Consider the following 72089-nt stretch of genomic DNA (forward strand, 5'->3'; position numbering starts at 1 on the left):
TGTGATCTAATACAGCCATGAGTCTTTTTGGGAAAGATGCAACAGGTTTTTCACACCTGGATTTGGGGATCCTCTGCCATTCCTCCTTGCAGATCCTCTCCAGTTCTGTCAGGTTGGATGGGAAACATTGGTGGACAGCCATTTTTAGGTCTCTCCAGAGATGCTCAATTGGGTTTAACTCAGGGCTCTGGCTGGGCCATTCAAGAACAGTAACGGAGTTGTTGTGAAGCCACTCCTTCGTTATTTTAGCTGTGTGCTTAGGGTCATTGTCATGGCTGGCTTCTGTCGGGTCACTCTGCCATAAAGCCCAGACTGGTGGAGGGCTGCAGTGATGGTTGACTTTCTACAACTTTCTCCCATCTCCCGACTGCATCTCTGGAGCTCAGCCACAGTGATATTTGGGTTCTTCTTTACCTCTCTCACCAAGGCTCTTCTCCCCTGATAGCTCAGTTTGGCAGGACGGCCAGCTCTAGGAAGGGTTCTGGTCGTCCCAAACGTCTTCCATTTAAGGATTATGGAGGCCACTGTGCTCTTAGAAACCTTAAGTGCAGCAGAAATTTTTTTGTAACCTTGGCCAGATCTGTGCCTTGCCACAATTCTGTCTCTGAGCTCTTCAGGCAGTTCCTTTGACCTCATGATTCTCATTTGCTCTGACATGCACTGTGAGCTGTAAGGTCTTATATAGACAGGTGTGTGGCTTTCCTAATCAAGTCCAATCAGTATAATCAAACACAGCTGGACTCAAATGAAGGTGTAGAACCATCTCAAGGATGATCAGAAGAAATGGACAGCACCTGAGTTAAATATATGAGTGTCACAGCAAATGGTCTGAATACTTAGGACCATGTGATATTTCAGTTTTTCTTTTTTAATAAATCTGCAAAAATGTCAACAATTCTGTGTTTTTCTGTCAATATGGGGTGCTGTGTGTACATTAATGAGGAAAAAAAATGAACTTAAATGATTTTAGCAAATGGCTGCAATATAACAAAGAGTGAAAAATTTAAGGGGGTCTGAATACTTTCCGTACCCACTGTATATCGCAATATTTGGTTACGGTCAAAGCGCCACCTGTTGGAAGCAGGAGGTGTGGCACTTTGAAATGACTTTGCCATAATTCTCCTGTATTTACTCGCTTACATACATGTCGCCCACTGTTCACTATTTCCCTAAGGCCAACAGGTGGCAGTGAGCCCGGGTGCGAGGGCCCTTTCATCTCTGCTTGCAGCTTTAATTCCTGTTTGTATTTTAAGAAAGCTATGACATATTCAAAAGAAAATACAAGGAGAGGGTGACTTACGAGGACATTACCCCATGTCCCCATTTTTTCAAAAGGCTTATAAATCATACAGAATGAGTTTTTTTGAGAAAGTAAAAATGTGCACAGTTTCCTGTGATGGTAGGTTTAGGGGTAGGGGTAGTGTAGGGGGATAGAAAATACGGTTTGTACAGTATAAAAACCATTATGCCTATGGAATGTCCCCACAATTCACAAAACCAAACCTGTGTGTGTGTGTGTGTGTGTGTGTGTGTGTGTGTGTGTGTGTAGTCTTTCTTTAGTTTTATTTCTCATGTGCTGTTGCAGCTGAGGGAACTCAAGAGAACTGCATGAAAGCTCTTATTGCAAAAGATCCTTTAATACCCCCTGGATCTTGAGGCTTAATACAGAGTCTATGGAATTTTGGGGCTTGTGGTGACTCACTAGAAAACGAATAGTTTCTCACAGCTGTTTGGCTGTGCTTTTATGCATTATGCACTGTATATATTATGATATTTTCTGCCTAGTGAGTAGCATTGGCAAAATACCTTTTATATCCAGTATATATTCAGTACAATGCAAACCCCTTTAGTAGGGTAAAGTGGATCTAAAGGTGGTTCTTTAGGCCCACAATAACTATTTCTAACTTCTCCAGAGAAGTTAGAAATGGAAGCATCATACTTAAATGAGTTTTAGTGTATTACAGCAGAAAACAACAACTGAATATTGGAGTAAAATTAATCAAATATATTAAATACTTTTCACAAATAAATCTCCATTGTGTGTGGATCCATTTGGACCCATTTAAAATTTAGGGTCAAATTTTACTAATAGATTTATTCCAAAACTGAAAAGCAGTTGCTCAACCAACTGTACAGGAAAAAAACAGCACTCACTCACTACAAACATAAATTTAAAGGGTTAGTTCACCCAAAAATGAAAATATATATGTTCATCTTCGGAACACAAATTAAGATATTTTTGAAATATATTATTAAAGATATTATTGTTGAAATCCAATGGCTCAATGAGGCCTGCAATGACATTTCATTTTGCATTTCCTCATTTCAACATGCTGATTCATAACACTCCGGAGTATCCTGTTTTGAAATCGGCCATCACTATATAAGTCGGTTTTTTTTTTAAATATTTTTTTTTTAGCCGCACCAAAAATATTCTTGTCGCTTTATAATATTAATATTGGAATACACTGTATGCAGGCCTCACTGAGCCATCGGATTTCATCAAAAATATCTTAATTTGTGTTCCGAAGATGAACGAAGGACTTACGGGTGTGGAACGACATGAAGGTGAGTAATTAATGACAGAAATTTTATTTTTGAGTGAACTAACCCTTTAAAGGTGATTACACACAAGGCAACTTTTTGAGCGATGATGTTTGGGCACTTTCCCATTGAGAAATTTCAATCTAAAATGTCCAGATAGAAATTTGTTGCCCATTCTCAATGGGAAAGTGCCCAAACAACATCGCTCAGCAACATTGCTCAAAAAGTTGCCCTGTGCATCAACACCTTAACCTTTCTTTAAAAACAATGACATCCGCCCAAATTCGAAAGCTTATATGTCAGACAAATAAATTTGTTAAAATACATTTAAAAAAAATGCTGCATAGAATTCTGAAAGCGATCACTTCAACAGAAGGGTTAAGTCCAGGAAACATCAGTTCAAGGCAGGTAACTTCCTTTTACCAAACCACACTTATTCTTCCTTTTTCACCAGGTCCTCAAGCTAATAATCAACCCAGTGTACTCAAATTAAACCAGCAGTGATACTTCATGAGTTGCTCACTCGATGCATTTCAGTATATATTTTAGTCAGGCTAGCAGTTTATCTCTGAAATTCACAAGTCCAACACATCTTCTCCTGACATTGCTCGTCAACATGGGAAAACTGCATAGCAATGTACGTTCCTAAGGGAGTGTAGATGCATAGTTTGTATCTGTCTCTCTTTTTTTTTATTATTAATGCTCAGTAACATAAGAACATTGTGAAGGAATTGCATACAAATACACATATACAAAAAACAAAAAAAACAAAAAAAAAAAACACAACAACAACAAGGGTTATACAAAAAAATGAAAATCAGAAGACGACAAAGATACAAGATTGTATACACTATCATTATTGGTGCAATAATATACAGACATTAATATATAGGGAATACTTTTAAATATATGTATTTTCTTTAAACATTTCTTCATATTATTTTATAAATTTTAGGGATTTTTTGTTATTTATACAGTATATCGAAGAGATTTGAGAAGTGATATTAATTCAGTTTTGAAATGGGGATAAGATGGAATATTATTTGCAGCCTTTTGTTTATGAATAAAGAATTTGCCATATAAAATAAAGAAATTAACAATGTACTCAAGAGGTCTATTTTTGTCATCCGTTTAATAAAAAATAATGTCTTTTAGACTGAAAGAATGATTAACATTGGTAGAATTGAAAATATAGGAGCCGAGGTCGGACCAAAATTGTTTGGATACAGGGCAATCATAAAACAGATGAGCAAATGTCTAGCTTACAAAAAGAACATGAGCTGTTAATGTCCAGATATTTAGAAATATTAGAGTTGATAGGATATATTTTATCTGTACGCGTCTCTAGTCAGGTACGCGTTTTTACGTGTCTTCGCCGCCCATCAGCCAATCACAGATGAGCGCACATTCGTCAGCCAATCACAGCGCCGCGCCGCGCGTGATCGCTGGGACGCTGCGAGCTGACTGAGCGCTGATGCTTAGAGCGGTGTAATATCCAACGAGACGGGCGCCAACAGCACACCTGCTTTCCAGTTATATTACTTTACCAAACCGGAGATTCCTTAAGACTTACTATCATTCTCGTTTAACCGACATCCATGCGATTCTTCAGGCTTACCTTCAAGTGCTTTGTCGACTGCTTTTGAGACCCTCTTATTCCTCGTCTGCCTGCGACGCACGTCAATTATTATAATTTGGAGCTCAATCTTATCGACCTTCTGCTGAAGATCAATTTCTGTAAACAACCAGACAGCAACCCCACGGAAAAGTACTGAACAACGCGAATTAAAAGTAAATAAATCTATAAAAACGTTAAAGACCGTTATTTGTAAATTCTCGGGCGCGCGGCGCTCCTGCTGGCCAGCGCGCGGCATGTCGCCAGAAGAGCATTTCTCCAGTAAGAATGACTTTTTGTTTTTGTTTGTTCGCCTGCCTATTTGATAATAACAAGAAATACATTTTAATTACATTTAATGGCTGTGTCTTTGACATGAAATGTAATCTATAAAGGAATCAGAATGGTGTTTGGTGTAATGTATCTTTCCATTAGACGGACTGTTCTTAAAACTCTCGATCTGTCTGAACAGGATCCGGATCTGGTCTCTTCATGTATTTACCTGTATCAAGTGTCTCTCTTTCACTTTCTTCCTTACACATGCTCTCTCTCACACACACAGTCCTTCAATCCGCTCCAATCTGGATTCAACTGCATCTCTGACATGCATAAACTGCCACTGATGTCATAGGAACACAGTAATCAATCAAACCCTCATGCTGTATGGGTGCATTTGCATTAAATTTATACATATAGCCATATATATATATATATATATATATATATATATGACTTCATATCAGCTCAAATTCTGCTGTCATTAAAGCAAAAGAGGCAATACATTCACAAATTCATGTTCATCTCTCTCTCTCTCAGATGATGGAGGGACGTGTGAGGATGAATCTCAGGAGGAAGCAGAAGTGGCCCGTCCTTTGGTGTCAGAGACTGAGGGGTCCAATACAGAGGTGTCTGAGCCCAGTGTTTGTGCGGGTTTGGTGGATACAGGCGAGCCCAACACAGAACTGGGGCATCCAGATCGACAAACATGGAGCAGACAAATGGACTTTATCATGTCCTGTGTTGGATTTGCTGTTGGCCTTGGAAACGTCTGGAGATTTCCTTACCTCTGTTATAAGAACGGAGGAGGTGAGATATATACACTCACATATATAATCATATCTAACCGAACACATACATATATGTTGGGTCTAAAAGACTTGAGACCAGATTTTCATTGCTATACTCCATTATCAAAGGGATAGTTCACCCAAAAATGAAAATGATACCATGATTTACTCACCCTCAAGCCATCCTTGGTGTATATGACTATCTTCTTTTAGACAAACACAATCGGAGATATATTTAGTGATCCAAGGTTTATAATGGTTGTGAAATGGGGGGGCTGCGTTTTGAAGCCAAAAATTATGCATTTATCCATAAGAAAAAGTATTCCATATGACTCCAGGTGGTTAATAAAGGCCTTCTGAAGCGAAGCAATACGTTTTTGTAATAACCATATTTAAAACTTTATAAATTCAAATAACTAGCTTCCGGTGGATTCCGGTACGCAGGATGCTCAAGTCAACCAAATGAGTAATCCTCTGTATGACGCGGGATGTTGGAGTATCGAAAGCTTAGACGCCTCTTGTGGTTTAAATAAATAGGGCTGTGCAACAAACTCACGCTCCTCTTCTCTTTTATCGAAATCCTCTGACATTTCTCTTTCGTTTTAGACTTCTAATTCGTGACCGGTGTTTTGTTTTGCTCTATCCTCTGCGTCTCCGTGTTCCTCATTACGTTGCGTGTCAAATCAAAGTCAATTTAAAAATTTAAAATTTAAAGGGGTGGTTCAATGCGATTTCACTTTTTTAACTTTAGTTAGTGTGTAATGTTGTTGCTTGAGCATAAACAGTATCTGCAAAGTTACAGCGCTGAAAGTTCAATGCAAACGGAGATATTGTCTTGTAAAGTTAAGGTAGTTTATTGCCTACAAAAACGACCGGTTTGGACTACAACGAGCTTCTTCCCGGGTGGGTGACATCATAAACCCTGCAAAACACGCCCCTGGGAACACGCAACAAAGTGGGCGAGGCCATGTGGCGTGGCATGTGGAAGCGGAATAGTTGTGTACACCGGACGCGAGCGGCGTGATGCGTCAAAAGATAATAAGACCCATTATAATCTGTGATATTTTCTACACTGGATGCGGCGCAGAAGACAGCTTCCAGAATCTACATGAGTTCAATGCTGGGTTTGCACAAAGGCTATTACTGAAAGATGAAGCAGTTCCCACTTTAAAAGCAGAAGCTGCTGTTTATCGCCCCCAAACTGTAAGTATGTTTTATTGTATGTACATGTCTTTTAAACGTATAGTTCTGTTGCTATTTTTTGGTTGCATTAGGCACGTAAACAAAGACCAACGCATTTTTGCTTCTAGCCAGTTAACATTAGCTAAATTATATTGCATACTTCTCCAACAAATGCCAACAAACTTCTATGTTCATAGACAAACAGTTGTTCATGCTATAAATTAAACGCTACCTTTACAAAAATGCTACTAACATTACTCAGTCATGTATTCGGCTACAGTAAAGCTTTAATACCAACACTTTGACACAAATACTAAATGAAATATCATTCATAAACATCCTTTAAAAATGCCGTTGCAGAGAGCTTGACCCTTTTCACCTGGGTCTGATTTGGGCTCAATTTGATACAGCAATATAGACGCCGTTATTTACATTTCCACCGAAGCCCGCGTAACCTTAACCACCGGTAATGGTAAGGGGCGTGGCGTTTCCGGACGCTTCAGCGAATCACGATGGCTCTGGATACACTGGGCCGGCTAACCAATCTGAGCACTTTGTGTATTTCAGAGGGAGCGGCTTCATAGAAGCAGGAAGTCAAACAAGCCGTTCATATGACAATGGATACAGAGGTGTAGAATAAAGGTAAAATATATGAAAAATAGCCAGAAGCTAGTTATTTGAATTGATAAAGTTTTAAATATGGATATTTTTCTTACAAAAACGCATCGCTTCGCTTCAGAAGGCCTTTATCAACCCACTGGAGTCATATGGATTACTTTTTTTTTCGTGGATGGATGCATTATTTTTGGCTTTAATTCACAGCCATTATAAACCTTGGCTTGGAGGACTAAAGATATTTTTTAACATATCTCTGATTGTGTTCGTCTGAAAGAAGATAGTCATATACACCTAGGATGGCTTTAGGGTGAGTAAATCTTGGGATCATTCTTATTTTTGGGTGAACTATCCCTTTAATGAACAGTCAGTGACCCTGAGTCAGAAAACCTTCTGTTGTTCTGTCATACACACTCTTAACACTAATTGGCTAAAACATCTGAAATGTAATGAAGTATCTGCCGGTAGAGATAAGTTAGAAGGTCAAAGCGCTGAGAAAAATAAATGTGTGCCCGACAGACAGGAAGAAAGAGGAAGGACAATGGCTGTCTAATGTTCATGGCCTGAGTTTATCAAAGGTTGAAGAATTGACACTCTGTTCTTTGTTCTCCTCTCCCTCTCTTGTAACATTAACCATCTGCGCAGCTCTTCTGACGCATGAAGGTGGTGATGTACGCTGCCTAGAGTTATCAGCTTTTTTGTTTCCCCTTCACTTTCTGTTTTTCGTGCCAGCTGAAGCACGTCAATAAGTCAGTGTCAGTGTCATAAGATTCAGACGCCATCTCAAGAACAGTGTCAGTTGTGTCTATTGAGTTGATACTAAACCATTGGATTCTTTATCTGTCTGTAAACAACATGATTTGCAATGGACCTAATCTATTTTGCTCTCTCTCTTACATACACAAAGAGTATGTTTTAAGGTTTACTTAAAGGGATAGTACAGCCAAAAATGTACATTCTGTCATCATATACTATGCATTTCATGTCATTCTAAACTGAACACAAAAAAAAGGATTTTTTTTGTTCACAAAAGTGAAAGTTAATGTTGGTCCAATGTTGTTTGGAATAATAATATCTTCTTACACCGTGTCTACGCTGGTCGTGATATGACAAAAGCAAATAGAATCCATTATAATGAGCGATGCTGTCTACACTTAATGCGGTGCAGCGACACAACAGATTCCCGACAGTAAACTGATGCTCTGTCCTATTTCTGATGTACTTCAAGTGCTCTGAGAGTACTTCTTACAAGAAGAACAAATGGATTTGCAAAGGGTCACTTTGCTGCATCCAGTGTAGACAACCTCAAGTTGTTGCGGCGCAGCACAATGGTGTAGACAGACACGGTGTTATGTGTTTCGATAGATGAGAGAAAGTCATACAGGTTTGGAACAGAATGATATTGAGTAAACGATGACAGAATTTCATTTTTGAGAGTGTTGTGAAAAAGAAGTGTGCTTAATTGTATTAATGTGCACTTGAAGTGTACTTCAAAACTTAATATATATATGTATATTAAGGCCACTTAAGTGTATTTGAAGAGAGTACACTTTTATGGCTATGTTTCTGCATCTTTTGGTAACACTTTAATTTAAGGTGATGTAATTACACATTACATGTATTTACTGTAGTAATAACAGAAAATTATACATAATTACAACCAACTAACCCTAAACCTTAACATTAATCCTATAGTAAGTACATGTTGTTAATTAATGTTACCTAGTACATATTTGTGTAATTACACCATAACAGTGTCACTTTAAATAAAGAATAACCACATACTTAGGGTGTGTTCACACTTGGCAGGCGATTGCTCTGTTTGTGCGGTTCATTTGAATAAGTGTGACCGCTGCCTTCTGACCCCGGTACGCACCAAACAAATGGACTGCTTCTAAATTAACTCTGAAATATGAATGCAACACAGACCAAAGACTTCTAAACTAACCAAAAAGAGGACATGAAGTAACTTTTTTTTCCCTGTCATAGCCGCAATGCTGCCAGTTACAGTTTGGTACAGGCATTTGTGTTACAGAGGAATTCCTGTTGTGGTTTTGACTCTTTTACAAATTCACAAATTCTCAGCTTGTAAAAATACCATCGTATATACACACATACAACAAGCGGATTTAGCCCAGAACATATGTCATAAAAGCCTTTTGTAAATTTTTTTTTATTGTATCTTACGGTCTTAAAAATGACAGTGTGAATGCAAAGTGAACCAGACATAAATGTATTATTTTCTTTTTGGTCCAGACCAAAAGAACCAAGAGAACTGAACGGTGAGTGTGAACACCCTTAGGCTGTGTGTCCAAAAAAGCGTTTTTTCCCATGGCTAACGTACTTTTCCAATTGTTTTCAATGGGAGCGCCATGTTTTTTAAACGCCATGAGCTTAATGTGGATCTTTTTCACGCTCAAGCGCTGAGCACTCTACATTTTTTACCGGTCGCCTCGAGTTGAAGAATGTTCAACTTTGAGTAAAACGCTGCGCTCATTGCTGTTACTTTTTAGCCTGCTGTCCAATCAGAGTGGAGGAGGGGCAGGACAAATACAACACCAACCAACTGTCACAACATTCTTGCAGTACAATGACATTAACAAGCAGAGGAACAAAATGGATGAGAAATTAATAATGCAGGTCTCCAAACATACATAGCAAGTACTCTGCATTGTGTCGACATTTTTAGTCTGGAACAAATTATCTGTGAAATCAGTAACAAGTAACAGTGCCGCAGATATTCCATATCATAGCAACAAAGCGCCTTAACAGAAAAAACTGCTGAAGCGCTCTCAGATAGGCTTTGGTAGACACACGGCCTTAGGGTGCTAGCCCTTTTTTTGTGTGAACCCGGGTTCGATTGACGTCAGAGTGAAGTGCTGTAAAGTGTCTAAAACATTCACACTTAAAGGGTTAGTTCACCCAAAAATGAAAATTCTGTCATTAATTACATTAATTCTCTCATGTCGTTCCACACCTGTAAGACCTTCATTCATCTTCGGAACACAAATGAAGATATTTTTGATTAAATCTGAGAGGTATATGACTCGTCCATAGCCAGCAATATAACCACCACTTTCAAGGTCCAGAAAGGTAATAAAGACATCGTTAAAATAGTCCATGTGACTACAGTGATTCAACCTTAATTTTATGAAGCGGCAAAAACAAAACAAAAATAACGACTTTATTTAGCAATTTCTTCTCCCCTGTCAGTCTCCTACGCTGTTGATGTAGTGAACACAGTGCAGCGCTTGCAGGTTCTATGTCAGAACGCTAGGGGTGCAATGGTTCAGATTACTCATGGTTCGGTTTGTATCACGATTTTAGGCTCACGGTTTCGGTACGGTTCGGAATGTGCTATGTTCAGGTAAAAAATTACTACTTTCAAATAAAAATAAAGAAAATAAGAACAAATGATCAAATGGCACAAATAAATACAGTAAAGCAAAGATACAAATAAATAAAGCTTTTCAGGTTTTTCATGTATCCAGTTTTCAGGTACAGAATTTGAATAAAGAAGCTAATAAAATGTAAAACAACATTGCATGTAATCTTCACTGTATAAATTAAATAAAGTTCAATCATTATACATTATTAAAGGGTGCCCTAGAACTAAATATTGAATTTAACTTGGCATAGTTGAATAACAACAGTTCAGTACATGGAAAAGACATACAGTGAGTTTCAAACTCCATTGTTTCCTTCTTCTTATATAAATATCATTTGTTTAAAAGACCTCCGAAGAACAGGCGAATCTCAACATAACACCGACTGTTACGTAACAGTCAGGATCATTAATATGTACGCCCCCAATATTTGCATATGCCAGCCCATGTTCAAGCCATTAGACAAGGGCAGGACGTCTGGATGTGCACAGCTGAATCATCAGACTAGGTAAGCAAGCAAGAACAATAGCGAAAAATGGCAGATGGAGCGATAATAACTGACATGATCCATGATAACATGATATTTTTAGTGATATTTGTAAATTGTCTTTCTAAATGTTTCGTTAGCATGTTGCTAATGTACTGTTAAATGTGGTTAAAGTTACCATCGTTTCTTACTGTATTCACGGAGACAAGAGCCATCGCTATTTTCATTTTTAAACACTTGCAGTCTGTATAATTCATAAACACATCTTCATTCTTTATAAATCTCTCCAACAGTGTGTAATGTTAGCTTTAGCCATGGAGCACCATCAAACTCATTCAGAATCAAATGTAAACATCCAAATAAATACAATACTCACATGATCCGATGTATGCACGCAGCATGCATGACGAACATCTTGTAAAGATCCATTTTGAGGGTTATATTAGCTGTGTGAACTTTGTTTATGCTGTTCAAGGCAAGCACAAGCTCCGGGGGCGGGGGAGCACGAGAATTAAAGGGGCCGCAACCTATATATCGGTGCATAGTTAATGATGCCCCAAAATAGGCAGTTAAAAAAATTAATAAAAAAAAAATCTATGGGGTATTTTGAGCTGAAACTTCACAGACACATTCAGGGGACACCTTAGACTTATATTACATCTTTTAAAAAGAAGTTCTAGGGCACCTTTAAGTTACTATTCAGTCATAAGCAATGAGTGATTTCCATGTCTTTTGTTGTTGTTTGATTAACATTAAAAACACATTCAAACTTCAGGAATGCAAGGGCTGCTGTCTCTTTAAGACATAATACACGGATCTGTACACTGATACTGAACACATGCGTTCGTTCTCGAGCGTATAAGTTCACTTAAGACCTAACCGACTATGCTTGCTAGGATACTCGCCAAGACGGGCATGTTGACATAATTTTGTGTGAATTTGTCCGTTCAAGAACAAGACTCGAAATAGACCTCAATATTTGCACGCTGTATACGCGCTTCCATGTGCGCGCTTCAGATGAGTGCACAAATCTTCTCACAGCGTGCGCGTTCTCTTTCGCAACTTGCACTCAAATGTTTAAATTGGCAAGGTTTAAATGAGTTGTTTAAACGCGGATAGCAACGTGTGCAGTGTGCGCTCGTGCGCTCGTGCTCTATCAACACCCGGGTGCTGACGGCAAAATGACTGGTCATATAGAGTGTACGGCACTCGCATTGAACAAAGTTTAGGGGAAGCCAGAATGTGTATCCATCGACAGAAACAAACATTAGCCTAACTCTATTTGTCTGTTTCATTTATTTTCTGCAAACCATATTATAGATGCGTATGCGTCGTCAGATATTGATGAATCGCGGCGCAAGTGCGTGCCGAACCGAGTGTGTAGAACGGTACGGCTTGATTTTTTACCGAGAACTGTTTCACCCCTACAGAACGCCGACTCATTATTGGCCGCCTCCTGTGTCAGCATCACACGCATGCGTCGTGCTGCTCACGTGTACAGCGTCGACCAATACTAAACTGGCATTCTGACATAGAACCTGGAAGCGCTGCATTGTGTTTACTACATCAACTGCTTAGGAGAATGACAGGGAAGAGAAGAAATTGTTGATTAAAGTCGTTATTTTTGTTTTGTTCTTGCACACAAAAAGTATTCTCGTCGCTTCATAAAATCAAGGTTGAATCACTGTAGTCATGTCGACAGTTTTAACTATGTCTTTACTATCGTTGCTTTCACTTGGGGATCAGAAACCTCTTGGATTTCAACAAAAATATTTTAAATTCTGTTCCGAAGATGAACGAAGGTCTTGGAACAACATGAAGGTGAGTAATTAATGACCGAAATTTCATTTTTGGGTGAACTAACCCTTTAAGTATATTCTTTTGAATCGTATTATTTCTGTAATAAGAACTCTTTTTAAAAGTATGCATAGGTGTACTTCTGTCACAAGGGTAGTCATTCCCCTACCATGTCATTTAGATAAAAAAGTGTTTCCTGTTTGGCTATTGAATATTTGGTCACTTCTTGTGTGTTGCAGGTGTGTTTATGATCCCCTACATTCTGATGGTATTCTTTGGGGGTATTCCAGTGTTCTTCCTGGAGATCGCACTGGGTCAGTTTATGAAACAAGGTGGGGTCGCCACATGGAACATCGCGCCTCTTTTTAAAGGTGGAGTATTATTAACAGCCAGATGCATTTGTACTTTACAACAGCCACTCGTTAAACGGATCCATACCTGGTCCTGCCAGTAATTGTCTTTCATTTTTAATGGCAAAACAGAATATTGATCTGTCTGGCTTTTAATATTGTCCAGCATGAGACATAGCATGTATTGGAGCAGGGTGAAGAAGGGCAGCATCTTTCTTTCCTCTAGGGCTTGGTCTGGCATCAATGGTGATCGTGTTCTTCTGCAACACCTACTACATCATGGTTCTGGTATGGGGCTTGTACTTTCTGGCCCACTCCTTCACGTCCCCTCTGCCGTGGGCCACATGTGGACATGAGTGGAACACGGTCAACTGTACCACTAACTTCAGCCGGGTGTGTTTCAATCAGTCACTGTCCCCTTCCCCTCTTAACGTCTCCTCCCTCAACCACAGTGCCAGCTGCCAGGAGCCCACGGGTTTGCGATCATCTGTTATGGAGTTCTGGGAGTAAGTGTCTTTGAAATGTTTTCAAATCTGATTAGGCCCTGGCACAGATTTGTGACATTTGTGAAAGTATTGTGCCATCAGATGAGCTGTTAAAGCTCTTAAAGGAATAGTTCACCCAAAAATGAAAATTCTGTCATCATTTGCTCGCCCTCAAGTTGTTCCAAACCTGTATGAATTTCTGTCTTCTGCTGAATGCAAAAGAAGATATTTTGAAGAATATGGGAAACCAAACAGTTGACGGGCCCCATTGACTTCCATAGTTAGGTTTGGTTTACCCATATTCTTCAAAATATCTTCTTTTGTGCTCAATAGAAGAAAGAAATTCATACAGGTTTGGAACAACTTGAGGGTGAGTAAATGATGACGGCAAAATCTGCATTATAAAACAGATAGTTCTGATCCTGGATACTGATTGGTCAATACTGCATTCCAACTGTAGTAATAAAACAGATATGGTAAAGGTTATAATGCGAAACACCTGTTCACCTGCTGTGTATATCACTGCACTTCATTTGCATAATAATAGAGATAATATTTTTTTTTAAATATATGACATCTTTTAATATATTTTCAATAAAAACAAAATAAAATACTGTTTTTAATAATATTTTTTTTATGTATTAACTATTTGAAAATGCAACAAGGCCTTGCTGTATTGTCAATATTAATATTGTTATTACTTTTACAATATAGCATGGTCTCTCAAACCTTTTTTGCTTAATTTTTGGAATAGCCAGTTTACAGTAGTTTGACAAAATGTTTCTTTCTTTCTTGATCAGGCGTAAAGTGCTACGTCTCTCTGGTGGTTTGGATGAAGTGGGTGACATCAGCGGTTACATGGTCTTGTGCCTCCTTGCTACATGGGTCATCGTCTACTTCTGCATCTGGAAGGGTGTCAAGTCAGCTGGAAAGGTACAAATTGGGGGCAGTTGTGGCCCAATGGCATAATGGTTAGAGAGTCAGATTGGTAACCTGAAGGTTGTGGGTTGAGTCTCAATAGCAGCAGGAAATGACTTGAGGTGCCCTTGAGCAAGGCACCTAACCCCAACCACTCCCCGGGCACCAAAACAAAATGGCTGCCCACTGCCCTGTGTTTGTGTGTCCACAGTTTGCAGTAGTGATTGACCGATATTGATTTTTTTAGAACTGATACTGATAGTGATAGCAATAATTTGTGTGTTTATCTGCCCGATAACCGATATGCAGAACCGATATTTATTTACTGTTATATTTCTGTTTTTGACACGATTACAACACCACTGAACTGAACAAACAATTTTATTTATAACAATCACTCCCTCCTTGCATAGAAAACAAAACAAATCTTATTTGTACACCAAAGTGTAAAAAATAAAAAAGTGCACTGTTACTTTTTTTGTAAAAAAATTAGTAGTTTTTCATGTTAATTTTAATCTTCATATTACAAAAATAATTTTATTTATAAAAAGCATCAGCAGCAACACTAATGTTAACAATAAGCAAAATAAATGTAGAATGGCTAATGTTTTCAAATGAAGAAAATAAAGACAGGAGTCATATCAACTTTGCAGAAATGTAATATTTAATTTTAAACTACAGTTTTAGTAGATTTATAAGCTGTTTAATAGGCTAAAGAGTGAAGAAGTTTACTTGGATGTTTATTAGTGAATTTATGGTTATATAGTAAATGTTTATATAATTACGGTGATTTAAACAAGTGAATCATGTTAAAAGTTACATGCGGTGGCCGTGCACCATTTCCTGAGCGTCAGCCCTCTGAGTGAACAGCAAAATGCAGACGACTTCACGAGACTAATGATGAGCATAGACAACAGAGAGAGAATTAAATTCACATTTACATTTTACATTTAGTCATTTAGCAGACGCTTTTATCCAAAGCGACTTACAAATGAGAATAGTAGAATCAATCAAAACAACATGAGAACAACAGTATGTAAGTGCTGTGCGAAGTCACTGTTATGACAGTAACGTGCTTGTAGCAAGGAATTCTTTTTTTTTTAAATAAATACACAAATAGATAGAAGAAGAATAGAAATCAAGGTAAGTGCTACTATTACTGGGTCAAGTGCTGACGAAAAAGATACGTCTTTAGCATTTTTTTGAAAATGGCTAGAGACTCAGCTGCTCAGATAGAGCGTGGTAGGTCATTCCACCAGCCAGGAACAGACCCGGAGAAGGTCCGTGAGAGTGATTTTGTGCCCCTTTGTGATGGCACCACAAGGCGCTGTTCACTTGCAGAACGCAAGTTTCTGGAGGGGCAGTGGGGCAGAGCCAGCGGTCGTTCTGTAGGCAAACATCAGAGCCTTGAATTGGATGTGAGCAGCTACCGGCAGCCAATGCAGACTGATGAAGAGAGGAGTGATGTGCGCTCTATTCGGTTCGTTGAAGACCAGTCTTGCTGCAGCATTCTGGATCAGTTGTAGAGGCTTGACAGTGCATGCTGGAAGGCCAGCCAAGAGAGCATTACAATAGTCCAGTCTGGATAGAACAAGAGCTTGGACAGGAATTTGTGTGGAATGTTCCGATAGGAAGGGTCTAATCTTCCTGATGTTGTACAAGGGAAATCTGCAGGACCGGGCCGTTGACGCAACATGATCTGTGAAGCTTAAACAATCATCCATCACCACTCCAAGGTTCCTGGCTGTCCTGGAAGGAGTAATGGTTGACATCATCTAGGTGGATGCTGCACATTGGTGGTGGTTGAGGAGATTCCCCCTTAATATGTAAAGCGCTTTGAGTGTCCAGAAAAGTGCTATATAAATGTAAGGAATAATTGACGACCTGAGTTGAATTGAAAGGTTATGATGAAGTGTTGGGTTGGCACCGACCACAAGCAGTTCTGTCTTTGCAAGGTTGAGTTGAAGGGGTGGTCCTTCATCCAGGCAGAAATGGCTGTCAGGCAGGCTGCGATGTGACCAGCAACCATCGGATCATCTGGTTGGAATGAGAGGTAGAGTTGTGCGTCATCAGCATAACAGTGATAGGAGAAACCATGATCCTGAATGACAGATCGTAGTGATGACATGTAGATGGAGAAGAGAAGTGGTCCAAGCACTGAGCCCTGAGGTACCCCCAGTAGCAAGATGATGTGGCTTGGACACCTCACCTCTCCAAGATACCCTGAAGGACCTACCTGAGAGGTAAGACTTGAACCACTGGAGTGCGGTTCCCGAGATGCCCTTTGACATGAGGGTTGACAGGAGGATCTGGTGGTTAACTGTGTCAAAAGCAGATCCAGTAAGATGAGTACTGATGATTTTGAAGTCGCTCGTGCCAGTCTCAGGGCTTCAGTGACTGAGAGCAAGGCAGTCTCAGTTGAGTGTCCACTCTTGAAACCAGACTGGTGGTTGTCCAGGAGGTTGTTCTGTGTTAGATAAGTAGACAGTTGGTTGAATACAACTCTCTCAAGTGTCTTAGCAATGAAAGGAAGAAGGGATACTGGTCTGTAGTTTTCTAAAAGTGCTGGATTCAGAGTGGGTTTTTTAAGCAGTGGGGTAATCCTAGCCTGCTTAAAGGCTGTGGGAAATGTTCCAGTGTGAAGGGAAGAATTGATAATGTGAGTGAGTGCAGGTACAACTGAGGAGGAGATGGCCTGAAGAAGATGAGTGGGGATAGGGTCTAGCGGACAGGTAGTAGGGTGATTGGAAAGGATGAGTTTTGAAACATCTGCCTCAGAAAGCATGGAGAAGGAGGGGAGAATTTGTGTGGTTTCCGTTAAGATGTTATTGTCAGTGTGTGGTGTGGAGAATTGGCTGCTGATGGTTGCTATTTTATGTGTGAAGAATGTGGCAAAGTCATCAGCTGTAAAAGCTGATGTGGGAGGTAGGGGAGGAGGGCAAAGAAGAGAAGAGAAGGTTTTGAAAAGTGTGCGGGAATCAGTCGAATTGTTAATTTTAGTGTGATAGTATGTGGTTTTAGCATTGGAGACATTAGTAGAGAAAGAAGAAAGGAGTGACTGATATAAGCTAAGGTCAGTAGGATCTTTAGATTTGCGCCACTTCCTCTCTGCAGCCCTGAATCTAGACTGATGCTCGCGGAGAGCATCAGAGAGCCAGGGGGCAGATGGAGTGGCGCGGGCTGGTCTGGATCAAAGGGGGCAGAAGTTATCTAAGCAAGATGTTAGAGTGGTGCAAAGAGTGTCAGTAGCATTGTTAGTGTCCAGTGATGAGAACTGGTTAGGGGGAGGAAGTGTGGATGAGACCAAAGAGGATAGGTTGGATAGTGAGAGGGAGCGTAGGTTTCGCCGAAAAGTAACATGTGGTGGAGTGTGTGTCGAGTTAGCGGTCAGGTTGAGATTAAAAGTGATGAGAAAGTGGTCTGAGGTGTGTAGTGGAGTAACCAGTGTATTGTTGGTGGAGCCATAGCGTGTGTAGATGAGGTCCAATTGGTTACCTGATTTGTGGGTAGCTGAGGTAGTTTACTACCTCAGATGAGGCAAGCAGAGTGTGGAAGTCAGCAGCTTTTAATTCAGTGCTTTTATTTCCAACATGTGTTAATTCATAGCTGTATTATTTAATTCATGCAAAGTTACATCTTTATTGGGACAAGACTTAACGGATTATCTTACGTGACTCCGTGAGCTCGTCTCTATTTCTTAGAAACAAGCTGCATAAACTAGCTACATTTCAGGCATTTATGTAACACATCTAATATGTGCATTAATGGCTGTTATGTTAAATAAAGTTTACTAATTACAGCAAAGCAGGTAAGTTTACCTGTGCACGCCGTTATCTCGTCTCCCCTCAGATGCGCTGTAATGGCAATCCTGCGCGCAATTCTCAAAACACCCACAAGATGCCGCCGTTTATCAGTAAATCTGATATTACAAAACCGATATCCGATTATGGTAAAATGCTTAAATATCGGGGAAAATATCGGTAAATCGATATATCGGTTGATCTCTAGTTTGCAGTGTGTGTGTGTTCACTACTCGCTACTCCTAATGCAGTGATGGGAATAATGGCGTTATAAATAAACGGCGCTACTAACGCCGTTACTTTTTTCAGTAAGGAGTAATCAAACAAATTACTTTTTCTCCCGTTACAACGCAGTTACCGTTACTGGCAAAAAAATGCAGCGTTACTATAATTGAGCTCACTGAAGCAGTTTTCATCCGAGTAGGCTCTCTCTCAACCATAGGACCTGCAAAGTTTTTTTTCTCTGGTGTGTGCTGCGGTTAGTCATACACAAATATAATTTTAAACTGATAATAATGTATGATGCTCTGTGTGTGCGTGAGCATGCGAGCTGAGCGCAAGCTCAAACCAGAATACCCCTTGTGACATGCTGGATCGAAAATATGTGAAATAAGTTTTTCTAGTCGACTAGTAGTTGTTCGTTTAAGCCATTAGTTGACTAATCACATTTATATTAATTTAATTTCTTAAATAGGCCTACTGGAGAGAATAAACCATAATAATGAGTGTTTACGTAATATAGTCTATAGGACTCAAGAGCATGCATAAAGCTTGCCATAAAGAACCGGCAAAAGTAATAATTATGAATGTGACCAAAACAGCAAGGAGACATTTTAATTGTTTATTAATAAAGTAATGTTTTCTGTCGGCTGCAAATATGAAGTTGACATTGCTGACTCTCATCATCTGCTCATACTGGACGCGCCTAGAGAGAGAATGCACATTTCATTCGGATTAGGCTACATAATCAGAGTAGCCTATTTCTTTTTGTTTTTGAGATATTTCAAGTTTTCTATAGATATATTTCTCATGTCTGTGAGGCAAGCAGCTATACACTGAGTTTCAGTTCATTTAGCCTAAAAGACGCGCTCCAGTTCATGCGCCAGTGATCGCGCCTGTGCCTCCATGATTATATTGTCTACTATATTTGCTTCTTATTTATTAAATCCAGACAATTGGTTGATGAAACATTGATTAAAATTAAGATATAATTTTTACAAAACGAATTTCACTTTAAAGAAAGGCTTTCTACAAAACAAAACTTAATGAAGTGGTCAAAATCATGTCTGAGCCACTCCATGCCTCCCGATATATTGCGCATCTTATGATGCATCTTACTCATGCTGTTTCTCTTTTCATAATCCAATAAATGAATTTAAAACATAACATAGGATTATTTAAACATAAATATGAAACTACATTTTCTTTAATGGCTACCAACACGTATTGTACAGTACAGAGAAATTTCATAAGCAAGAGTGGATCATGAGTCACGAGTCAGATCAAGAATAATTTATTCTTATATTTAATAATGGGGGCATTCAAGTTATTTGACATATATATATTTTTTAAAGTAACGCAATAGTTACTTTCCCTGGTAATTAGTTACTTTTATAATGATGTAACTCAGTTACTAACTCCGTTACTATTTGTGAGAAGTAACTAGTAACTATAACTAATTACTTTTTTAAAGTAACGTGCCCAACACTGTCCTAATGTGTGGGCACTAAATGGATGGGTTAAATGCAGAGGGCAAATTCCAAGTATGGGTTACCATACTTGGCCTTCACATGTCACTTTCACTTTTTCACTTTCACAAATATATGTTTGTGAAAGATGATGGCTAGAAGCTTGAGTCTCCAGTTAATTCAAGGAAACAAAAAACACGGAACTCAAAAACAAGGAACTGAAAAGGAGTGATAACATGTCTACAGAAAACTTTACAGAAAAGATTTCTTTTTCAAATAAATGCTGTCCTTATGAGCTTTCTATTCATCAAAGAATCCGGAAAAAAATGTATCATGGTTTCCACAAACATATTAAGAAGCACAACTGATCTCAACATTGATGATAATAATAATAATGTTTATTGAGCATCACATCATCATATTACAATGATTTCTGAAGGATCATGTGACACTGAAGACTGGACTAATGATGTTGAAAATTCAGCTTTGATCACAGGAATAAATTACATTTTAAAATATATTCAGATAGAAAACAGTTATTTTAAATTGTAATAATATTTCAGAATATCACTGTTTTTATTGTATTTTTGATCAAATAAATGCAGCCTTGGTGAGCAGAAGAAACATTTAAAAAAAATAAGTTTTGAATGGTACTACTGTGTGTGTGTGTGTATATATATATATATATATATATATATATATATACACGTTAAATATAATAATGTACAAATTGATATTTTACCATTGTTGCAGATTGTTTTGTATGTTGTAATGGCCATTCTTATTGGAAGATTTTAGCTAATCTACAAGTACTCAAATCAATATTTCATGTATCTATTTGGAGTGTAATAAGTGGGATAATGTACAGTCAGATGGTCATTATCTGCTTCGCATCGAGGTCCTGATCAGCATGCTAGGGTTTATTTTGCAGTAATGATTGGCTGACTGTACATTATCCCTTACATACACACACACACACACACACACACACACACACACACACACACACATCAGTGGAACAATTACAAATGTTTGTTGCGAACATAAAAAAATAGATCAAAGGCCAGAGTGCTGTCCGTGACTAAGCTGATTATTAGCTCTCCCAGCGGATATGTGTGCATGCAGTGTTTTTCTTCCTGTGCTTGACTGTCAGAGAAAAGCTTTCGTACTGTGATAATAAACATAAATGTGTGATGATTCAGACACACCTCATTTCAGGAGCTACAGTGGTTTTACATTTAGGTGGAAAAATAAGAGTGCGGTACATTAATGTGTCTGTATGTGTGTGCAGGTTGTATATTTCACAGCTTTGTTCCCATATCTGGTCCTGGTGGTCTTGTTTGTTCATGGTGTCTCACTGCCAGGAGCTCTTAATGGCATTATTTACTACCTGAAACCAGACTGGAGCAAACTCTCCGAGGCACAGGTGAGAAGCTATCTGCACGTGTTTTGTTTTTATATGTCTATGTTCCATGGCAAGTGTTGCAAATATCCAAGCAATTCCACATTTCATAGTTCAAATCGGAATGTACAATTTTATCAAAACAGTTTAGAGATGGGGGTTTTGGTCCATATAAATTGTGAATCAGGATCATTGTCTGTCAATCAGTGTTATTTTAGTATCATTGAAATAATATAAATTAATTGATGATAGATTTTGCATTAGTTTTTATTTTTATATTTTATATATTTCCAGTTTTATTTTAATCCTAGTTAAAGTTTTAGCAATTTTGTTGTATGTTTTTTATATTTTTATTATTTTTTTTTTAATTTTATTTCTATTTTAGTTATATTAGTACATCAAGTTAAACTAAATGAAAAAGAGAAATCTTGCCTTGGCAACTAGTTGAAATAAAACAAGTTTAAGTTTTTGTATGTTTTATTGGTAACACTTTATAGTTTAGGGTCCAATTCTCACTATTAACTAGTTGCTTATTAGCATGCATATTACTAGGATGTTGGCTGTTTATTAGTACTTTTAAATGCTTTTTTTAGACATTTTTTTCCGCTGTAAGCAAATATTCTCCCATGCACTGAATGTTTAAAGCAATAACTAGAGCCACGTGACATGGTTATATAATTCTTCTTGTCATGACGATTATGATGGCAGGTATGGATTGACGCTGCCACACAGATCTTCTTTTCTTATGCTATCGGTCTGGGGGCCCTGACAGCCCTTGGGAGCTACAACCGATTCAACAACAACTGCTACCAGTAAGCAAAATATCAAATCATATATCAAAATATATGATTTGACTTCACTACATGAACAAAACATGATTCTATACCAGAGAACAATGAAACATAAGCTAAATATACACAAAGACTAATGACTTAAAGGGACCTTTAGTTCACCCAAAAATGACAATTCTGTCATTAATTACTGAACCTCATGACGTTCCAAACCCGTAAGACTTTCGTTCATATTCGGAACTCAAATGAAGATCTTTTTGATGAAATCTGAGAGCTTTCTGTTCCTCCATAGACAGCTACATAATTACCACTTTGATGCTTCAAAAAGTACATAAAGTGATCATAAAATTAATCCATATGAATTGAGTGGTTTAGTCCAAATTTTCTGAAGCGATAAGAATGCTTTACAGTATATGATGAACAGATTTAATTTAGGCTTTTATTCACATATAAACATTGATCAGCGAACATTAACAGAAGCTCAACCAAACCTGAATGACGCGTGAGAACAGACCTCTTGCTGAAGCTCAAATGTGCTCAAATGTGCTGCATTTGTCACACGAGAATGAACCTCAGTGACACATCAAGTGAACATGCTTGAGCTTCCATTTACCATAACTGATGTGTGGTTGATGAATATTTATACGTGAATAAAAGCCTAAATTCAAACTGTTCATCATATACTGTAAAGCATTTGTAACTCTCAATTCATATGGATTAGTTTTATGTTCTCTTTATGAACAGATTTCATCAAAAAGATCTTCATTTGTGTTCTGAAGATGAACGAAAGTCTTACGGGTTTGGAACGACATGAATGTGAGTAATTAATGGACCGAATTTTAATTTTTGGGTGAACTAACCTTTAACAAGACACACTTGAAAGTAATGAGCAATGAACCAATGAGATTGTGACACAAAGACCAATTAGGGAACCAATCAGAACATGACACATTCACAAGGGGAGCACAAGACATGGGCTGCGTTCAGTCCCGACAAAACATTGCAAAACGTTTTTTAAACGGAAACGGAAACGGTGGTGCGCTGAATGCCCTTTTCTGATGACGCAAGAGTTGCAACTATGGCAGCTGAGAAGGCCATTCTTTGTGTTCTTTTTGAAGAATTTTCAGAGCCTGATGAAATCGGTATAAATACATGTTTAATACTGAAAAATACGCTCAATGTTACAGTCATATGTCATATATATATATATATATATATATGTGTGTGTGTAATTTAAACAAGATTACTCCATTTATAATATAAATATGTATAATATAAATATAAAATATATAACATGTATAATATAAATATAACATGTATAACATAAAATATATAATATAACATGAAAATGAATGAAAAATTCCACAGTGAAGCAATTACATTGAGTAATTCTGTGTGTGTGTGTGTGTGTGTGTGTGTGTGTGTGTGTGTGTGTGTGTGTGTGTGTGTGTTTGTGTGTGTTTAGATACAGTACTGTGCAAAAGTCTTAGGTCATGACCAGCTTTGTTGTTTAAGCAATGTTTTAATGACCATCCGTCTCTTTGTTATGATACAAAAATATGGAAATATGTACACAAAATGTAAAAAAAAAAAAAAAAAAAAAACTGAACAAAATTGTTTTAAGCAAAAATCAGTATTTAGAGTGACCTCTTGGACTTTTTTTTCTCAAAAATGAAACTCTGAGAAACAGATTTTGAAAGTTTTCTTGGCCTTCCAGTCCTTTTCCGTTCCATTTAGGTTTAAGAGAGCCAGTTCCTGCTATTGCTCAAGTGTAAGGGGAGGTCACTGAATACTTGCCACTTTAGCCTATAAATCTGGGGCCGTATTCACAAAACATCTTGAGGCTAAAAGTAGCTCCTAACTTGCCGATTTAGGAGGAACGCTTAAAAATAATGGGCGTGTCAGTCCTAATTTTAGGACTCCTAAATGTTTGCTCTAAGAGTATTTCACAAAGCATTTTAGCACTAAAACTAGCTCTTAAATCTGTGAAAAGTTAGGAGTTGTCAAGAGGACTCCTAAGTCACTAAGACCAAATCACAAACAATCCTAATGGCCGTTGCTGCCAATCTGCTTCAGCAATTCACCCAAAGACACTGCACACCATTGAGGTAATAGTGCCTTTGCCAAAAGCCTTTGTTGCTGAACACTTTCTTCATAAATGTAATACATATTTTGATTTATAGATTTGAATCTATCATAAAACAGCAAAAATAAATATTTAATAAATAAATAAATAATGTCCGATTACCTGTGGCAGTTGTTTTCACTAGTTCACACTTATAACAAACGATTGAATAAAATAAAAAATATATAATAAGCGTATTTGCCGTGCTGTTCAAGAGGACCGAGGGCTCCGAGCTTGGAATTTAGCCCAAATCCAGAGTTCTCCCCATATCATCCATATCGAGAGTGAGTAACAGGTTAGTGGAGGGATACAGAAAACTGTAGAGGACACTATAGGTAAGTCGGCTCTCGTCTGTGTATATACAGTATTCCTCCACTCGAGCTGATTAGATAGACCATTTGAATGTGCTCCTCCCAAACTTTGTTTATAAAACATCATTTGTCGCTTGAATTCTGCATTCTCTCGAGATGCAGACATTAAGAGGCTGAAAATTAGCTGAACATATACTAGTTATAATTAATTAAAGACACTTAGCCTACATTTTAAAACCTTTATTTGAATATGGCTTTATTTGAATATGGCAACTTATTTTTATGATTATATCGCTGACAGAGACTCAATCACTGTGTACATAGTCCATAGCAACGAGGTCAACCAAGCCCTTGCTCTTAGCTTAAGACTTCTCTGTATTCCTTAGTAAAAGTTTGTCTACGGAAGAGGATTAGGGCCAAGCAATAATAAAAAAATAAAACCATCTAGAGATTAAGGTTGTTAAATTTCAAGAAAAAAAAAAGTCATTAAATTATGAGAAAAAAGTCATTAAATTACGAGAACAAATTCGTTAAATTATGAGAAAAATGTCGTTAAATTTCGAGAAAAAAGTCGAGATAAAATGTTGAGAATAAAATCATGAAATTATGAGAATAAAGGCATTAAATTACGAGAAAAAAGTCGTTAAATTATGTTAAATTATTAAATTATTTTCTCATAATTTAATGACTTTATTCTCAACATTTTATCTCGACTTTTTTCTCGAAATTTAACGACATTTTTCTCATAATTTAACGAATTTGTTCTCATAATTTAACAACTTTTTTCTCATAATTTAATGAGTTTATTCTCAACATTTTATCTTGACTTTTATCTCAAAATTTAACGAGTTTTTTCTCGTAATTTAACGAGTTTATTCTCAACATTTTATCTCGACTTTTTTCTCGAAATTTTACGAGTTTTTTCTCGAAATTTAACAACTTTAATCTTGAGATGTTTTTTTTTTAATTTATTTTTTTATTGCTTGGCCCTAATCCTCTTCCGTATTTGTCTCAGCAGCTTTGTGAATAGATTTTAAGAACAAACTCATAGCTTAGAACTTTTACTGCCATTTAGGAGAACTCTTAGTGGTAAGATAAAATATTTTGTGAATACGGCCCCTGTTTTTTTTCTTCTTTTTTTTTCTGTTTTTTAATACTGCATACAAATGTACTGGTTATATTATAATAAAGAGACTGAGAAATAGTTATATATGGTCATTTTACCATTGCTAAATCAACATCTAAGACTTTTGCACAGTACTGTATATACCTTTGGTCCCTACTGTCTGTGTAGTATTGTGTTGTACAGAGGATAGTTTATTGTTCTTTTATATGTATATAAACATAGCAATGAAACAAAGGCCTCCCTGCCAGAAAAAAAAATGTTTGAGTGTTTTTTTTTTATGGCTTCATAATCCCACAGCATCCCTGTGGGACAGTAGTGCGTGTATGTTTGCATGCATGTGATCAGATCAGAGATCAGAGGTTGCGTGAGTTCAGAATCCAGCCAGTTTAACCCTTTGCGTGTTCTTCTACATGCTAATCCCATGGTGATTTCTCTCTCTCACTGTAGGGATGCATTCATTCTGGCTCTTATAAACAGCGGCACAAGCTTCTTTGCAGGATTTGTTGTATTCTCAGTTCTGGGATTCATGGCAGCCGAACAAGGCGTTGACATCAGTAATGTGGCAGAAAGCGGTGAGATATGCTCTGGTCCTCATCACACTCTCTGGTCCATTGTCTTAGATTCACATGAACCATACTATAATAGGCTTTTGGACTTGGTACCATGGTAGTGCCATTGTAACCTTCAAAATACTTTGGAGTACCATGCAGATACCTATAATACATCAACATGTGGATCTTCTTTTCCCTCAGGTCCTGGTTTAGCATTCATTGCCTATCCAAAAGCAGTGTCGCTCATGCCTTTATCGCCGCTGTGGGCGGTGCTGTTCTTTCTCATGCTTCTGGTGCTGGGATTGGATAGTCAGGTGAGGCCCCACCCACTCATTTATTACACACATTTGAAATACATTTCAGTAGGCCAGATTAAACGATTAAATTACAATCCATTTCATAAAGAATGTTCTGAAAAACTTCAAGAAAGTTATCTGAAAAGTTCTGATAAGACATCATATTAAACAAAAACTTCATTGCCTAAACCATATCTGAAACTTCTTCTATGACTCTTAAGGGGTGAACACAAAGGGCGCATTCTTTTCCTCAAAATAAGCGAGGTGGTGCGCATAGGAATTTTTTATCTGCTTTGAATTTGAAGTTCAACAAAGCAGCTTTACCTGAAGTACACTTCAGCTTAATGACTACTAATTACATGATATAGGCCCTGTTTACACCTGGTATTAAGATTTGGTCAGTCGGATCGATCATAAGTGGATGACGCTAAATACAAGTGTAAACGGGGTGTGGAACGTTTTGTGTTTGTCCACTTTTGATCACTTCCAGAGGTAGTCGAAAACGCATTCGACCGGATTTCTTTTGTAGTGTAAACGCTCATGTGGTCGAATGTATCCGAACAGCCGCAAAAGACCATCTACTCTCTGCCTACTGAACTAATGCGTAAACATTATGGGAAGTGCGCTAGCCAGACAGGATTTAAACCTTGTCGGCTGAAGACCCACGTTTGGTTTGAAGACAAAAAATGTACCAAGCACAATGTTCTCTCACCATTCCTGATTTCTAACACACACTCACAGCGTTCGGCCGGTTTTGCTGCTGTCAGAGCAGAAACGAAAGCTGATGCTCTCTGTATGTTTTTCCATTGTCTCTGGGCGCATTCATATGTAAAATGCGCAAGCTCAGGTGCGCTGTTGGCATGGGGAACAGAGGGGTCAGGACCCCCCAGTTTTAAAAAGACAGAAATTGACCCCCGCACTTTTGTTAAGGGCTGCTTAATTCAGAATCAAACTAAAACAGTATCAAAAAGCTACAAACTAGCTTAGGATATTTTCTTTCAAATGAGACCATTTTCACGTTTCTGTGAGCTTTCGCTCGTAAATAGGATGTGCAGAACAGAAAATGCGCTCTTGGAGAAACACGCAACCTCCAAACCATCGATCAAAGCGTGCTAACGTTTTCTGAGGACATGTCGATGGTATATAAATCATGCCTGAAAGTTAGCGTTCGTGGGGACATGTCAATCAAGCCAACCGTCCATTCAGAAACAGAGAAATTTGACACAGGCTGATCTCTCACATTCAGTTCCGGTTGACGCGCAAGCTGGCTTGACTGAAGTATTTGTGAGTTTTCGTGAGGATTTATAGTTTATGGACTGTTTTGATTTCGATAATCACATCTAGCAATGTAAAAGCATTGATGGCATCGATAAAAGAGATCTTTGAAAGCAAAACTAAAGTGATTATTGCCTCGGCCAGCGACGCAATCGGGAGGACGCACGAGAGGAGAGGACTCTGCATTTGGTATGTATAAACTGTATTACTGCATTTACAATGCTTCTACTCATTTTTGATTGAATTATTATTATTTTAAAATGTGAAAGAACAGCAACCAATATGATAAACTATTATTTGACCAAAAAAATGTCAAAACTATATGTTTGGTATATGGCAAGGCTACTTGCACACTGCACAGCTGTCTGGAAGTATGCAAACTTGAATAGAATTGTCATTTCAGTAAATCTAAATTTTGATATTGTGAAATGGGTATTATTACAGTGCAAAAACTGTGTGTATAAACAGTGATTTCTTTGTTTCAGTTTCTGTTGAAGATTAGTGAGCAGCAGGTGTGCGTCACATCTCCAGGAGGCAGACAGGTGATGCTGAGGTGATGCTCAACACAGGTGACAAAAAATGATGCACATAAAAAGAATTATACAAATCTGGAAGGATGTTCTAGATTGTAATAGAGTCTTGTGTCTCCTGAAAGAATAAAACTGATCAAAATCACAAAACGCCTCTTTTTATGTTTGTTTGTTTGTTTGTTTGTTTATTATAGCACAGACAAAATATACTATAATATATATATCACTTTCAGCAGTGTTTATGTATTTTCAAAGGGTTTTCTGTAAAATAACCAGACTGTCCTCCAAAAAAAAAAACTGACCCTATAGGTCCTATTACGCACCTATTAGGACCTATATTTACGTTTTAATGTCATGCGCCCTCTAGTTGGCGTAAAAATAATGACAGTGTCGTGTTTCGTCTGTCGTCATGAAATTATGTATGACCGTCGTTACCAATCAAATTTCGTGTTAGTTTAAATGCAATGTGTGGACTTTTTACACTGTTCCTTACCCACCATTTCTCCTATTTCCATTTAGCGAAACTTTTTTTTTTATTAACGACTACACCCACCCCAAAGGGCTTCAAAGGGCTTCCTGTAAAATGACACCAAGATTTTGTATTTAGAGCACTGTATGTGAGTATGGGAAGCTTTTCAATTTGGGTACGCCAAATCCAGGCGGAAATCCCCAAAATGATCCCAGTGCTTAGGAGGTTAATGATCAGGCAAGTTTAATATATGATGGTGGTCCGATGGTGAGCCTGAAGTGGTGGTCCGATATCTGGAAATCTGATCTTACTATCTGGGCTTTTGCTTACAATTTGGTCCCCCCCCACTTTGAAAATGTCTCCTGCGCAAGCTTATTTTGTCCATTAGAGCAAAAGATCTGAAAAAAACAACAACAATATAAATTACCCACCCGTTGACCCTCCCCTCAAAGAAATCAGGACAGAAGTGGTTGAAAGTGGACAATTAAAACACCGGGTGTAAAAGGGAATGTGTCTCCCAAAATGCATCTTAATACCAGGTGTAAACAGGGGCATATTTAAAAGAATATACTGAAGTGCAAACTGAATGAACTGTTTTCAGACACTGCATGTTAATTGCATGTTAAACATGAAATATTTTTAAAGGTGCCCTAGAACTTCTTTTTAAAAGATGTAATATAAGTCTAAGATGTCCCCTGAATGTGTCTGTGAAGTTTCAGATTTTTTTTAATTCATTTTTTTAACTGCCTATTTTCGGGCAATACTATGCCCGATATATAGGTTGCGGCCCCTTTAATTCTCGTGCTCCCCCGCCCCGGAGCTCGCGCTTGCCTTGAACAGCATAAACACAGTTCACACAGCTAAATAACCCTCAAATGGATCTTTTTTTTATGCTGCATGCATACATCGGAGTATTGTATTTATTTGGATGTTTACATTTGATTCTGAATGAGTTTGATAGTGCTCCGTGGCTAAAGCGCTAACATTACACGCTGTTGGAGAGATTTATAAAGAATGAAGTTGTGTTTATGAATTATACAGACTGCAAGTGTTTAAAAATGAAAATAGCGACGGCTCTTGTCTCCGTGAATACAGTAAGAAACGATGGTAACTTTAACCACATTTAACAGTACATTAGCAACATGCTAACGAAACATTTAGAAAGACAATTCACAAATATCACTAAAAATATCATGATATCATGGATCATGTCAGTTATTATTGCTCCATCTGCCATTTTTCGCTATTGTCCTTCCTTGCTTACCTAGTCTGATGATTCAGCTGTGCACAGATCCAGACGTTAATACTGGCTTGTCTAATGCCTTGAACATGGGCTGGCATATGCAAATATTGGGGGCGTACACTGTTACGTAACAGTCAGTGTTATGTTGAGATTTCGCCTGTTCTTCGGAGGTCTTTTAAACAAATGAGATTTATATAAGAAGGAGGAAACAATGGAGTTTGAAACTCATTGTAGGTCTTTTCCATGTACTGAACTCTTGTTATTTAACTATGCCAAGGTAAATTCAATATTTAATTCTAGGGCACCTTTAAGATTTGAATTACACTACAATTGCATACTAGCAACCAGCACTACTATACAGCAACTCGCCAACCTCCAGCCATTTAATCTGTCAGTGACGCATATGAACGTAAAGCAACCATTAAAGAATAGCACAGGAATGCAAGAACACATCCTGTGTGAACGGCCCCTTAATGTTCACACAAAGCCTTAGATTAGCCTTAGAGCTCTTAGATTAGCAGCAATGTTCGACAAGGTTATACACATTCAGCTGTCCTTGTTGCCCACATGTTTCTTAGTTATATTATCATCTTCAGATAACTTTTCTGTTTTCTCTCTTTCTCTATCAGTTTGTTGGTGTTGAAGGCTTTATTACTGGAATAATGGACATGCTGCCCCCAAAGTCATTCATTGGCTCTCTGCGGCGTGAAATTGTTGTCGCAATATGCTGCTTTACCTGTTTTACTATTGATCTTTCTATGGTAACAGAGGTACGTCTGAGGCCCTTGGTGAAGTACATGATACATCAGTTCAGACAGTTCATATCAGCACATTATGCTTCCTGGATGTATTTTTGGTAACATTCTCTCTCTGTACAGGGAGGGATGTATGTGTTTCAGCTGTTTGACTATTACTCGGCGAGTGGGATTACTCTGCTTTGGCAAGCCTTCTGGGAGTGTGTGGTGGTGGCCTGGGTGTATGGTAAAAATCTGTAGTCATGCCCACACAGCAACTGTGGTTTTTCCTAAGTAGGACGTGTTCCTGGATCAACATATTTTGTTGGTCCTGCAACAGCATTCCTAACAAATATAATCCTAACAAATTCAACCCTACTGAAAAGACCAGTTGGAATTTCTGCTTCAGACTGGTTTATGATGGTCCAGCTTTTGGAACAATGTGTTCACCAGCAAAACATAGCTGACCAGTGAAGTCTTGCTTGGTTAAACTAGCCAGGACGCCCCAAACCTGAACCTTAAATCTGATTTATGGCAGGTTTGTGAGTTGATGAAAGGCAAATAATTAACTAAATCAAAACGGGCCACACAATTAATCGAAACAAATTAATCTAAATTCACAGTAAATGCTTCTTCTCAAGAGCTAAATTCCATCTCTTTAAGCGCTGTGAGTTTAATGTGTATTTGGGAAAGCAGTGTGCACTTGATTCGCTTTATTTATATTTACCCTCAAATTCTAACATTTTTGTGAGCAGAAGTTTACAGCATTTCACCAGTAGTCCACCAAAATAAAAGCTTGAGGGTTTGAACGTGAAAAATTTAAGACATAAATATTTGTTTTGTAACTTGTAGTGCTAGTTGGTTCTTGTAAAGAGTGAACCAGAACAGCCTTAAAAGTAACTAATTCCATTAACAGTGCAGTCTTTTTTTCTGTCTACATGTTTCAGCAGTATAAGCAACATGAGACATGTTCATATGCAATGAAATGTCATTTTGCAGTTCAAACTGAAATTGCAGTAAATGACAAAATAAACAATATAATTTAATTATCTCTCTCTCTCTTTATTTTTATATATATATATATATATATATATAATTTAAAAAAACTTTTACATTTAAAACAAAAACAATCAAACAAAATAAAATACTTAAACTTAGTAAAATATTTTAGTGGTTTACTTGCATGGCATGTGACCATTAACCAACATCGGAGAACTGTGAACCAGTGTTGTTTTAGTATCATTTTTTGTAATATTTTGAATTAATTTTTATTTTTGTATTTTCTGTTTTTATTTAAATTTTTTCTTTATTTTAGTGTTTTTGTCATTTTCATTTATTATAGTTAACTTTTAACGTGCATAAAGTTAAAGTAAATGAAAATGAGAAAATGTTGCTTTGACAACTAGCTGAAATGAAAAGTTTTTTTTGTAATATTTTATTTGTTTTATTTCAAGCAAGAAAAATTAAGATATTTTTGATGAAATCAGAGAGCTTTCCATGTGACTACAGTGGTTCAACTTTAATGTTATGAAGCGACAATAATACTTTTTGTGCGCAAAAACAAAATGAAAATAATGACTTTATTCAACAATTTCTTCTCTTCCCTGTCAGTCTCCTACGCTGTTGATGTAGTAAACACAGTGCAGCGCTTCCGGGTTATACGTCAGAATGTCGACGATGTAGTAAAGACAATGTCTTTAGTACCTTTTTGGGCCTTGAAATGTGCAATGACATTGCTGCCAATGTGTAGTTCAGAAACCTCTCGTATTTCATCAAAAATATCTTAATTTGTGTTTTGAAGATGAACAAAGGTCTTACGGGTCTGAAACAACATGAGGGTGAGTTGTTGATCAATGACAGAAGATTAATTTTTGGGTGAACTAACCCTTTAACTCAAAATCTCGGGTACTTCAAGTAAATATTTTACATCTAAGGGCTTCAGCTGACAAAAAAAGTTTTGGGAAATGTCTGGTTCATAGGAGATTTTATCCCATGCCAACAGGGACATTGATTCAGGAACATGTCGTACTTGGGAAAATCATGGTGAGAATGCAGATGCACATATAGAGTCCTTGTGTTAACCCAGCAACACCTCACTCTCGTTCTCTGACTCTTCCTAAAGGTGCTGATCGCTTCATGGATGACGTGGCCTGTATGATCGGCTATCGTCCTCTGCCATATATGAAGTGGTGCTGGTCTTACGTCACGCCGGTAGTGTGTATGGTGGGTTTTACGTGCAATAATGCATCAACACAGGGTTTGACATTCTTAGGAGGGTATTAAAGGGGTTTGTGTCTGTGTTTCGCAGGGTGTTTTCTTTTTTCATGTGGTCAACTACAAGCGATTAGTGTATAATGCTGTGTATGTGTACCCGTGGTGGGGTGAGGTGCTGGGTTGGTTTCTAGCGCTCTCATCCATGCTTTGCATTCCCCTCACCGTCCTCTACAAACTGCTGCACTGCAAAGGCTCTCTCATGGAGGTAGGACTGTGATGTGTGTGTGTGTGTGTGTGTGTTGCTACTTTGCTTGCCATGCAAAAAACTACAAAAAACTACTCATGATTTGAAGTAGTTTAGCTTTAAAAAAATACTTAGCGGTGTTGGAAAGCTACTTTGAAACAGAAGCTTTCCAACCTACAATCTGTTTTAATACCATTGATGGAATTTTCCAGCAATCCATGTTTTCACTGTTATACGGTAGGGGGCGCTATTACACATCTTCTGAAAGAGTACAGAATCTCCAGATCAAAACACAGGCGAAGAAGAAGCAGAAACATGCAATTTATTATGCACATTTAAGCTAACATGATCATCAAATATTTAACAGCATATAAATAAAAACCGCTGAACGTTACCCAGAAAGAAGTACAAGACTGTGAAACTTTGGGGGTGTTGATGGACTCGATCTACTCCATGTGTTTTGATCATCGTTCTGAATTCGATCCGGACATATTGTTTGACAAAAACATGATTTTCTAAGCTTTTGGTTCAAAATGTTGCTTTTTTAATGAAACTTACCCACATTCAAGTGTTGATAAGAAAAAGAATGCATGAAGCTAGATTAAAATGGCTAGAGGCTCTGTGTATGTTCATATACAGGTGCTGGTCATATAATTAGAATATCGTGAAAAAGTTCATTTTTTTTATTGTAAATTATTTTAAAAAATGAAACTTTCATATATTCTAGATTCCCTACATGTAAAGTAAAACATTTCAAAAGTTTTTTTTTTTTTAATTTTGATGATTAGAGCGTACAGCTCATGAAAGTCCAAAATCCAGTATCTCAAAATATTAGAATATTTCCTAAGATCAATCAAAAAATTTATTTTCAAAACAGAAAAGTTCAAGTTCTTTAAAGTATGTTCATTTGTGCACTCAATACTTGGTCGGCAGCACATATTACAGCAAATGACTTGCTCCTAGCACAAATTACAGCATCAGTGAAGTGTGGCATGGAAGTGATCAGCCTGTGGCACTGCTGAGGCACTATTGAGCCTTCAGATCATCTGTATATTGTTGGATCGACTGTTTCTCATCTTTCTCTTGAAAATATCCCATAGATTCAGGGGTCAGGCATGTTGGCTGGCCAATAAAGCACAGTAATATCATGTCAGCAAACCACTTGGAAGTGGTTTTTGCACTGTGGGCAGGTGCTAAAGTCCTGCTGGAAAAGGAAATCAGCATCTCCATAAAGCTTGTCAGCAGATGGAAGCATAAAGTGCTCCAAAATCTCCTGGAAGATGGCTGCATTGACTTTTCACTTGATAAAACACAATGAACCAACACCAGCAGACGTCACGGCCCCCCAAATCATTACTAGCTTTAGAAACTTCCCACTAGACTTCAAGCAGCTTGGATTCTGTGCTTCTCCAGTCTTCCTTCAGACTCTGGGACCATGATTTCAACATGAAATGCAAAATTTACTTTTATCTGAAAAGAGGACTTTCGACCACTGTTCACTGTCCAGTTCTTTTTCTCCTTAGCCCAGGTAAGATGCTTCTGACGTTGTTTCTGTTTCAGAAGTGGCTTGGTAGTCCTTTTCCTGAAGATGTCCGAGTGTGGTGACTCTTGATGCGCTGACTCCAGCTTCATTTGACTCATTGACAAGTGTTTGAATCGGCTTTACTTGACAGTATTCTCAAGCTTGTGGTCATCCCTGTTGCTTGTGCACCTTTGCCTACCCAATTTCTTCCTTCTAGTCAACATTGCATTTAATATGCTTTGATACATTACTCTGTAAACAGCCACCACATTCAGTAATGACCATCTGTGACTTACTCTCTTTGTGGAGGGTGTCAATGATTGTCTCCTGGACCATTGCCAAGTCAGCAGTCTTCCCCATTAGTGTGGTTTCAAAGAACAAGAGATACCCGGAATTTATACTGTAGGGATGGTCATTTAATGAAACTCAAATGTAAATATTCTAATATTTTGAGATACTGGATTTTGGACTTTCATTAGCTGTACGCTCTAATCAACAAATAAAAAAAAAAAAAAAAAAAAAAAACTTTTGAAATGTTTTACTTTACATGTAGGGAATCTAGTATAAATGAAAGTTTCATTTTTTAAAATAATTTACAATAAAAAAAATGAACTTTTTCACAATATTCTAATTATATGACCAGCACCTGTATTCATACAACAAAATATTCTGGGGTCATGAAAGTTTTGTGAAATTATCAAAAATGCTGGTGCTGGCTGTTGAAAAAAAAAAAAAAAACGCTGATAGGGAAAGAGTTAAAATAGTTCAACAACAATCAAGCTGCTCTTTTGAATTTGGCTAGAAAAAGATTACAACATTACAACCTACAAACATAAGGTAGCTAAAAGTATTAAAGTCGGCATGAAAAGTAAGTTGCGATAGTCTTTTCTTCTCTATTGTGACATATAACTGAGTGAAAAGACTTCTCGAACAAGAAAAAGCGTAGGGCGGGACTTGATTTTGTCCATGAGGAATTGACACAATCAACTTGAACCCGTTGCGAAGTCTGTGTCATGCAAAATTCCCACATGGATTCTTTTTCTTATTTGCTCATAAAAAAATAACAGAACAACAATAAATGTGACCACTGCTTATTAAACACATTTACACAAAATACATCTAACACAACTGAACAACCTAGTAATAAACAGCAGTTTTTACTTTTTGGTGAGTAAAATGACATGAGGAAGATTACCAAGTCACAAATTAATTTGCGAATCGGGGTTTTTAAACATTCTGATTGCAAAAAAATTGGGAATAATTTACCTTTTAAATTGTTTCAGCTGTTCATTAAACTGCACCATCTAAATTAGGCCATGCCAAAGTATTAGTATTAGTATTATTGACTATTACTATTATAGGCTTTAAAGTTTTAGTAATTTTGGGTCATAAACAGGGTCTTAAAAATTCCATCATCTATTATTTAACATCATTTTAATTTTCATATTTTAATGATGACATTTAATAGCTTTTGTTTTTGTTCACATTTTCATTTTTAATCATGAACTTCTAACTTATATTTAACTTATTTATGAAGAGAACAGATAAACAGAGACTGTGCGTCATTTAGTTCACTTTCAAACGAAAATTACCCCAAGCTTTACTCACCCTCAAGCCATACTAGGTGTATAGAAATATTAATAAATATATTGACGCCTCTGAGCTTTATAACGGCAGTGAACGGGATCAACAAGTATGAGCTAAAGAAAGTATCTCCATATCCACATCCATCCATCATAAACATACTCCACACGGCTCCAGGGGTTAATAAAGGCTTTCTGAAGTGAAGCGATGCATTTGTGTAAAAAAAAAATTTATGAAGTAAAATATCTAGCTTCCGCCAGAAAGATTTACACTTTCTTCGTAAGTTGAATACGGAAGCGGTCTGGCAGAAGCTAGATAACAGCCACATTGTGCTGACCAGTCATAGCACGCTCTCGCTACATCCAGTCACGATTTGCTTCACACTCTGGGTGGGAACAGATTCATTTTTCACCCCTGAAGAGAACTGTATTCAATGGGTGAATCATTCAAATTGAGCTGAAGTGCTGGATTAAAACATTAGTCAGCTACTTATTGACGCTTTCTGTTCTATCTTGAATAATGAGACACTTTCATAACGCATCTGTACCCAGTATAGTGTTGTTTCTTCAAAGGCGCTTAAAATATAATACTGTGGCTTGGCTTGATACACAATCTAATGGTCTAACGAAATCCAAATTTGAAACATATTTTACTGTACCAATTTTTATGGACCTTATATTTCCTATCTGAGCCAATGAGGATGAATGAGCCAAGTTATTTCAGAGCGAGACTGCCCTGATTGTAAAGCAAAACATGGTTGATAATAGTGAGGATGTGCTACAATTGGTCAGCACAATGTGGCCGTTATCTGATTGGCTTGAGTAGATGGTGGATTTGTGGATTTGTCTGCACTTCTTGATGCTAGAAATGTTTCCAAATCCACAAATGTGTGCACAAACTCACTAAAAGTTGAATCTCTGGCCTGTTATTGGATATTGTGATATACAGTATGTGTGATTCTCTGTTTCCCTCTGTTCAGCGTTGGCAGCATTTGACCACACCTATCTGGGGGCGACATCACCTTGAGTTCCTCCCACATGAGAATGAAGCCAGACTTCTACCGAAGGCAGAAGAGAATAAAAACACTCTGTTATATGAAAGTGTCATTTAATATCCTCGTCAGCACAAGCAAATGATCAGATAGAAACAGCACTGCCCTGCACCTACACTGCAGAACCACACACACACACACACACAGCAGTGTTCACTCTGTTGTGAGCAAGCGAATCATTGTCAAATCAAGTCAAATCCATACTACACACCCTTATGCCATTAACACAGTTAAAGCACTAAACCCACAGCAGAGCCTGCACATATCAACTGTCATGCAGTAATAATGCGGATTTTGTCCATGCCCTCTTCTTTCAATGTGATTATATTTCAAACGAAGGCCCCAGGCGCTCGAGATAATCACGCGTGCTTGTGTTTGACAGTCAGTTATCTGCCTCGTGTGCTGATGTTGTTCAGTATTATTATGTGTTTGTGTTTGTGTTTGTGTTTGTTACGTTGGGCTGGGATGTTACAGCAGTGTTGTGGAGCAGAGAGTGGGATAATTAATAAAAACAATTTTCAAATTGATATTGTGTACATTTATTTGGTTTGATACAATCATTATGCAAATCATTCAAATAATTTTAAAAGTAATAATTAAGCATGTGTGTCAAATGTACAGTTTTAATATTTAAAATATATTAAAAAACAAAGACATTTTGTAATATATTTACATTACTGTTCAAAAGTTGGGGGTCAGCAAGATTTTTGAATATTTTTTAAATAAGTCTCATTCTCACTAAGGCTGAATTTTGATCAAAATACAGCAAAAACAGTAATATTGTGAAATATTACAATTTAAAATAACTATTTTCTATTTGAATATATTTTAAAATGTAATTTATTCCTGTGATCCTGAATTTTCAGCATCATTACTCCAGTCTTCAGTGTCGCATGATCCTTCAGAAATCATTCTAATTTGATGCTCAAGAAACATTTCTGATTATCAATATTGAAAACATTATTATTGTGCTGCTTAATATTTTTGTGTAAACCGTGAATTTTTTTTTTCAAACTGCCTATTTTGGGGCCCCTTTAAATCCCGTGGTCCACGCCCACAGAGCTCGCGCTTGCCTTGAACAGTGCCTTAACAAAGTTTACACAGCTAATATAACCCTCAAAATGGATCTTTACAAAATGTTCGTCATGCATGCGGCGGATTATGTGAGTATTGTATACTGTTATATTGTTTACTTCTGATTTTGAATGAGTTTGATAGTGCTCCGTGGCTAACGGGAAATGCTACTCTGTTGGAGAGATTTATAAAGAATGAAGTTGTGTTTATGAATTATACAGACTGCAAGTGTTTAAAAATGAAAATAGCGATGGCACTCTTGTCTCCGTGAATACAGTAATAACCGATGGTAACTTTAACCACATTTAACAGTACATTAGCAACATGCTAATGAAACATTTAGAAAGACAGTTTACAAATATCACTAAAAATATCATGTTATCATGGATCATGTCAGTTATTATTGCTCCATCTGCCATTTTTCACTATTGTTCTTGCTTGCTTACCTAGTCTGATGATTTGGTTGTGCACATCCAGACCTTAATAGTGGCTGCCCTTGTCTAATGTCTTTTATAATGTTGGAAACGTGGGCTGGCATATGCAAAGATTGGGGGCGTACATATTAATGATCCCGACTGTTACGTAACAGTCGGTGTTATGTTGAGATTCGCCTGTTCTTCGGAGGTCTTTTAAACAAATGAGATTTATATAAAAAGGGGGAAACAATGGAGTTTGATACTTACTGTATGTCATTTCCATGTACTGAACTCTTGTTATTTAACAATGCCAAGATAAATTCAATTTTTCATTCGAGGGCACCTTTAAAAAGACGTTCTACGGCACCTTTAATGTACTAAAAACATATTTAAATCAGTTCATGTGAGTACAGTGGTTCAATATTAATATTATAAAGCGACAAGAATATTTTTGGTGCGCCAAAAAAACCAAAACGACTTATATAGTGATGGCCGATTTCAAAACACTGCTTCGGGAAGATTCGGAGCACAATGAATCAGCGTATGAAATCATGATTCAGATCACGTGTCAAACCGCCGAACTGCTAAAAGTCACGTGACTTTGCCGCTCCGAACTGCTGATTCGACACGTTGATTCATAATGCTCCGAAGCTTCCTGAAGCAGTGTTTTGAAATCGGCCATCACTATATAAGTCGTTATTTTTTTTTGTTTTTGGCGCACCAAAAATATTCTCGTCGCTTTATAATATTAATACTGAACCACTGTACTCACATGAACTGATTTAAATATGTTTTTAGTACCATTAGTGGATCTTGAGAGAGGAAATGTCATTTCTGGCTATGGAGGCCTCACTGAGCCATCGGATTTCAACAAAAATATCTTAATTTGTGTTCCGAAGATGAACGAAGGTCTTACGGGTGTGGAACGGCATGAGGGTAAGCAATAAATGACAGAATTTTCATTTTTGGGTGAACTAACCCTTTAAGTTATAATTATGTGTTATTTGTGTTCCCAATTTATCAACTTTAATAATTTTTGATGAGTTTTCACTTACCAAGCCAGTTCACACACGCATTTCTAGAAATGGTTAGACGTTTTCTTTGCGATATATCAATACACACTGAGTTACATCTTCACAGGGCAACAGTGATGTAATTCTCAGGGAATCAGGGTCCTTTACTGGACAGCAGCTGCTGGCCAGAATCTAGTAATGCAGGGCATTTCCTGTAACAAAGCAACAGCTCATGTGACTGTGACAGGAGATTAATGATATGATTGAGAACACATGATGCTCAGTGTGATCACAGTCTCACCAGTGCAGCTGGACAGATCTCTCTGACACAGGCAGCGCAACACAGCATCATGGATAGATGGCCGAAGCTGCTGTCTGATGACATTTATTTTGGTTTCACTGTGCTGAAATGTTGAAAACACTAAAAGCAGCATTTGTTCACAATATATTTTCCACAGTTTTTGTAATAAGCTTGATACGGTTTACCGAACTGGAGCCTAATAATAATGTCTCAGCATGTGTCATAACAAATCAGTGTGATATTGTCTCAAGGTCAGTGTCATTGAAGCTCCTTCAATGTTATCTGTAGGCCTGCTTCTTCCCGCAGCTGCACATTCATTTTCTTACTCCCTTTTTGTCCTTTATTCATTTGCCCTGTTAATGTTATGTTTCCATCCACCTATTTTTATTCACATTTTGGGATTTTGCATAAAAATCCTGGATAGAAATGCTAAGATGTGCATAAATTCTAAACAAACAAAAACATATGCGGTTTCTGAACCACTGTAGTCACATGGACTATTTTAACGATGTCTTTACTACCTTTCTGGACCTCAAAAGGTGCAATGACGTTGCTGCCTATGTATGGTTCAGAAACCTTTGGATTTCAGCAAAAATATCTTAATTTGTTTTCTGAAGATGAACAAAGGTCTCACGGGTTTGGGACGACATAAAGGTGAGTAATTAACGACAGAATTAAAATTTTTGGGTGAACTAACCCTTTAAGAACTAAAATGGGACAAAAGTCATTTCAGCCAGGCCAGGTCTTTATTTGCACAAGAAAGAAAGTGTTAAACTGCACAATTCCCCAAAATGTGTGGGTTGTAATGCTGGAATTTCACGAGGTCTGGAATGGGATTAGTGCTGTAGATTTTTTTATGAGGGTTTAACAAGCAGCAGTCGCCAAGAAACCTTTCTGACCTTCTGCATGAGGTCATAATGTTACATTTAGTGATTGTATTGTTTTGAAAAAGAAATTTTAATAGTTTAAGAGCTGCACAGTTTAACTCTGCTGAAGGCAAAACAATGTCAGATGAAACCTGATGTATAATTTGCACTAAAGGTCTAATATACAATATTATCCAAGTTCACTGTGTTCCTGTTGTATCCTAAGCCTTAGAAATAGGCAAATGTATCACTGAAAGTGTAATATAAAACACACACTTACCCACTGTGTCAATGTCTCTCCAACCACATCAGTATAAACTGGTCCCTGCAATAATCTGTAAATGTATAGAGAATTTACTTATAGAGTTTACATAAATATTTATATGTAGTACCGTAATAGATAAAAGGAAAAAAGACCATATTAAGCATAGCAAACATATTGCAGTTCATTTGTTGTGTATCCACAAACTGGATTACACGCTGAGATGCTAGCAATCTTTTTATTATTTAAATTCCTGTTGCCTGGCCTCTGTCTCGAGACTGATTTGGCCGCTTGTTTTCAGTGATCTGTGAATCAATTCAACACCACACGCTGGCGACATCTGCTGGTCAAAACTGTGTTAAAGGGTTAGTTCACCCAAAAATGAAAATAATGTCATTAATTACTCACCCTCATGTCATTCCACACCCGTAAGACCTTCATTCATCTTCAGAACACAAATTAAGATATTTTTGATGAAATCCAATGGCTCAGTGAGGCCTGCATTGCCAGCAATGACTTCCTTTCTCAAGATCCATAAAGGTACTAAAAACATATTTAAATCAGTTCATGTGAGTTCAGTGGATCTTAAAGGTGCCCTAGAATCAAAAATTGAATTTACCTTGGCATAGTTGAATAATAAGAGTTCAGTACATGGAAAAGACATTGAGTTTCAAACTCCATTGTTTCCTCCTTCTTATGTAAATCTAATTTGTTTAAAAGACCTCCGAAAAACAGGCGAATCTCAACATAACACCTACTGTGATGCAACAGTCGGGATCATTAATATGTGCTCCCCCAATATTTGCAGCCCATCTCCAACAGTGTGTAATGTTAGCTTTAGCCCGTTAGCCATGGAGCACTATCAAACTCATTCAGAATCAAATGTAAACATCCAAATAAATACTATACTCACATGATCCGACGCATGCATGCAGTATGCATGACGAACATCTTGTAAAGATCCATTTGAGGGTTACATTAGTTGTGTGAACTTTGTAAATGCGCTGTATTATAGTTGCGAGCTCGGGGGGGCAGGGAGCGCGTGATTTAAAGGGGCCACAGCCTGAATCGGTGCATAGTTAATGATGCCCCAAAATAGGCAGTTAAGAAAAATTCATGGGGTAAAAAAAAAAAAATCTATGGGGTATTTTGAGCTGAAACTTCACAGACACATTCAGGGGACACCTTAGACTAATATTACATCTTGTAAAAACTGGTTCTAGGGCACCTATAATATTACAAAACGATGATAATTCTTTGTGCGCCAAAAAACAAAATAACGACTTTTTAACAATAGGCTATCTAGTGATGGCCAATTTCATAACACTGCTTCATGAAGCTTCAGAGCTTTACGAATCGAATCAGTGGTTCGGAACACCAAAGTCACGTGATTTCACGTGATCCGAATCACTGATTCGACACAAAAGATTTGTAACGCTCCAAAGCAGTTTTGAAATTGCCCATCACTAGATAGCCTATTGTTAAAAAGTCGTTATTTTGTTTTTTTGGTGCACAAAAAATATTCTCATCGCTTTATAACATTAAGATTGAACCACTGTACTCACATGAACTGATTTAAATTTGTTTTTAGTACCTTTATGGATCTTGAGAGAGGAAGTACCATTGCTGTCTATGGAGGCCTCACTGAGCCATCGATTTCATCATCTTCTCTTCTCTTCTCTTCTCTTCTCTTCTCTTCTCTTCTCTTCTCTTCTCTTCTCTTCTCTTCTCTGATGATGTGTTACCGGTGAGAGGGCGGGGCAACCTGTCACTCACATGAGATCCACCAATAACAAACCTCAACCATCTAATCAATTCCCCATGGACAAAATCAAGCCCTGCACTGCATCCACTTCACTCAGATAGATGTCACAAATAAAGAAGAAAGGACTATCGCATCTTCAGTTTCACGGTGACATTAAGGGCTGTCTCAGCCTTCCTGTTGAAAAATCTTTCCATTGCACTAAAATGTTTGCTCCCTAAAAATCCCACAATGCACCACAAAAATCAGAGAGCATCGATGTTCATTAGAGTCATGTCTCAAATGACATTCTATACACTATGCACTTAAAGTACACACTATGTTCTCTACTGTCTAGTAAATAAAATTTAGTTGGCGTCTGTCATCCAGCACGGTAGTCTAATTGCCCCTAATACCTCGATTATGTATTTAAAGGGTTAGTTCACACAAAAATGAAATTTCTGTCATTTATTACTCACCTTCATATCGTTCCACACCCGTAAGACCTTCGTTCATCTTCAGAACACAAATTAAGATATTTTTGATAAAATTCATTCGTATCTGATCCACACATAGGCAGCAAATCATTGCACCTTTACATGGTTAAAACAGTTCATGTGACTGCAGTGGTTCAACCTTAATGTTATGAAGAGACGAGAATACTCTTTGTGTGCAAAAAACAAAACAAAATAACTTTATTCAACAATTTGAACCGTTGTCATACGTAGTAAACTCAGTGGAGGCTTCCTTGTTTATGTCCGAACAGCGACTCATTATTGGCTGGCTCCTGCCCTCAGCATCACATGCATGCGTCTTGCTGCTTCATGCTGCAAACATTAAGTTCATGAAGTGTCCAACATTCCACACTGAATTTTCAGTTAATTAAGTGCATCATCCAGGTATTTGAAGTGCACTTTTACAGTTTTCATTATGAACACACTATCACACTATTTATACTACAAAATGGCATAGAAAAGTGCTCAAGCCGATGCAGATTGTTCTCTTACCAGAAACGACATCACATTTTCTGGAGCTTCTAAGCTTTCCGATAGCACATAAGATTAATGTCTCGAAAACATATAAATCGTAGAAGCCTGATCAATAAACATCATGACAAGCCACAGCATTTTTGAAGAGACAAACCTTTATTTAATTACATCAACATGAGCACAAACATTCATCGCTAAACAGATAAACAGTCAATTTAACAAAATTACATTAGGCTAAAATGTTAGCATGTGTAACAGTGTAAGTATTTTTTGTAATTGTAAAGTGCGCAACTTAAATTTTATCATCAGCTTGGTATGTGCTATGCAATGTACACAGCCCAGTTTTGTACACTGGGCCTATCCCAATACCCACACTTGCGGTCTTGGCCACTTGAGAGTGTGTGAACATGATAAGTAAATGTACGTGTATGATAAATGCTAAAGCGCAGTGCACTATGCTGACTAAATCCACTTCGGAGTGGTATTTCAGGCCAAGCGTATCCCATCATTCATCATATTCATGAACTCATGTGCACCAAAATCACAAGATAAATAAAAAACTTTCCAGTGTAAGTTAAATTAATTAGATATTACATACAGTAAAAGGAAAAGTGCTGCACATTTTACTGGTGCAGAGATGAGTATGTGTATTTGTCTATTATATAGGGACTACTGAACAGTGATTTAGAAGTTTATTTTAGAAGATTTAACAGAGATTTAGTAGTTTAAGTGCAAAGTAGCTACTGAAAATAAAAATGTGTAAAACCTTACTTGCTTTTTGTGTCCTGTCAGGTAGCCTAAAAAAAATTCTACTCACGCAAAGACTGCAAGTGGGACAGGCTGAACTTGCTTGGGAGTTAGAGGTTTGAATCAGGCTTACTCTGTCAATTAATTGTTCAAAGCCGATAGTGAGATGATTCCGGTGGCGTTCATTAAATTCACAAATTAATGGGAACGTTGCTAAACCGGTTTTAGAACTTATTTTTGTTAGCTGTGGATGTACAGGTATAACTTTTACAAATAATACAATTGTAAGATCCTCAGATGGGAAAAGCTATAGAAGAATGGAAAGACGTTCTCAGTGAAGGTGGTTGTGAACGTGTACAGATGTGTGTTAGTTACAGGATCAGAGAATGACACCGTTCCTCTGTCATAGTCCAGCTGAACTCTCACCCGCTCAAGCTTCTGTGTGACAGGAAAACCAGACTCTTCAAACAGTCTGTACTGCACACTCCACACTCCAGTGTCAAAGAAATCACATCCCTTCCTTTGGCTTGATGCCTTAGTTACTCCCAGAGCCCAGGACGAGCTCTCTTTAACCTCCACCTCCCAGCAGTGTGTTCCCGAGTTAAACCCCTCTGAACCCAGAACACAGGAATACTCGTCAAATCTCTCTGGATTATCAGGAAGCGCTTGACTGTCCGAACTGCATCTCAGACTGGTCAGATCATCAGACAAGAGGAGATCTGGATGAGCTGTGTTTGGATCCAGAATTACTGGAGCTGATGAGACACAATCAATTTATATACAGATTAAGGTACACAGATTAAGATGAGTTATGAACACTGAAATTATGAATACTCTGATACTCTGATTACTGTCAGTGTTGTTATAGTCAATAGCTGCATCCCGGCTGCATCCTGCGAAGGCTGCATTTGAAGGCCAGACGTGTCACAGTGGCGTGACAAAGGCTGTCCCAATTCAAAGGCTCCTTTTGAATGCAAAGAAGGATAAAATGGGTGGATCCTTCGCAGCCTAGCCTATCCCAAGATTCATTGCTCACCGTGACGACTGGATTTTTTGAGAAGCTGGATTATGCTTTTAAATTAAATATTGGTTTTTTTTTTTAAATTACTCAAATATCTAATGATACAAATGTATAAAAAAAGGTTCAAATGTTGACATTTCTTACTAAGATGTGATTTTATAGAGTTTATACTCTTTACTATGTACAGAAATGGATCAAAGTGAATATAGTTAGTACTAGTAGGGCTGGGTATTGACACAATTTTCACGATTCAATTCTATTACTATTCACATGTTTTCGATTCGATTCGATTCGATATTGATTTTTATTTGGATGTAGTATTTCAGTTACAGTACATGGCAAATTTTCGAGAGGAAAAAAATCTCTCAGCTAATGCTGTAAACTACACAAGGGAGTCAGTTGGTACTACTATAATAATATTGAAGGTTAAATTAACTTATTTATATCCAAATACTAAAATTACACTCAATGATGTTTTTATTATAAATAAAGTTTAGAATTACATAATCATATTTGTACTCCAATTCTTTTTTTGAAATATAAACATTTAAATCATGGCTGTCATAACTGATTTTTTCAAACATGCATTAAATATTGAAGAACATTAAAAATGATAATGAATATGTAATGGTGCATAGCTATATTTATCAGAATGCTGCTCTCTAGAGTTCACTTTTCTATCTGACTAATGAGTTTATGTCACTGAATATGTTTTTCTGAGGTAAATGTGATGTTACATCTTTCTGAGGATGATGAAACACTGATTGAGCTATTACATGAGACATGATATGGATTTCGGAAAGTTGTACTGTATATTTTAACATACCTTCAGATGTTTAGTCGTGTTTATTTCGCGCTGTAACTGGTATTAAAGCGGAGGAGAAGATGATCACATGCGCTCGTGCTGCCGCTTCTCTTAACTGAGGCGCTAAAGCGATCTGTCACGCCACATTAAACATCACCAAAACGGTATTTATTTTTCGAATCTCATAATAAGATGGACGTCATTTGAAATCTGAGACTTTGCTTCATATCAAAAGTAACAAAGCACAAAGATTATTGTGATTTATTGGATGGGAGGCGCTACATATTCTGCTCATTCATCAACTGAAAACAGACTGATTGATTCTTGGGATTTAAGAATCGATATTGGTTCGTAAAAATGAGAATCGATTAAAATTGAGAAATCAATATTTTTTACCCAGTCTTAACAGTTAGACAGGTTGAGAAGCCAGTTTTGTTTTCAGACAGCTGGATATAACTTTCAAAAAAGTCCAGTACAAATGTTACTGCCACTCGTCAGTGGCATGTGTCAGAGCAATCCTCTGTAGGCTAGAACGTCCCATTTAACAACGCTCGATTTGACCTTCGAAGTTGTGGCCTTTAAAAGGGGTCATATCATGAAAATGGCTTTTTCTGTGTTTAAGTGCTATAATGGGTCCCCGGTACATCTACCAACCCAGAAAACATGAAAAAGGACAACCCAGTAACTTTGTTTTCACACGCCTTTCTCTGCAAGCATGTGAAAAAATGAGCCGCTCAGATTTTGCTCCCCTAGTGATGTAGGAAGGGGATCTTAATATAATATTACCACCTCTTAATCTACACGTTTCCACCCACAGTGCCATCATTTTGTTTTTGCAAGCAAAAACGGTGTATCGGTTCAAAGGCCATGGCAAAAGTTAGAGCAAAGCATGCTAACTGTTCTGTCATTGGCTGCACAGACGAGCACAGACACTATTTAGAGTCTCGTTAGCTTGTAAGTTGACCCTGGCAAACTCGATTGCTAAAAAGCGTTTCTGTCCGAGTGATATTTTGGAAAAAATATTAGACCATTCACAGTATTTGATAGCAATCATAAAGCCTGGTGTGTATCGCTCTGTTTAGCAAAAAGGTACTCTATGTATAGTGGACACCCACCGTACATGACGGCACATGCTAGTAGATGCGCTGAACCAACTTCACAGCAACTACATAAATTTATCCACTAACCATTCAGAAACGTCCAGTTGCATTTTAAAAGTTCCTGAGTCTCTCCATCAGCGTCCGACTCCGGTTTGAACAATGTAAGGCTGAACACCGTTACTGACAATCCTCATTTTGTCTGCGTGAGATTCTCCAGCTTTGTTGTTGTTGAGCAACTGAAGCGTGAGCTGTTAAAGCTCTGCCCACTTCTGGAACCGGGAGCAGCAGCTCATTTGCATTTAAAGGGACACACACAAAAAAGGCATGTTTTTGTTCACACCCAAATAGGGGCAAACATTCTGGGGACACATCTTGTGAAAAGAGGCATAATAGGTCCCCTTTAAAGTCAGTGTCCTTCGAAAGATGCAGCCTCTGAATTGGGACACAGCTAATGTGTGCTTGAGAAATGTTATATTTGCATTACATAATAAAGACAATAAATATAACTGAACAGCAGAAATCTGTTATATAAATGTAACTGTAAATACCATGTGTGCCAAAGTTGTTCTTCTCGTTCATTTTGGTGTATTAGGTCATCTTGTTATTCCACACGTAATGCTTAAATCTTTAATATTCACCCATCTGTCATTTACACTATGTGCACCAGCGCCGGGACCCACTAGGGGGCCTCAGCACACATCTAAGGGGGCTGAAAAATGGCTTAAAATGAATAAAAATGAAACAAAACAAACTTTAAAAAGACAGCTAATAATCACATATTTCTTATTTCAGTTTGTTCCCTTGGTCTTGGAAAACCTGGAATATATATATATGAGGGAATTTTAAAAGTGTGATTTCCAGACTTGGAAATGAATTCAATGTTCAATTTCTATAATGAACATTAATTTTTGTAGTTATGTGCTATTTTATCAGGCAGAAATTGCTATTTGTGAATTAAAAAACAATCCTTATCACGTAATCACGAAAGATTGAAAAACAATATGTAAATTAATTGATTATAAAAACTGTGAACCCTGATATACATTCATTTCTTTAAATATCCGAAATTATGAAAATTATTTTAATGATTTATGATTAATTGATTTAATTATTTTAATATATATTGCCACTCCTTGTTTCCTTGTTCCTCTAAAAAATTGGAGAACACAATGTTTGTAAGTAAGTCAGTACGATTTAAAAAAAAAAAAGGAAATTAATACTTTTCTTCAGCAAGGATACATTAAACTGATCAAAAGTGACAGTAAAGACATTTATAATGTTACAAAAGATTTCTATTTCAAATAAATGCTGTTATTTTGAATTTTCTATTCAGGATTCTATTCAAAGAATCCTGAAAAAATATATCACTGTTTTACAAAAACATTAAGCAGCACAACTGTTTTCAACATTTATAATAATCAGAAATGTTTCTTGAGCATCAAATCTTAGAATGATTTCTGAAGGATCACGTGACACTGAAGACTGGAGTAATGATGCGAGAAAAATTATTTTAAATTGTAATAATATTTTACATTATTACTGTTTGCACTGTATTTTTGATCAAATAAACACAGCCTTGGTGAGCAGAAGACCCAAGCTTTTGAACTCTAGTGTATCTTAGCCTACACAAGGGTCCTTCGAACACTAAGGGCCTTGGAGTCAAAAAGTTTGAGAATCATATTTCTAAATACTCACTGTTTTGGACAATGCCTTGCGCCTTCTTCCAGACTCTGAACTGCAGGTTGCCCAAGTAACATGCCACATCAATCAAAGCTCCAGAAGCCACCTGTGGGTCCGGCTGTGAGGTCTGGAGTCTGGAAGAACATTCAGGAGTCAGAACTGCAGTGGCTTTGGATCAGAATCAGAGAGACCAGCAGATCACTCACCTTTCCATTGTGACTGGGAAGTTCTGCAGAATAAACAGACAATTTATTATCTCCTAAAACGATCAGTAACTGAATTGTGATCAATCAATGAATCAATTATCTGAAATGAGACCTTTAGAAACAAGACTTCGCTGGCATTCATCATCTCCTCCATGTCTTTGATTGTGTGTGAAAGAGCTGATATGCATCTGTTCATCTCCTCAAGCTTCTCCGTCATCATCTGATTCTTCCTCTGCTTTTCCTCCCTCAGTGCAGAGATTGCAGTTTCTTCTTCATATCTGAGAAACTGATGAAGCTTCTCAAACTCCAGTTTAATCTGACGCTCTGTGTGCTCAGCTTGAGACTGAAATTAAATAACATTCACTTAAAAATAACAATACATTTTATTTGTAATGCAATTTTTTTTTTTACATATTTTATGTTATGCAACAATTAAAATAACAACCAAGTTTAATAAAAGACTGCCTTAAATAAATAAGTCTTAGTTCAATCATGAGAATGAACACACATGAACACATCACATCATTTACATCCCCTTATAAAAAAAGAAGTGCACTTAACATTGTTTTATAATGTTTCCTGGAGTGCACTTATAATGTTAGTATTCTTTTTACATCAAAAATGGTCATAGTTTAGAAATAAAAGGCATTTTTGCTACCCTGATTTTACCCCTCTTATCTTAGGGGCGTGTCTGCTGTGAGACTTCAGTGTAAACATATTACGTAAAGTATTACTCACTCGAACACTTTTAGCATGTTTTTACTATTACAGCTCTCAAGGTTAACTAATCCTGAAAAGTGTTGCATTACATTTAGATCTGTGGCATTATATTTAGATCGTGGCATGAAAGGCTGCAGTGATGAACATTATAGCCGATCGTGTTGTTGAGCGCATGAAAGCAGTGATTTCTCAATTTCTGCAGACTAACGAATGCTTTCATCATAACTAATAGTGCAAACGCGATATAACTAATAGATTCGTTGAATAAAACGGGAGTTTTGGTGTGAGTTTAGAACTCAGTCACTGATAAACTTCCACTGTTTAATTGACAACTCCAGCTCTTGCTGTTTGATTGACAGCTCTACCAATTGTAAAGAGAGCGTTCTTTGAACACTTCTTTGTATAATTTAATCACCATTTAAATAACAGATTATTTTCATCCTACTAAGAGAACACTGGTTTGATTTACTGACACAAAGAACATCTGATTGTTCATGAATAATTAATATCAGATCAGGCATTAATTAACAGTTACTTACATGTTGTTGCATTACTGTCGAGTAAAAGTCTGTTTGTATTGTCACGGTTCATGAATCCGCTGTCTCATTCTGGTGTCTGTGTGTTCTGTAGTGTGTCACCTGATTGTTCGTGTGGCCGTCGCCGCTGATTATCTGATCAGCGGCAGCTGTTTGCAATTACACCTGCCTATATAACGCCTTGTCTTTCGTCTCATGTTTGTCAGATCGTTGTTTGGAGTCCTGGTGTTGTTGTCTCGTGTTTGCTCGTGTTGTTTGTTCCTTGGACTGGATTTCTCGTCGTTGTTTCCTGTTTCCTGTTTCCTCGTTTGGATTGTTCTCTGGATTTCACCCACGGATTACACGGCACTGTTTCACGGACGCACTTCACCAGTCACCATTCATCTGGACTCTCATCGCCCATCGAGGTCCCTGCGTCACCACTCTCCTGCTGTGTTCGTTGTGTTATCTGTGACTGACCATCTGTGTGTGAAGCTCTTAATAAAAGAGATTAACTTGCTATTGCATCCGTCATTATTTACGTGACAGAACGATCTGACCAACTATGGCTGCAGCAAGCTCAGCAGCTTTGACGGAGTTCATCAACCACAGCATTTCCCGCATGGACCAACAGCAGGAGAGTATCTCTTCCACCGGACGCGCTGTTCAAGCGCTGGTGACACAGGTGTCTGAGCTCTCCCAGCAACTTCAACAGCTTCGAGCTCCCACTGCGCCACCCCCACCGCCGATTCCCCCCACGCCGCTGGAGTGGTGGGATCAGCCAGAACCACGCCTTCCTGTTCCTCAGACTTATGCCGGTGAGCCGAACTTTTGTAGAGCGTTCTTGAACAAGTGTTCCTTGCATTTCTCGTTGCAGCCACGCACCTTCGAGAGGGAGGAATCCAAGGTGGCTTTTGTGATCACGCTCCTGACAGGGAAGGCAGCATTGTGGGGAACGGCGGTGTGGGAGAACCAGGATCCATGCTGCGCCTCGTTCCAGGCACTCGCCACCGAGATGAGGACAGTGTTCGACCGTGCGGTGGCTGGCAAGGATGCTGCCCGACAACTCACCGAACTTAAGCAGGGTAACCGCACGGTCGCAGAATATTCCATCGAGTTTCGCACTCTCACGGCGGAGTGCCGCTGGAACGAGGAGGCGCAGTGGGATGTGTTCCTGCATGGGTTGGCCGACCGTGTCCATCGAGAAATCTATGTCTTGGATCTTCCTCAGACACTCAACGGACTCATCGATCTCGAGCTGCGAGTGGATGCTCGACTTCAGAGGCTGGAACGTCTAGAATCTGCTAACGCTAAGCCTCATGGAGCGGAGGGCCGGTTGGCCAATACAGCGGACACGGTCGGCTCCTCTTTAGATCCCGAACCCATGCAGGTAGGGCAGGTAGTTCCTGAAATATTCTGTTCCACTGGGCGGCGCTTATGCGAATATTCATGAGATCCTCATATTGTGGGCGTGTCCTTGAGACAGCGCGTAAACGAATGGAACTGAAAATATTAGTATACGCTCCTCAAATTACAACTGTTTAATGGATTATTTCGAAAAGGTAATAAAATATTCAGTGTTAGGCAACAGTTCACATGTTCAAAACAAGTTTGTGTAATATGATAAATCGTCTTGCTATTTTGCCTGATTGAGTACAGGACAGGAATTCAGATAAACAGTTAAAGTAAGGATACATACAGCAGAGCAAACATGAGCCAATAACCTTGTTTCACACTGATGTGTTTTCTGTTTAGTTTTTTATTTGTGAGGCTTTAAAGGGATAGTTCACCCAAAAATGAAAATTTGATGTTTATCTGCTTACCCCCAGGGCATCCAAGATGTAGGTGACTTTGTTTCTTCAGTAGAACACAAATGATGATTTTTAACTCCAACCGCTGACAACGGCAGTGATGTCTCGCGCATATACTTCAATGAGAGCGAGACATCACTGCTGTTGTCAGAGCGCGATCAGACGCGACTAAGCGAATGCTCAACGCAGTTGGACATAGTGGTGTATTAGAGGTAAAAAAATGATATAATGTTCGGTTTCTCGCACAAACCGATCGTTTCGTGTCTTAGGGAATCAATGTGCCGTCACAAGCCGCAGGGTTTAATTTGGATTTGTCTATGCATATTTTTTGACTCTTATAGATTGTGTTACCATTCACTCGCATTAGAAGACTGACAGTCGGCAACGGTTCGAGTTAAAAATCATCATTTGTGTTCTACTGAAGAAACAAAGTCACCTACATCTTGGATGCCCTAGGGGTAAGCAGATAAACATCAAATTTTCATTTTTGGGTGAACTATCCCTTTAAAATGTTTTTAATAGTTTGATTAGTCTGCTTCCTTCGTTGTCATTCTGTGACTACAGTACTGCATTGTGTTGACAACTTGTATCTGTGGCCTAATAAAAAGTATATAAGCTATAGCTGTTACAGAGACACCGGAGGCAGAGATAAAAGCAGTAATGGTGGTTTATTTAAACAATCAGCAGAGCAACAGGTAGGTGAATGGTGAGTATGATGATCTTGGAGATGAATAGAGGTAATACTGTCCTTTTGTTGTGTTGCAGGTGATGGTGGAAGGAGACGCTGGAGACGGATGACAGGAACACTCACACACAGACAGGTAGGAACACAAGGAGCACTGGAGACGATGGAGACGATGGAGGCAGGTAAGTATAGCGATTAGAGTCCTTGAGGTAAGCATACAAATGGCTGTAGTGCAAACGAGACTGGACAGTAAGTGAGTGTGAGTGTGGAGCTTAAGTACTGGTGGTGATGGCGGTGTTGATGATCCTCAGGTGGTGGTGATTAGTATGCTGGTGATTGAGTGCGTGGGTAAGGAAGTGAGGTGGAACCCAACGTGTCTGTGACAGTACCCCCCCTCCCACGGCCCGCTCCTGAGGGCCGAGGACCCCGACGTCGTGGTGGTCATCCTCTAGGGCGTGGGGCAGGTCTGTCCAGGTGGTTGGTGTGGAAAGTCTGTAACAGATTAGGATCAAGGATATCATTCTTGGGGACCCATGAGCGTTCCTCGGGGCCATAACCTTCCCAGTCTACCAGATATTCCAGTAGACCACCATGGCGCCAGGATCCCAGGATTTCTCGAACAACATAGGCAGTACCATCATCCAGGATGAGTGGAAGGGGGGGCTCGACGGCTGCCACGTCAGGTTCTGTGGAGGGAAGAACAGAAGGGTGGTGAGTTTTCAACAGTGAAACATGAAAGGTTGGGTGAATTCTTTTATACTGTGCAGGGAGTTGGAGGCGATACGTGACGGGATTGATCTGTCGAAGGATGGTGAACGGGCCAATGAAGCGGGGACTCAGCTTCTTGCAGGGCAGATGCATCCTGATGTCTCTGGTGGACAGCCAGACCTTCTGCCCCGGTTGGTAGGTAGGAGCGTTGGAGCGCCGAAGGTCGGCTGTCATTCTGCGTCTGCGCAGGGCTCTCTGCAGTTGGTGGTGAGCTGAGTCCCATACCCACTCGCTCTCCCGGAACCAGTAGTCGACTGCTGGAACGTTGGAGGGTTCCCCGTCCCAGGGGAACAGTGGGGGTTGGTAGCCGAGTACGCACTGGAAAGGTGTCAGTCCAGTTGTGGCTTGTCGGAGGGAGTTTTGTGCGTACTCGGCCCAACCCAGGTACTGGTTCCAGGAGTCCTGGTGGCCATGACAGAAGGTACGCAGGAAGCGGCCGATCTCCTGGATCTTCCGTTCCGTCTGCCCGTTCGACTGAGGATGGTAACCGGACGACAGGCTGACGGTCACACCCAGGAGGGAGAAGAACGCCTTCCAGACACGGGGGATAAATTGGGGCCCTCTGTCAGAGACTATGTCTTCGGGGATTCCATAATGACGAAAGACATGGTTGAACATTAGTTCTGCAGTAGTCATGGCGGTAGGTAGACCTCCCAGGGGAATCAAACGGCAGGCTTTGGAGAAGCGGTCTACGACTACCAGGATGCAGGTGTGACCATCAGACTCGGGGAGATCAGTGACGAAGTCCACCCCCAGGTGTGACCAGGGTCTCTCAGGAACGGGCAGAGGCTCAATCCTGCCGGTGGGAAGATGGCGTGGACTCTTGGAGATGGCACACTCCCTGCAGCCCTGCACGTACCTCCTGACGTTGTTGGCCATGTTGGGCCACCAGAAGCGCTGTTTAAGCAGCGAGAGGGTCTCATTGACCCCCGGGTGGCCAGTGCCAAGTGAAGAGTGAACGGAGTGCAGGAGTGGAGTGCGTCGTGTCCGTGTGATGTACTGCAAGCCCTGGGGGCAACCTGGCGGAGTGCGTGAGGAGGCATTGGAGGAGGGTAAGGTCTCTTCCAACCACTGGATGGGGCTCATGAAGATAGACTCAGGCAGGATAGTTTCAGGAGTTTCATTCCTTTCCTCTGGAGCATGGAGATGGGATAAGGCATCAGCCTTAATATTCTTGGAACCTGGACGATAGGATATGGAGAAATTGAATCGTGAAAAGAACATGGCCCATCGAGCTTGGCGAGGGTTGAGTCTCTTAGCAGCTTTCAGGTACTCAAGGTTTTTATGATCAGTGAGAACTTGGAAGGGATGGTTAGCCCCCTCCAACCAATGCCTCCACTCTTCCAGGGCAAGCTTGACTGCCAGGAGCTCACGGTCACCGATGTCATAGTTGACCTCCGCCGGGTTGAGCTTGCAGGAGAAGAAGGCACATGGGTGGAGTCTACTTGGTGTCCCCTGCTGCTGCGACAGGACCGCTCCCACTCCGGTGGTGGAGGCGTCCACCTCCACGACGAATGGCAGATCCGGGTTTGGGTGGACGAGGAGGGGAGCGGTGGTGAAGGCTTTCTTGAGGGTCTCAAAGGCATTGGTGGCAGGCTGGGACCAGGACAGAGACTTGGGCTGCTTACGTAACAGGTTGGTAAGTGGGCTGACAATGGTGCTGTAGTTTTTAATGAAGCGGCGATAGAAATTGGAGAATCCGAGGAAACGTTGGAGTTCTTTTATGGTGGTTGGAGTTGGCCAGGTCTGGATGGCAGAGACTTTCCCCGTCCATCCGGATGCCACTGTGATCAATCACATATCCCAGGAAGTGGACAGAGGGCTGATAGAAGGAGCACTTCTCTGCTTTGAGAAACAGATGGAACTGCCGTAAGCGTTGGAGGACCTCCGCAACATGGTGGCGATGTTCGGCCAAGCTCCGGGAGTATATGAGGATGTCATCTATGTACACCAGCACGAACTTATGGAGAAACTCCCGGAGCACCTTGTGGATGAAATCCTGGAATACGGAGGGGGCGTTGACCAGGCCATACGGCATTACCAGATATTCGTAATGGCCGGTGGGCGCGACGAAGGCGGTCTTCCACTCGTCCCCCTCGCGTATCTGGATGAGGTTGTACGCGCTGCGGAGGTCCAGCTTGGTGAACACAGTGGCACCGCGGAGATGTTCCAGGGCCGCTGGGACGAGGGGAAGTGGATACCGGAACTTGACAGTTATTTTGTTCAGTGAGCGATAGTCAATGCAGGGCCGCAAGCCTCCGTCCTTCTTTGCCACGAAGAAAAAGCTTGAAGCAGCAGGGGAAGTAGACGGCGGATGTATCCTTGGTTAATGGCCTCTTTGATGTATTTCTCCATGGTCTTCTCCTCCGGTACTGACAGGGGGTAGATGCGTCCCCTAGGCACTGGCTCACCCGGTAACAGATCGATGGCACAGTCCCATGGCCGGTGTGGAGGTAGCTTGGAGGCGCGTTGCGGGCAGAAGACGTCACTGAAGGGGGCGTAGTCGGGTGGAATATCCACAGAGCGCTTTTCAACAGGACTTTCGATGGATGTGGCATTGATGGAGATATTCTTGGAGAGAGGAGATCTTGGAACAGGAAGTACTGGGAAGCAGTTGGAGAAGCAGTGGTCTCCCCACTTCAGGACTTCGCCCGTGCGCCAAGAGATGGTGGGGCTGTGTTGTTCTAGCCATGGGCGCCCTAGAACCACGTCAGCGGTGGACTCCTCCAGAACCAGCAGATGGATGTTCTCCGTGTGAAGTATACCCACTTGTAGTTGAAGAGGTCCCACACATCGACGGATCATCTTACGGCTTAGGGGTTTGCCCGTGATGGAGTGGACCTGGTAGTTAATCGGAGAAGGTGAGGTCTTGAGCTTGAGGTGTCGACAGAGGGCGCCGGAGATGAAATTTCCTGCTGACCCTGAATCAAGGAGCGCCACCACTGGAACAGAGGCATTAGCAGCAGTAAGGTTTACTATAGTAGTGAGTGGTTTCATTTTTTGAATGGAGGGAATGATAGCACTCACCACGGGACGAGGAGGACGAGTTGGGCATGTGGAGATTACATGCCCCGGAGATCCACAGTATAAGCACAGATTCAGGGTCAGCCTTCTCTGTCTTTCAGCAGATGTCAGGCGAGAATTATCCACTTGCATGGGTTCACTTGCTGGTTCTGGAGAGCTGACGGGTTCGGACCAACGGAGGAGGGTGTTGGTAAGTGGCTGGCCCTGGTGCTCAAGGAGACATGACTGCATACGAGAACCCACGCGGATGGCGAGTTGGATGAAGCGTTCGAGTCCTATGGAGTCCTCGTATGCAGCGAGATGCAACCGCACATTAGGCTCCAATCCTTGACGAAAGGTGGTGATGAGGGCTTGTTCATTCCATCCGCTGGTGGCGGCTAGCGTTCTGAACTGCAAGGCATAATCGTTAACGGTTTTATTTCCTTGTTTCAGATTGTAAAGTTTCTCACCAGTTGAAGAATCAGCCAGAGGTTTTCCGAAGACTTCACGGAAGTGAGAGACGAAGGAAGAGTAAGACTTTACAATTGAGCCTTTTTGAGTCCAGAGTGAATCCGCCCATTGAAGGGCCTTACCTTGCAGTTGGGAGATAATGAACGCGATTTTAGCCGTGTCGGTGGGGTAGAGGTGCGGTTGCATCTCCAGGACCAACTCACATTGAAGGAGGAATCCGCTGCAATCCTCCACCGATCCTGAGTAGGGCGCCGGTTTGGCCATGGGACTGGCGGTAAACGCAGGAGAAGGAGTGGAGATGGTGGATGCAGAAGCAGCAGCGGCAGAGGATGACGGTGACGGTGGTTGTGGGGTGAGTGCTCGACGCAAAGCGTCCACGAGCTCCTGGAATGGATCGGTTTGGCTCATGCTGATGTATTGCTGGTATGGTCCGGGCTTCTGTTACAACAGAGACACCGGAGGCAGAGATAAAAGCAGTAATGGTGGTTTATTTAAACAATCAGCAGAGCAACAGGTAGGTGAATAGTGAGTATGATGATCTTGGAGATGAATAGAGGTAATACTGTCCTTTTGTTGTGTTGCAGGTGATGGTGGAAGGAGACGCTGGAGACGGAGGACAGGAACACACACACAGACAGGTAGGAACACAAGGAGCACTGGAAACGATGGAGGCAGGTAAGTATAGTGATTAGAGTCCTTGAGGTAAGCATACAAATGGCTGTAGTGCAAACGAGACCGGACAGTGAGTGTGTGTGAGTGTGGAGCTTAAGTACTGGTGGTGATGGCGGTGTTGATGATCCTCAGGTGGCGGTGATTAGTATGCTGGTGATTGAGTGCGTGGGTAAGGAAGTGAGGTGGAACCTGACGTGTCTGTGACAATAGCCTGTTGTGAATATTCTGTGTCATCCTTAATTTCTTGATTATTTTGATATATTCAGTGTTTTCCAGCCTCCCCTGTAAGACTCATGTACCCTTTATCAGCACCAAACTACAAATGTTTCCTGTTTTCACATATTTTACTGGATATCATGACAAATTATCATTAAAGTCAAACATTAAAGTAAATGCACACTTGCTGTTATTTGTCACATATTTTTGTTGCAAAGCAACATCAACATTTTTCAATATACCCCTTGGGTGGGAATAATCTCCAAGTATAGCTACTATAGTAAGTCTATAATGGGTCCACACAAAATCAGTCATCATTTACTGAAACCAGTATGACTTTTTTTCTTTTGTGAAACACAAAAGAAGACCATTGGGAACCAGTATCGGTGCACATTGAGTTTTTCACATTCAACTGCTTTTTTTCTAGCAAATTTTGTAACGTGTAAATATTTATATAAACAAAAAGATTCAACAACTGAGACATAAACTGAACAAATTTCACAGATGTTCGATGAACAAATTATCTGAAAGTCTGATGTGGCACCAGCTGCTTTACAGAGCATCTCATCCTCATGGACAGCACCAGATTTGCAGCTCTTGCTGTGAGATGTTACTCCACTCTTCCACCAAGGCATTTCACATTCTCAAACATGTTTGGAGGGACTTATGGTTACATGTGGTTTGGCACTGCAAGGACAATCAGCTGTCCTTCTGTCTCCCTGTAGCACTGTCTCAGGCATCTTACATTATGGACATTTCAGTTTATTGCTCTGTTCACATATGCAGTCCTTATGCCTCCTGCAGCAGAACTTAGGAACGTTCACACAGGTGTTCAGACCCTGGGCATCTTTCTTCTGGTGTTTTTCAGAGTCAGTAGAAAGTTCTCTTTGGTGTCCTAAGTTATTGTAACTGTGACCTTGATTGACCTTGATAGGTGCATGTGCAATAACTGAAAAACATGACAAACATTGTTAAAACCCTTTCTAATAAAGATCTGTAAAGTTTGTTTGGATTGTACAAAATTATCTTTAAAGGGTTGGTTCACCCAAAAATGAAAATTCTGTCATTTATTACTTACCCTCATGCCGTTCCACACCCGTAAAACCTTCGTTAATCTTCGGAACACAAATTAAGATATTTTAGTTGAAATCCGATGACTCTGTAAGGCCTTCATAGCCAGCAATGACACTTCCTCTCTCAAGATCCATAAAGGTACTAAAAACATATTTAAATCGGTTCATGTGAGTACAGTGGTTTAATATTAATATCATAAAGCGACGAGAATATTTTTGGAGCGCCCAAAAAAACCCAAAATAATGACTTATATAGTGATGGCCAATTTCAAAACACTGTTTCAGGAAGATTCGGAGCACAAATGAATCAGTGCATCGAATCATGACTCATATCACGTGTCAAACTGCCAACGGCTGAAATCACGTGACTTTGGCGCTCCGAACAGCTTGTTTTTTTGGCGCTCATAATACAACATAAATGTTGTAACAAGTACAGAGGTACTCTATGAATGTAACTCAAATTAAAAAGACATTGTGTGAAATGAAGCAATGCAAAATCTGAGCTTCTGAGGTAGATATTAAAACAGGGCCTTGGCACTCAGTAGCCGTTTTTCCACTGTCGGGCCAGTGTGAGCCAGGGCTAACAGCGTGCCGGGCTGGGCCTATGGCCACAGACCTTAGGCACCGAGGCCAAAATCAAATTGCGTTTCCACTGTCGGTCCGCTAGCTCCACAGCGCTGATCTAAAAACCGCCCTTAAACACACCTCCCTTGATCAAACGTCACACAACCCAACCCATTTCAGCGTGTAGACCATCACCTGACTACGATTAGCTCCACCTTTCACCTCGACCGCGCCTCAAGCCCCAGCTGGCCCGCTTTGGACCAAGGTTTTCGGCGGGCCGAAAAACCTGTGCCTTTGGCACCGAGGAAGCACCGAAGAGGCATGATCAAGCCCCGGAAGTGACAGTGGCGCAAGCTGTTAGTAAATCTGGCCCTAAATGTAAACATGCATTTACTCATCTCACTTGCACAAAAATATTCAGTATTCCTCAAAATGAATAAAAACAGTGAAATGTAATCTCAGAATTTTACACAAACCTGTAATAATTAACTATATTAAATTACACTAATATACTTTGTGTATTTAATCTCACTTTATTAACCAATGTCTTTGCTGCTGACCTTCAATGATTTAATTCAGCCGTACTAATGAAAAAAAATTACTTTCGATTAGCAGCTGAAAGCTTTGTCTGAGCTGCGCCCTCTACTGTACAGGCGTAAATATGCATTTCCTTCAGCCTGAGGCTTATTCAGTTCACATTTGGTGTAAAAGGGCCTTTACATTTGCCAAAAATAGAACTTTTTTGTTGTTATTAAAAAACATACAAGCAAGCCCAGCCCAGGCGAGAAAAAGTAATACAAAAGTAATGTAACACATTACGTTTCATAAAAAGTAACTAACGCAATTAGTTACTTTTTTTAGGGAGTAACACAATATTGTAATGCATTACTTTTAAAAGTAACTTTCCCCAACACTGGAACTGACTGCTGCTGAAATGGGGTTTCATGACCCTTTTAAAGAGGATTATTTTCTGGAGTCCCAGTTTGTGCAAAGTTTTCCACTTTTATTTTTTTAACTAAGTTTGGTAAACAAACTAAGTTTTTTTTGCAGCGTCAGTATGCTCACCACACCAGGGGCATATTCTTCGTACGTCGCTAACTCACTTAGCTGGATTTGACTGATGGCGATTTGGCATGATCTTGGATTGTTCGGTTCTTCGACGCTCATCCTGGACTTGCTGTCATAGCAACAGGTCCGTAAGCTCAAACCTGCTCGGGAGCAGGCTTACTTCATGTAAACAGGATTAGATTGCATCTTTTTAATTGGAGGTGATGCTTAAAGTCTGTCCCAGCCACTGCTACTTTCCCACAAGAGTACCCTAATGTAAACCAGGGACAATAATAATGATTTAAAAATAAATTTGCAAATAATACTATAATGCCGTGTAGTGACATAATATAGACACCGACAGTTTTACTCTTTGAGAGATTCATTCGTGAGGGAATAATTACATAATAATTTTTATTGTAGTCTTACACACATGATGTACAGATGTCTATGCCGTACATGCATTTGTGCATTTGAACCGCGACAGATATTATGGGAGTGGCTTGATGAAGCGCAGGAGATGCAGATAACTTGATCTTGACCCTTAAGAAACTTTAATTAATGCTGTCAAATATGCTTCAACGGTAAATTAGTTGCTAATTACAACATTGAAATAAAAAAATTGCCTGTACAAATACTAGAAATTGTGAATATAGCCTAAATTATTGGGTAAACATTAGGGATGTCCCGATCACGTTTTTTTGCCCTCGAGTCCGAGTCCGAGTCATTTGATTTTGAGTATCTACCGATACCGAGTCCCGATCCGATACTTCTATAATACATAAAAAAGAATAAAGAAGAGCGAAAAAACAGATCCAGGATCCAGGAACAGTGCTTTTCAGGTTTTTCAGGTATCTAACAGTAGTTTTCACGTACAGAAAATGGATAAAGTAATCAAATATAAAATATCACTGCATATTATCTTTACTGTATAAAATAAATAAAGATTAATCATTATTGAAGTTACAAAAACTATTCAGTCAAGAGCAGTGAGTGATTTCTTTGTTATTTGTTGTTTGATTTAACATTAAAAACAGGCAGCAGGAATAGTTTTTTTTCCCCTTTAAGACATGCACGATCCAGTACATATACTCTTACACATGCGCTGTCTTTCTCGACTAATATACGTTCACTTAAGACATAACCGACAATGTTTGCTAGGATACTCGCCAAGACGGGCATGTTGACATAATTTTTGTATGAATTTGTCCGCTGAAGCGCAAGACTTGAAAGAGAACTCAGTATTTGCGCGCTGACTGAAATAAGCGTGTGCGCGCTTCGGATGAGTGCACACAAATCTTCTCACAGCGCGCGAGCTCTCTTTCGCGTCTTGTTCTTGAAGGTTTAAATCAGCAAGGCTTAAATGAGTTAGTTTAAACACAGATAGCAATGTGTGCTGTTCAGGTCTCACCTGCGCTCGCGCGCTATCAACACCCGGGTGATGACGGCGACTGGACATTGAGCATACGGCACTCGCATTGAACAGTTTACAAAGAGTGACTGTTTTGTCCACGTTTTCTGATTATCGTTGTTGTAACGTTTTGCGCATCCATCGACTGAAACATACATTATCTGAACTCTGTCTGTTTTCCACGTTGCTATTTTAAACAAACCATATTAACCAATAGATGCGTCGTCAGTCGAGATGGACCGCGGTGCAAGTGCGTACCGAACCGTAAGTGGAGAACCGTTGCACCCCTAATACATATCCGGATCCTGATCGGGAGGTAACGTCCGATTCCGATCGAGTCTGAAACCACGTGATCGGGCCCGATTTCCGATCACGTGATCGGATCTGGACATCCCTAGTAAACATGTAAAAAAAAAAAAAAAAAACAGTGCACATTTCATTTATCTATTATAGCATTTATGTCGTTCTTCTGTCATTTATTCGCTTGCCTGTTTCCTTATAAATGTCTAGAAATTCGTCAAGTTTTTAGTCAGGTGTCTTTTCTCATTCTATGATGTCATTACGTTGCCGTCTTGACTCCAGCCAATCGCTGCATTGCTGATCGTGGTTTCGTGTATCGATACATCTGCCCTTTTCATGGAACATGAGAACACGCAGTAATCTTAGACAACTTAATCCAGATATTTTAATCCAATCTGCAAATTCGTTTGAAGAACCAAATTAGCCAGAGTTCAGTTCTCACGATTAGAAGATCTGGCATCTGTCAAATCATCTCAGATGTATTAAGCGAGGTACGAAGAATATGCCCCAGCTATAGGTGAGAGGAAGGATTGATGGAGCCAATTCAGTGGATGTGGTTTATTAGTAGGCAATGACTGAAGGACTGAAGGACCAGTGGAGGGAATGGGGCCAGGACACCAGTGTTACACCCCTACTCTTTATGAGAAGTGCCATGGGATTTTTAATGACCACAGAGAGTCAGGACCTCGGTTTAAAGTTCCATCTGAAGGACAGTGCTTGTTAGAGTATAGTGTCCCCTCACTATATTGGGGTATTAAGACCCACACAGACCACAGGGTGAGCACCCCCTGCTGGCCTCACTAACACCTCTTCCAGCAGCAACCTAGTTTTCCCAGGAGGTCTCCCATCCAGGTACTGACCAGACTCAACCCTGCTTAGCTTCAGTGGGCAACCAGTCTTGGGCTACAGGGTGATATAGCTGTGGATGTGTTTAAATGTGTTTGCACCTCCTTGCCTCATGCTAAAGTTTTCTTCGTTTTGCACTCGCTTCCCCACTCTGTTTGGCACAATGTTTGGTCCTCTTTGAAGGGGAATGAATCTGTGAAGGGGCCCCTATAGAGGCTGGGTTGGGCCTACGCCCCTGTGCTGCTCCTGATCCATCTACCTGCTGAAACCATTCATGTCCTAACAGCTGCTCTAATGTTGCTCTTTTCGCTCTATCACGCTTCAAGCACTGGCTTATCACATCACTGCATTCTGTACAAGTTTTGACAAAAGAACTGATTAGTCACATTTGTTCTTAAGGCCCCGTGTCCACCAAAGCGTTTTTTCCAGCGGCTAGCGTACATTTCCAATTGTTTTCAATGGGAGCGCCACGTTTTTTAAACGTCAGGAGCGTAACGAGGCGCTGAGCATCTTTGTTACGCTCAAGCGCTGAGAGCTCTGCGTTTTTTACCGGTCACCTCGAGTTGAAGAATGTTCAACTTTCAGTAAAACGCTGCGCTCATCACTGTCACTTTTTATTCAGTCATCCAATCAGAGTGGAGGAGGGGCGGGACAAATACAACACAGACCAACTGTCACAACATTCTTGCTGTACAGCGACATCAACAAACAGAGAACGAAACAAAATAGATGAGAAATTAATATTGCTGGTCTCGGAACATACATAGTAAGTACTCTACATTGCGTCAACATTTTAAGTCTGAAACAAATTACCTCAGTTATAAGTAACAGTGCCACGGATATTCCGTATCATAGCAACAAAGCGTCTCAACTGAAAGAAAACGTTGCGCTGCCGAAGCGCTCACAGATAGGCGTTTTAAGCAGAGCGTCTAGCGTTTTCAGCTGGCTAAAAACGCTTTGGTGGACACATGGCCTTAGGACTATGTGATTCCCAAACATTGCAGTGTATGAAAATAGTTTGCTGTGTTTTAAACTTCACCAATTAGTCATTTAATTTGATTTTGCCTAAAATCTTGATTGTGCTCAGGATTTGTGTGTGCATTAAACAATGTTGTTGTCAGTGTGTTATTGGTAGTGCTGTTCTCTCACCTTTGGACACGTTGACAGCAAATTTCAGATCTTCAAAGTCAGTGATAATAGTCTGGATTCCGTTCACCATCCTGAACAAAATAACACCAAGACACAAGACCGTTGCAGGGTCCGCATAGGGCTTACGTTGACGGAGTCGTCCTGTCCACGTAAGCAAGAGAGATTCAGAGTTGAGCGAACAGAACACTTCATTTGTCCTCAAGTCCTCAGAGAGTCATTAGTCTATTTTCTGATAACATTAAAATCTATAACAGCATATAATCAGTTAATTCCCCTAGTGTGCTTCTGAAAGAACGTTAAGGGGTTTTGTGAAAGGATCATATATAATCACTCTACACAAGATTACACACTCTACCATCATATTAGGGCTTGTTTCTATGGTATGGTAACAAAAAAAAGCTAACTCACCTCTGTACCGGCTGCCTTCATAACCAGAATATAGAAGAAATCCACAGCCGAAGTCTATCAATTTGAGCTGCAGTGTCTCTGTATTGACTAGGATATTATCTATCTTGATGTCATTATGGTAGACACCCCGGTCCAGACAGTGTTTCACTGCAAGGACTGCTTGGTACATTAGGCTACATGCTAAAACTTCATCTAAGCGACCTCCGTTGTGCCAGATGAACTCCTGCAAGGTCATGCAGGGATGTGGATGTTCCAAAATCAGGATGTACCGTTCTGGTTCATCAAACCACTGATACATTTGTAGAATGTGTTGGCTTCTGGGAGCTTTTAGCATCAGCAGATTTAGAGCCACTTCTGAAAACAGCGGCTTGGAAGAACCAGGCTATAAAAGAATCAAGTTCAACATCAGGTTAGCTGACTATGTGTAATCTTATGATTCCATTTAGAATTCATATTGAAATACAGTGGGGGTCAAAATGTCTGACACCACAAATGACAATTCTTCTAATTGTATGTTTCAAAATTTAAATGAAATCAATAAATCATGTATTTTTACTTAATAACTTTTCTTTGGTTTACAATTTTCAAAATCATAAAACCATATATTTTGTTGAAAAGATTTTCATTAGCTGCATTTACATGCACCCAAATAATTTGTTTATAAACAGAACTTTCAGAATCTAAAATCAAATTGGATTCATTCCAACTGATGAAAATCAGTGCATGAAAACATTCCTAGCTATTGTGGTCTCAGAATTTTGGACTCCACTGTATATTGCATTCATTTAGATATATTATTAAGCCAGCTTACAATATGAATGAAATGGTGACTCGGCCTCTTACGAATGAATTTGATGGCAACCTGCAAAAAAAAATCAAAAAATCATAGGCATATTTATTAAAATGTTATGAATGGGGAAAAAAGAACAGAAGAGAGCAAATAAAACAAGGTCAAATGTTTGGTGAATGCAGTACGACTGAAGCTACCTGCTGGTCATCACATATTCTAGTCCCTTTAAACACACTGCCAAAGCCTCCTGATCCCAGCATCTCTCCAACTTCATAAAGAAGATAAAATGGTCCTGCAAAAATATTCAAACAAAACATGTTAATATATGTGGTTGATAGTTTTTTCCAATTGTCTTTCATGAACTCCAATAGAATAGGTTGAGGTATTGTAACTTAACAGACAGAAAAATAATATCAAGAATGTGGCTCTTAACAGAAGCCGTTCATTACACGAAGATTGAGTGCAAACATAGCTCATTTTTTGGTTAAGTTGTGCAAATATTTGGTTAAGTAAAACATATTTGTAAGTGATTACAAATAATCAGTATTAGAGCATGCAATATATTTCTGTAAACAAGGAATTAGGAAAATAAGGAAAAACTTAGATCAATAGGACTACATTCATCAGAATGCCAATTTGACACATTACATCAAACATCAGGGGAGAACAAGAAAAGGTTGACCAGAGGAAAATAAACATTACAGAACACATGAACACGAGTAATAATAACAGTAGGGGTGTAACAGTACACAGAAGTCACAGTTCGGTACGTACCTCCGTTTTGGGGTCAAGTTTTCGGTAGAAAAAATGATCACACTGTAGTTTAGGGTCCAATTCTCACTATTAACTAACTAATAACTATGACTTTTGCCTCAATAAACCCCTTATTACTGTTTATTAATAGTTAGTAAGGTAGTTGTTAAGTTTAGGTGTTGGTTGGTGGATTATGGGATGTAGAATATAATAATGCAGAATGAGGCATTAATATCTTCTTTATAAGGACTAATAAACAGTCAAAATCCTAGTAATATACATGTTAATCAGCAACTAGTTAATAGTGAGACACTAATTAAAAGTACACTCCTAGTAGACTCACTTTTTGCTGGTTCAAGATCAGCTAAGTCTGTGTCTGGGGTCGGTTTAAGTCCAGATGGACCAGGTTGAGGATCATCTGGATCTGAAGGATCATCAGAATCCTGGCAAGCGACTGCCTTGAGTCTAGATGGACCAGGTTGAGGTTCATCTGGATCTGAAGGATCATCAGAATCCTGGCAAGTGACTGCCTTGGGTCCAGATAGACCAGGTTGAGGATCATCTGGATCTGAAGGATCATCAGAATCCTGGCAAGCGGCTGCCTTGAGTCCAGATATACCAGGTTGAGGATCATCTGGATCTGAAGGATCATCAGAATCGTGGCAAGCGACTGCCTTGAGTCCAGATGGACCAGGTTGAGGTTCATCTGGATCTGAAGGATCATCAGAATCCTTGCAAGCGGCTGCCTTGAGTCCAGATGGACCAGGTTGAGGATCATCTGGATCTGAAGGATCATCAGAATCCTGGCAAGCGACTGCCTTGAGTCCAGATGGACCAGGTTGAGGTTCATCTGGATCTGAAGGATCATCAGAATCCTGGCAAACGGCTGCCTTGAGTCCAGATGGACCAGGTTGAGGTTCATCTGGATCTGAAGGATCATCAGAATCCTTGCAAGCGGCTGCCTTGAGTCCAGATGGACCAGGTTGAGGATCATCTGGATCATCTGGATCATCATAATCCTGGCAAGCGACTGCCTTGAGTCCAGATGGACCAGGTTGAGGTTCATCTGGATCTGAAGGATCATCAGAATCCTGGCAAGCGGCTGCCTTGAGTCCAGATGGACCAGGTTGAGGATCATCTGGATCATCTGGATCATCATAATCCTGGCAAGCGACTGCCTTGAGTCCAGATGGACCAGGTTGAGGATCATCTGGATCTGAAGGATCATCAGAATCCTTGCAAGTGGCTGCCTTGAGTCCAGATGGACCAGGTTGAGGATCATTTGAATCTGGAGTATCATCAGAATCCTGGCAAGCGGCTGCCTTGAGTCCAGATGGACCAGGTTGAGGATGATTTGGATCTGGAGGATCTCGAGAATCTTGGCAAGCAGCTGCCTCAAGTCGAGATGGACCAGTTTGAGGATCATTTGGATTTTGGTAATCCATTTGCTTGAGGTGGGATGGATCTGTGTTGGACTGTGGCCAAAGAGGCCTCACTTTATTGCCTCGGCTGCAACAACGGGCTAAAGCCCGCCATGTTCTCTTGAAGAATCCACAGGCTAGAAAAAAGTCACAACATAAGGTTAGCTGACTATGGGTAAACTTTTAATTCCATGTATAATCTGTATTGAGATACAGTGGGTGTCAGAAAATGACAAATGAGAATTCTTAACATACAGTAAGCCACTGACTACATGGAGATCAAATGCAAATCGGTTACAAGCAGACAAAACATGGCTTTTTTTTTGGTTATGTAAAAGTAAAACATCTATTATTTGTAAGTGATTACAAGAGATCAGTAACAAAACATGCAACTTATTTCTGTAAATAGGGAATCAGGAAAATAATGACAAGGAAAAATTTAGATAAAGAGGACTACATTAATCAGAATGCCACATTACATAAAACATCAGAGGAGAACAAGAAAAAGTTAACAAGAGAAAAATAAACATTATACACAGGAGTAAAAATAACAGTAGACTCACATTTAGCTGCCTCAGGATCAGGGGTTGGTTCGAGTCCAGATTGACCAGGCTGAGGATCTTCTGGATCTGAATGAGCAGCTGGCTCGAGATCGGATGATCCCAGCTGGGGATCCTCAGAATCTTGGCAAGCGGCTGCTTTGAATCCAGATGGACCAGGCTGAGGATCATCTGGATTTTGGCAATCCATTTGCTCGAGGTGAGATGGATCTGTGTCAGGCTGTGGCCAAAGAGGGCTCACTTTATTGCCTCGGCTGCAATCAAGGGTGGTGCGTTTTAAAGCCTGCCATGTTCTCTTGAAGAATGCACAGAAACCTTTCTTCTTTTTTGTTTTCTTTTCTAAAAAAAAAAGAGAGGGAGAGAGTAATACATTTAAAAGCCTTTAAAACCTGCCTTCATTACACACGAAAACCCACAGTGTTTGTCCCATTTATTACTTTAAAAAAAACTATGAATGTTTTCAATACAGTACAAATTACTGAAAGGTATCATCTCATGTTATCACTCAATCAGTGTTTAAAACGAAGAAAAAACGTAAAAACAATGTAAACAATGTCACTTAAAAGTCACATTTATCTCAGGAAAGCTATTCAATGACCATAATTCAAATATGCATGAGATTACATATTCGTTATTTTTTACTTAACCTGTTCATTATATTTTTACATAACATAATGATTTCTTCATTATTCAGTGTAGGTTGTTTAAATAAATCTGTCATGAAAACAAGTTAGGTTATTACTGCTATTGTTTAAATGTTTATATTTCACCAAAAATTTGGAGTAGAAACATAATTATATTTTTAAAACGTTTATATAAAAATACACTGTTATGTGTTATTTAAATGTTAGTATACCTCTGTATTATTTGAGGTTGATTATTAAATAAACTTTATTTAAAGTTTTTCGGCCAACTGCATCCTGAATTTTAATTTCGGTGCATCACTAGTAGGCCTATGAATAAATTTACATAAGAATATACAATTCATTCCTAAACAAAGTGCTTCATGTAAGAACATATGAATTAAAAGGGTTCAAGCAAGTCAGAATTTTAATTTAATCTGCATATCAACCTGACAAATTACATCAAATAAATGAATTTAATTTTGTGGGTTAGATAAAGTATAAGTAATTTTTGTGGGTTAAATAAATTAGAAACAGATCTTGAAATTACAAATGGAGGTTAGGCCCTACCACTTTTTTTCCAGTGAACATTTTAGTGTGCCACCCTGTTTTTTACTGCCCCCCTCTGGCCACCCCATTAAAAAATTTCCACACACCAGTCAAAGTTTGCAACATAGCAGTAATTAATAATATCTCATCTGTATTATGCTGTCACTGACCTGGCGGGCTGTTCTCCATAGCGGCTGCTTCAGGAGAATCCTCGTGAATTGCTAATGGGTCGGTGGTCTTTCCTCTAGCTGTCAGAGCGCCATCTGCTGACACTATACAGCTAATGTTGAGCTCCACTGACTCCAGCACAGGGGAAACGCTTGTTGTACTCATGACGAAGAGCTGTTAAACGCTCAATCTCTGTCTGTACAGACTGCGAATCTCTGCTCAGGTGAATACCTTCGCTTATACTCGGATTTTCACTGAACTGAAGTGTTAATATTGCGAGCGCGAGATAATATAGGCCTGTCTGTGCTCTGAGTTTATGACGTCACACGCTCTCTTTGTTAGCGCGTTCTATGAATCATTCTCCCTCTTCTCGGTTCCATTAGAATATTATGCCGAACCTCACGAAAGTATGTCAAGCTGTTTAATTAGTCAAGTTTGATTCCGTATAACCAATCACTGAAGTAATGATTTAGAGTCGTTTGCTCGTGAATCGGCACGATTTATTGATTTGATTCACTTAAAAGAACCTGCTCATAAGAGCCATTAGTTCATGATTTTGTCTCGAGACAAATAGAAGCAAAAAAACAATGAAGAAACACAAAAAGTACATCATTAAGTACCATATTGAAAGCCCATAAGCAAAGGAGTTGGACTATTTAAATGTGAAACTATTGACTCTAATGTGGGAGCAGCTTTTCTTGTAAACTTACAAATTCACTGATTTTAATGACAAATTTTACTGATTACAAAGAGCAGCAAGCGTTGAAAATAATGCACTATAAACATGTTTGTCTACAGAATCACAAAGTAGGCTTTTATTAAAGGTGCACAATGTAAGATTTTCTGTCTAGAGGTGCTAGAGGCCTATTCAAAACAAAGGCGCAGCTTGATGATGCCGAGTTTGAGCACGGAATCTTGGGACATGTGGTCTCCACCTCAACGGACGGTGGAAAAAAATTGAGATAGGACTCGGGAAGAAATCATGTTCATGGATGTGTGATTATTAATCTTACTGTAGTATGAAGCAGAGCAGGACCGAGTGTTGTGGAGCTGAACGAGGCCACTGGAGCGATTGATCAACACACGCCTCACGAGCAGCGGGACTTTTATTATGACACAGTCGCCGGCGCCGCTTCCGCTTTTCCGGTCATGAGTATGAGGTAAAACAGCTCTGTTTATCATATTAGATACATTTGAGTGTGTTGAAAATGATTTTATAACATTACTCTGAGCGTTCGCTCGGCGGCTGCTGTGAGACACTGTTACACACTGCAGTAAGATAGATCGATTTTAGAATATCATATTAAATGCTGGATGGCTTGTGTTGATAAATGGCATTCAATTAATTTTAAAACGTATTATATGATGGAGAAAATGCTGTATTACTGTTACTAAAAATAAAGCTGTATCTGATTATGCTATGTTAGCTACTTCTCAAAATAGTGTTTTTCTCTGAGGCATGGTAAAGCATGGTACTCGCAAAAAATCAAGAAAATTAGATTTAAACAATAAGACTAAACGTGTTGAGCTATATAACAACAATTAGTTTTCTGTCTATAAATATATCAAAACAGTTGTTACCTTGTCTTTTAAAACATGTAAATATTAAAGCGTCTTTGGTGTTTCCATGGTTTCCACAAAATAAAACCGGAAACCGAGGGTAACGCGGGTATGACGCAATTGACAGGCGCCTCCTCACACGTCCCGGAGCCTTGGATAAAATTGCAATTTTCTCATGATTTACAAATAGTTGCAAACATTTGGGATATTGTAAGTACTCAAGTGAACAAAATATATAACACTGGCTAAGTGGTTTTTGGATATTTTACTGCAAAATTCCTACATATTGCACCTTTAAGCAAATGAATTACTCACCCACTACTTTAAAACAGATATCTGTTGGGCATGATTCAAGTTTTAAACACACAATAGCAGGCACACAA

At 39.3% G+C, this 72089-nt stretch overlaps 3 protein-coding genes across 5 annotated transcripts; 1 reads left to right on the top strand and 2 right to left on the bottom strand.

The window, feature by feature from the left end:
• The first annotated feature begins 2512 nt into the window (after positions 1–2512).
• Positions 2513–37929, top strand: si:ch211-117c9.5 (sodium- and chloride-dependent creatine transporter 1). 3 transcript variants are annotated; one of them, XM_048178231.1, is made up of 15 exons: positions 3999–4441; positions 4722–4820; positions 4976–5245; positions 12933–13064; positions 13270–13549; positions 14329–14461; positions 21226–21360; positions 22045–22148; positions 26137–26261; positions 26442–26554; positions 30683–30823; positions 30932–31034; positions 32910–33010; positions 33096–33266; positions 37331–37929. In XM_048178231.1, the coding sequence occupies exons 3-15, from the start codon at positions 5158–5160 to the stop codon at positions 37460–37462; spliced, it is 1758 nt and encodes a 585-aa protein (XP_048034188.1). In that variant the 5' UTR covers positions 3999–4441; positions 4722–4820; positions 4976–5157; the 3' UTR covers positions 37463–37929. The 3 variants fall into 3 exon arrangements, with proteins under 3 accessions (XP_048034185.1, XP_048034186.1, XP_048034188.1); XM_048178228.1 differs by lacking the exons at positions 3999–4441; positions 4722–4820 and adding an exon at positions 2513–2568; XM_048178229.1 differs by lacking the exon at positions 4722–4820 and having other exon boundaries at positions 3997–4441.
• A 6291-nt stretch (positions 37930–44220) lies between these two features.
• trim35-39 (tripartite motif containing 35-39) lies at positions 44221–50077 on the bottom strand. Its single transcript, XM_048178686.1, has 4 exons — positions 49736–50077; positions 49624–49646; positions 49433–49551; positions 44221–45566 (listed from the first exon to the last, which is right to left on the bottom strand). Exons 1-4 carry the CDS (start codon positions 49841–49843, stop codon positions 45079–45081), a joined length of 738 nt encoding a protein of 245 aa, XP_048034643.1. The 5' UTR covers positions 49844–50077; the 3' UTR covers positions 44221–45078.
• Positions 50078–64607: 14530 nt separating this feature from the next.
• On the bottom strand, positions 64608–70970 carry LOC125260181 (basic proline-rich protein-like). The gene is made up of 7 exons (XM_048178418.1): positions 70149–70970; positions 68810–69145; positions 67169–68383; positions 66270–66364; positions 66094–66144; positions 65283–65664; positions 64608–65015 (listed from the first exon to the last, which is right to left on the bottom strand). The coding sequence occupies exons 1-7, from the start codon at positions 70309–70311 to the stop codon at positions 64843–64845; spliced, it is 2415 nt and encodes an 804-aa protein (XP_048034375.1). The 5' UTR covers positions 70312–70970; the 3' UTR covers positions 64608–64842.
• Between the last annotated feature and the right edge of the window lie 1119 nt (positions 70971–72089).

Source organism: Megalobrama amblycephala, linkage group LG24 (assembly GCF_018812025.1).
Source record: "Megalobrama amblycephala isolate DHTTF-2021 linkage group LG24, ASM1881202v1, whole genome shotgun sequence".
Taxonomy (NCBI): Eukaryota; Metazoa; Chordata; class Actinopteri; order Cypriniformes; family Xenocyprididae; genus Megalobrama; species Megalobrama amblycephala.

Coding starts and splice junctions, on each gene's coding strand:
- LOC125260181 (XM_048178418.1), bottom strand. CDS start 70,311: ATGAGTACAACAAGCGTTTCCCCTGTGCTGGAGTCAGTGGAGCTCAAC. Junction 66,365..67,168: donor TGATCTTGAACCAGCAAAAA/GTGAGTCTACTA, acceptor ATATTTTTGCAG/GACCATTTTATCTTCTTTAT. Junction 65,665..66,093: donor GTCACCATTTCATTCATATT/GTAAGCTGGCTT, acceptor ATTCTTTTATAG/CCTGGTTCTTCCAAGCCGCT.
- si:ch211-117c9.5 (XM_048178228.1), top strand. CDS start 2,532: ATGAACGAAGGACTTACGGGTGTGGAACGACATGAAG. Junction 21,361..22,044: donor GCAAACTCTCCGAGGCACAG/GTGAGAAGCTAT, acceptor TTATGATGGCAG/GTATGGATTGACGCTGCCAC. Junction 26,262..26,441: donor CAGTAATGTGGCAGAAAGCG/GTGAGATATGCT, acceptor CTTTTCCCTCAG/GTCCTGGTTTAGCATTCATT.
- trim35-39 (XM_048178686.1), bottom strand. CDS start 49,843: ATGATGACGGAGAAGCTTGAGGAGATGAACAGATGCATATCAGCTCTT. Junction 49,552..49,623: donor TTCCCAGTCACAATGGAAAG/GTGAGTGATCTG, acceptor ATGTTCTTCCAG/ACTCCAGACCTCACAGCCGG. Junction 45,567..49,432: donor GCAAGGCATTGTCCAAAACA/GTGAGTATTTAG, acceptor GTGTCTCATCAG/CTCCAGTAATTCTGGATCCA.